The sequence below is a fragment of the Urocitellus parryii genome, chromosome 3 (genome assembly GCF_045843805.1).
Source record: "Urocitellus parryii isolate mUroPar1 chromosome 3, mUroPar1.hap1, whole genome shotgun sequence".
Classification (NCBI taxonomy): Eukaryota; Metazoa; Chordata; class Mammalia; order Rodentia; family Sciuridae; genus Urocitellus; species Urocitellus parryii.
The window spans coordinates 211,706,591-211,776,642 of NC_135533.1; the positions used below are offsets into that span (position 1 = coordinate 211,706,591).

At 52.7% G+C, this 70,052-nt stretch overlaps 2 protein-coding genes across 4 annotated transcripts in view; one reads left to right on the plus strand and one right to left on the minus strand.

Moving 5' to 3' along the window:
• The first annotated feature begins 11,881 nt into the window (after window positions 1–11,881).
• On the plus strand, window positions 11,882–55,875 carry Olfm2 (olfactomedin 2). Of its 3 annotated transcripts, XM_077795788.1 has the most exons (9): window positions 11,882–11,986; window positions 15,853–15,872; window positions 23,108–23,132; window positions 50,591–50,604; window positions 51,330–51,465; window positions 53,102–53,248; window positions 53,451–53,670; window positions 54,005–54,111; window positions 55,198–55,875. In XM_077795788.1, the coding sequence occupies exons 1-9, from the start codon at window positions 11,882–11,884 to the stop codon at window positions 55,873–55,875; spliced, it is 1,452 nt and encodes a 483-aa protein (XP_077651914.1). The 3 variants fall into 3 exon arrangements, with proteins under 3 accessions (XP_077651914.1, XP_026255578.1, XP_026255577.1); XM_026399793.2 differs by lacking the exons at window positions 15,853–15,872; window positions 23,108–23,132; window positions 50,591–50,604 and adding an exon at window positions 18,984–19,001 and having other exon boundaries at window positions 51,316–51,465; XM_026399792.2 differs by lacking the exons at window positions 15,853–15,872; window positions 23,108–23,132; window positions 50,591–50,604 and having other exon boundaries at window positions 11,882–12,016; window positions 51,316–51,465.
• A 4,154-nt stretch (window positions 55,876–60,029) lies between these two features.
• Window positions 60,030–70,052, minus strand: part of Pin1 (peptidylprolyl cis/trans isomerase, NIMA-interacting 1) — an 11,647-nt gene continuing 1,624 nt past the window's right edge. Inside the window, exons 2-4 of the mRNA XM_026399713.2 lie at window positions 69,145–69,357; window positions 61,538–61,648; window positions 60,030–60,600 (exon numbers count right to left, since the gene is read on the minus strand). Of these exons, the coding sequence (XP_026255498.2) occupies window positions 60,491–60,600; window positions 61,538–61,648; window positions 69,145–69,357 (434 nt within the window). The 3' untranslated portion in view covers window positions 60,030–60,490. The remainder of the gene's footprint in view (window positions 60,601–61,537; window positions 61,649–69,144; window positions 69,358–70,052) is intronic.

Below are 70,052 nucleotides of genomic sequence, written 5' to 3' on the forward strand. Positions count from 1 at the left end.
GATGGGGTAATGAGTTGGGGCTGGACTGATGGAGTCCTGCCATGGACTGCAGTGCCCCGGGTGGCCTCGTGGGGCACTGCATGGTGGGAAAACAGTTTCAGCCCCTGCTAACCCCCAAGAGAGGGCGCTCTGCCCCCTCTTCGCTCCCTCCATCGCTTCCTATAAACCCCACCCCACCCCCGCCACATCCCTAAAGGGTTTCTCCATGTATCATTCTTAGAAATCATTTATTCATCCTTTCAATCAACAGATATGATTAAACAATGGGGATACAGCCGAGACAAGTCATCCAATCCCTGCCCTCCTGGAGCTGACCTTCTGGCAGAGGAGACAAGAACGACCTAAATACATAATACCATGTAAATGACATGAAGACTAATAAATAGGATGAAGGAGATTAAAGAGTGCTGGCGGAGCCAGGCACAGTGGGGCACACCTGTAATCCTAGCTACTCGGAGGCTGAGGCAGGAGGATCCCGTTGAGGCCAGCCTGGGCAACTTGGCCAGACCCTATCAATAATAATAATAATAATAATAATAATAATACAAATGGTATAAATCAATATCAAAAATAAATAAAAAGTTCCACGATGTAGCTCTCCATGGTAGAGGGCCCCTGGGTTGAATCCTCATTACCCCCCCCAAAAAAAAAATGGTAGGGAGGTCCTATTTGAGCAGGTGTGGTTAGGGAGGTTTATGGGGGTGGATTGGAGGCCACACCTGAAAGAAGTGAAAGAGGGTGCCTTGTGTATCTGGGACAAGAACATTCAAGGCAGGAGGGACAGCAAGTGCAGAGGCCCTGAGGTGGGAACAGTTGTGGGCGAGTGCCATTTGGCCAGAGAAGTCCAGAATGGCAAGACCACACAGGAACTTGTGGGTTGTGGGCAGGAGTTTAGTACCAAACTCTGTATCTACTATTCGACCCAATATCCCCTGCACATTCTTACACACCACCCATAATACCTGAGTTATTCTGTACTTGCATATTTCATTTATTTATAATCATTTATTTATATCACTATACTTAAGCTTTGGGACAATTATTGGGTAAAATAAGATACCTGAACACAGCACTGAAATACCAAGATGGCCAATCTGATAACTAGCAAGTGGGGTGCATGCACAGAGGGGTGATCCACGTCCCAGGGAGGATAGTGCAGAGGTGTTCCAGGGTTTGTCCCAGTTGTTCTGGGCTCTGGTCACACTATTAAGAATAGTGCATAATTGGGCTGGGGATGTGGCTCAGTGGTAAAGTGTTTGCCTGGCATACATGCAGCCCGGGGTTCAATCCCCCAGCATAATAATTAAAAAAAAAAAAAAAAAAGAATAGTGTGCAATTAAAAACTTACAAAGCCAGGCATGGTGGTGCACACCTGTAATCCAAGCAGCTCAGGAAGCTGAGGCAGGAGGATTGCAAGTTCAAAGCCAGCCTCAGGAACTTAGCAAGGCTGTAAGCAGCTTAACAAGACTGTGTCTCAAAATAAAAAGGCTGGGGATGTAGCTCAGTGGTTAAGCACCCCTGTGTCCAATCTCTGACACAAACAAAACAAAACAAAAACCAGCCTTATGAATTGTTTGTTTATGGAACTGTCTGTTGCTAAGGGGGAGCCAGTGTACCAAGGAGGATGCGGGGACTCCTGGAGCAAAGGCATTAAGAAAACCCATCTTCCTGACTTGTGCTTGAAATCCATTATAGGGCAGCACTGTTTAGGGTTAAGATGCTATTCTTCCTCAGCTCCTTTAGAACATGTGAGTGTCCCAGGTGGAGGGAGGTGAATGAAATGTTCAAGCCTGGTGGGGGCTAGGCCTAAGATGAGAAGCTGAGGCGACACCTAGTGGTGAAGTGAGGTTTGTGCAGGAACTTTGTTCCTGTGTGCGTGATGCTTATGCATGTCCGTGCGTGTGTTTGTCTTAAGCCAACATAAGTCAGGCAGTTGTTTCCAGTACAAAATTTAAGGGATTCAAACATTTTTAAATTTTTATTTAAATTTTTTTGTGGTACTGGGATTTTAATTCAGGGATCCTCTACCACTGAACTACACCTCCAGCCCTTTTTGATTTTTATTTTGAGACAGGGTCTGGCTAAGGTGCCCAGGCTGGCCTGGAACTTGTGATCCTCCTGCCTCAGGCCTCCAAGTCAGTGGAACTACAGGCATGCACCACCACACCCAGCTAACCAAATTTTTTTTAAGAAAGGCAAAATTTATGCAAAATATCTATGCACAAAATGTCAAAAACTTAAATAAAAGTGGGAATCAATTCTGCCCCTGTACAACTTGCCTCACTTTAATCCTGGGCCCATAGGAATTGTCTGTAGTATGTGCTCATGTTCAGCGACAGTGTGTATGTTCAGGGACTGTCACAGTTGTGCCTCTGTATCTGCAGGACCTCCTACGATACCCAAATCTGCCCATGTGCAAGTCCTTTATGTAAAATGGTGTAGCTTTTGCATAGAACCTATGCAACCCTCCTGTAGACTTTAAATCATCTCTAGATGACTTACAATACCTAATAAAATGTTAATGCTATGGAAAGAGTTATCCTGTATTATTTGGAAAATAATAAAAAGTCTGTACATGTTCAATGCAGGTGCAATTTTTCCCCAATATTTTTGATCCAGCATTGGTTGAACCTGCAGAATACTCAGCACCAGGAAGCCTGACACAGGGACATGTTTGTACCATAATTATACCTATGGATGTGTGTGCACGTGACTCTGTTCCCTATGCATCTGTCATGTGGGTGGGCGTGTGTTTCTTATGAGCCCAGCAGCTAGTCTGGGCAATGGCTTTGTCTCCCCAGAATTCAATGTCAGTTTTGGGGAGCCAGTAACATGCAGTTATAATTTATTTGTGCATTCATGCATTCATTTGGAAAGCATTCGCTGAGAACCCTCTGTTCCAAATCTCTTAGCACACACCAAGGTCTGGGTGATAGTTTGTGCACTCAAGCAGTGGGGTGGAAGAGTTTACCTCTCTGGAGGTTTTGAGCCTGGCTGTGTTGGGAAGAGGGTGTCAGGGCTGGGGTTGGGGCTCAGTGGTAGAGTGCTTGCCTAGCATGTGTGAGGCACTGGGTTCAATCCTTAGCACCGCATAAAAAAATAAAGGGAAGAGGGTTTCATGATGGGAGCAGAGTTTGATCCTATTATTATTATTATTATTATTATTATTATTATTTACCAGGGATTGAACTCAGGAGCATTCGACCACTAAGCCACATCCCCAAGCCTATTTTTGTATTTTATTTAGAGACAGGGTCTCACAGAGTTGCTTAGGGCCTTACTGTTGCTGAGGCTGACTTTGAACTTGCAATTTTCCTGTCTTGGCCTCCCTAGCTGCTGGGGTTACAGGCGTGTGTGACTGTGCCCAGCTTGATACCACTTTTATTTAACAGGGCATCCACACTCCTTTCCCCCTGGGATGGAAACTCAATCTGTCCCAATTTGCATCCATCCAAGGCTCAGCCACAAACCAAGTCAGAACCAGGAAAGAGCAGAGAGTAGTCCGAATGGGTTCTCTGAGGTCTGTATGCAAAAGCTTATTTTCATGGTTCCCGGGAATCCCAGTAGTCGCTTGGTGCCTGTCCACGTGCACCTGACACACAGTTCTGACAATCCTGGGCAACTAGCATCTGTCTGAGTCCAGCTTAGCAGATAAGAAGACGAGGTGTCAAGAAAGAGACCAGAAGGCAAACTCCGCTGAGATTTTGAATGAAGAGGCGAAGAGTTCCTCATCTTTTAGGTCCTGAGACAGCACCACAGATTCCCAGTTCTTTCTACTTCTCTTGTAACCCCTATGAAAAGGTCACTGAGAGAAGCACTGGGGTGTGGAGACATGTGACAGAGCTTGCTGTGGAGTGGCTTTCGGTCAACAGTCAGGGAGACAGATGTGGCAGGTGTGGTCCATTGTGCAAAATGTCAAGTCAGACAGGCTTCCTGGAGGAGGTGGCTCCAGGTGAGCCTGAGGGTCGAGTGTGTGAAGACGGGAGAGTGGACATTCCATGCAGAAGAAGGTTGTTGGCCAAGCTAACAAGACCTGGAAGCATGCGGTGTGTTCTAGAAACTCGAACTAAGGTGAAGCCTGGTGGGGTCCATGGGGAGGTGAGATTTGGAGGTGAACTTGGAACTAGAGGTTGTGATCTGACTATAAAGACACTGAATGCTGGGTTAAGGGTCTTAGAATTTATTGAGCTGACAGTAAGTCATAGAAGAGACGGCGGTGGGCAGGGAAGAGAGAGTTCAAATGAAAGATTTTTAAAATTTTAAATTGTGGGTAAAATACAAATAGTATATAATTTACCATCATCACCATTTCCAGGTATTCAGTTCAGTAATATTAAGAAAATTCACACTTTTGTGCAACCAATGAAACTCATTTTATCGTGCAGAACTGAAACTCTGTACCTATTAATCACTTCCTGATCCCCCTCCCTCCCACTCCTGGTACCCCCCATTCTGATTTCTCTTTGTATGAATTAGACTGTTGATTGATGTTTTTATAGAATCACCCGTAAGAGGGACCCCGCAGGGCTGGGATGGTGACTCAGTGGTAGAGCACTTGCCTCGGATGTGAGGCACTGGGTTTGATCCTCAGCACCACATACAAATAAATAAATAAATAAAGATATTGAGTCCATCTACAACTAAAAAAATATTTTTTTTTAAAAAAAATAGGGACCACACATGGTTTGTCTTTTTGTGGCTGGCTTATTTCCCTTGGCATACTGTCCTCACAGTTCATCCGTGTCCACAAGGATTATTTCCTTCCTTTTGAAGGCTGAATCATGTTGCATCATAAGGATGCCCACATTTTGTTGATCTGTACCTGGACACTCGGCTGGCTTCCACCTCTTGGCTATTACGGATAATGCTACTGAGAACATGGGTGTGCAAATATCTTGCTGAGGACTTGCTTTTGATTCCCTTATGTCTATACCCCAGAGTGGAGTCTGTGGATCCATAGCAATTCCATATTTATTTATTTTTAAAAATTTAACCTTTATTTTATTTATTTACTTTTATGTGGTGCTAAGGATTGAACCTGGGGCCTCACCCATGCTAGGCAAGTGCTGCATGAGCTGCAGCCACAGCCCCCATGTATATTTTTGAGGGCCCTCTGAGCTGTTTTCTTCAGCAGCTGCACCCTTTAACGTCCCCAGCTATGGTGCCCTAGTGTTCTGCATCCTTGCAAACATGCGTGACTCTGTCTGCAAGCTCAAGTCACAACATTTTTATTAGTGGAATAATAGATAATGCCATTTGACGTGCATTTCTTTTTAAAACTTTGAAAATTTGATTCGTTAATATGGAACTCATGGCCACCAGCATTATAACTCACACCCAAATAAAGTTTATCTAACACGCGGCTTTTCTCAGAGCCTTGCACGGAGGAACACTAGACAGCACCTCGGGCCCTGCGGGGGGGTAACATTCAAGACATGAAGCCACCAGCAAAATGCACAAAAGTGTGGAAAACAGGACACTAAGTAGACTGTTAAAAATGTGCTCGTTTATGAAACAGGGCCATCTGGTTGTTCAGCCTCAGCTGGGAACCGGTGCCCAGTCCAGCAACATTTTGATACTCTGCACATGGCCACAAATTACCAAAAAAGTCCCAGCAGTTGGCCTTCGACACATAAATAAGTTGTATCAAATAGGCAAGTTTGTCAGTAGGGGATCCGAAGATGTCGAGGCTCCACTCTGAAAGTCTAGGAATGGAACTGCTGGCTCAGGGGAGGTCCTCTGAACAGGCTTCCAGAACCCCAAAGACTCTTCCAGAGAGAGCCGCAGTTCCCCCTCCCACCGGCAGGGGGAGCCTTCGACGGCTGCGCATCCTCCTCAACACCTGCGCGTGTCTCCTTCTAGACACTCTGGTGGGTGCACCGTGGTTCCTCCTTGTGGACTTAATTTGCATTTTCTGATGATTAATCATGCTAAGTACTTTTCACCTCTTGATGGACCACCTGGATACCCCCTTTTGTCTGTTCAAGTCTTTCGCCTGCTTCTCATTAGGCTGCCTGCTTTTTCCTTATTGCTTTGTAGGAAGGTGTGAGTGTGTGTGTGTGTGTGTGTGTGTGTGTCCAGATTGTATATAGACACACACAACCATAGCTTACATAAATATAAAACCAGAATTCGAGCTCCTGATTGGACATAAGGATGACAAACAGTCCCCTAGTCTGTGAGTTTCCTTTTCATTCTTTTAATGGCTTCTTTTAATCAATAGAATTTCTGAATTTTAACATAGTTCAGATCATAATTTTTTTTCCCTTCACGGATGGTGCTTGTCAGTGGGTCCTGTTTTAAAAATCCTTGCCCACAACAGGCTAATGAAGATATCCTTCCACGTTTTCTCCTAAAAGTTTTAGAGTTTGTCTCTCCCACTTGGATGAACAATCCATCTAGAATTGGTTTCTGTACAGGGTGTGAGGTAGGAACCAACCTTCATTCTCTCCCCCCATGAACTGGTTTAAATATCCCAGTACCATGGAGACTCAAAACCTGGGCGTCTTTGGGAAAGTTTCTTAGCATCTTTGTGCCTCTATTTCCTCTTATAAAATGGGAAGTATAGTCCTCTATTCCGAGTCGTTACCTGTGCCTTGCTACAAGTGGTGCCTGGTACCTAACAGGAGCTCAAGACATGTTAGCTATGATTCATATTACTCTGAAAGCGGTGAACTTTTTTTTTTCCTCCTGAGGATTTTTCTTGGGGTAGGCCCCCATTTCTTTTGGGGGGTACCAGGGATTGAACTCAGGGGCACTCAACCACTGAGCCACATCCCCAGCCCTATTCTGTATTTTATTTAGAGACAGGGCCTCACTGAGTTGCTCAGTGACTCACCATTGCTGAGGCTGGCTTTGAACTCACGATCCTCCCGCCTCAGTCTCCCGAGCCTCTAGAATTACAGGTGTGCACCACTGCACCCTGGCCCCCATTTCTTTCAGTGGTTCTCCGGCATGATACTCAGAACGATGGTGAAGAGAGGAAGAGACACTTTGTTGAGATGTTTTCTGCATCAGGATCCACTGGCTCCGTGCTGGGGAGGCTGGGAGAATAAGGAGTTAAAGGGGAATAACCTCTAGTTTCTGACTGTGAGTACATCAGCTCAAGGACCAGGGTGAAGCCAGCGTCCTTCAGTCCTTAGAAGGCACTTACTCTCATGTTAGTGCAAGTGCAGGACACCTGGGAGGGTGGGAGGTCACAGGAAAAGTATAAGAATGTTCCTTGCTTTTTTTTTTTTTTTTTAAACCCAGGGGTGCTTGACCACTGAGCTCATCCCCAGCCTTTTTTTGTATTTTATTTAGAGACAGGGTCTCACTGAGTTGCTTAGCACCTTGCTTTTGCTGAGGCTGGCTTTGAACTCATGATCCTCTTTCTAGGATTACAGGCATGCACCACCGCACCCAGCTTGTTCCTTGCTTTTTAACAGCTTTATGGAATATGGTGTACACAGCATGAAATTCACCTGTTTACGTGTGCAATTCAGTGACTTTTCATAAATTTGCAGTTATGCAGCCATCACCCCAATCCCATTTTATGACATTTCTGTCCCCCTCAAAAGATCCCTCACTCCCCTTTGCATCCCCTCCCCACTGCTGACCCCAGTTCCAGACAATCGCTCATCTACTTTCCATCACATTGATTTGCCTTTTCTGGACACTTTGTACAAATGAAATCATAAAATATGTGGCCTTTTCTGTCTAGCTTCTTTTATTTAGCAAAATATTTTTGAGGTTCACCCACATGGTAGAAAATATCAATAGTTGTTCCTTTTGTGGCTGAAGAGTTCCCTGATATTGATGGACCAAGGTTTTTTCCTCCATCGCCAGCTGATGGGCATTTGGTTGCATGCCTTATGAATCATGCTGCTCTGAATATTCATGCATGTGTCTTTTCAGGGTTGTATAATTTATTTCTCTCGGGTAGATGGAATTGTTAGGTCCTATGATAGACTTACGTTTAACTCTTTAAGAAATTGCTACCCTGTTTCTCAAAGTGGTTGCAACAGTTGATATTCCTAGTAGCAATGTGTGTGGTTCCAGTTTTTCCACATCCTCATCAATACTTGATACCATCTTTTTTATTTGGTGCCATTCTAATGAACGCAATGTGTCATTAGTTCTGTGAAACACACTCGTACAAGTGTCCAAAAATCAGGTGATTTTAGTGGTCTGAGCTCTAGGTGGAGATCTGGGCTGTAGACAGGCCTCAGGTAAAGGATTGATTTAGTCAGTCAATCAAGAACAATTTCTTAGAGATGGGGATGAAGCTCAGCTGTAAAGAACTTGCCTAACATGCACCAGGCCCTGGGTTTGATCCCTATGATCATCCCCCACACCCCCACACACACAGGAAGAAAGGGAAAGAAAGAAAGAACAACTCCTTGAGCACCTACGATATGACATGTGCTGATCTAGGTCCTGAAGATTCAGCTGTCAAAAATATAGACATAATGGGGCTGGAGTTGTGGCTCAGTGGTAGAGTATAGCACTAGTATACTAGCATGTGTGAGACCCTTGGTTCGATCCTCAGCACCACATATAAATAAAGGTATTGTGTGCATCTACAACTAAAAAATAAATGATTATATATATATATATATGAATATATATATATATATATATATATATATATATGAATATATATATATATGAATGACAGTCCTAGGGGTCTATGGTCTAGTGGAGGAGACAGACCATCAACAAATAGAAGTGCAATACAATAATGTCACATGGTGAGAGTACTGGTATTAAATAAGTAGGGTAAAGGGTGAAGCTTCATGAAGCAGATGAGGTGGTCAGGGAAGGTGGTTCAGAAAGGATGGCCGTATTTGGACTTGGGGGTAAGTTCAGTGGGGAGCTTGTGCATAGCAGGCATGAGGCCCTGGGTTCAGTCCACAGCACCCCTTCCCCAAAGACCATATCACTCAGGGTCCAGTCAGGGAAACAACCATTCATGTGGATCAGGGAGAGCGGATTTAACACAGGGGATTGGCTAAGTGGGAGATGGAGGAGTTGAGAAGCCAGATGGCATAATCAGGGAATCCAGCTACAGGCCTCGGCAAGAAGCTGCTGGAGGGACACTGGGGAAGAAGGTCTTGTGGGGCCACGGGGGGGGGGGGTTGTGGGCACAGTCACAAAGCACCACCCCCACACAACCCGGGTAGAGAGGAGAGAAACCGGGTTTCTCCCTCGGCACTCTCCAATCTCCCTCCAGTGCCTCCCATTGGTTGAATCTAACAGGAAGTCAGTGCGCAAAGGAACCTGGGAAATGTAGTTTTTTTCTGCAGAAGGGCATGGCATGACTCTGACCCATACAAGGATATAGAATAGACACAGAAGAAATAGAGGAACAAGCCATGTGGGCGTCTGTGGTAATAGAGTTTTGGGTAGAGAGAGCAGCGAGGGCAAAGGTCCTGAGTGTGCCAGGTGGAACCAAGGCCTTGGGGTTGGGTAGGATGGTACAGATCGGGTGTGCCAAATGTGAGGGGCAGGACAAAGCCCAGAAGGGAGATGCAGGCATCTGTAGGTAGGGACCAGGGACTAAGAGGCTACAGAAGTGGGAAAACCAGGGAGTGATAAGGTGTGTCTGAAATAAGGGAAGAAATGGCTTTCAAGAAGAAGGGGAAAGCCAGGCCCAGTGGCACTACTACTCTGGAGGCTGAGGCAGGAGGATCGCGCCGTCTTAGCAATTTAGAGAACACCTGTCTCAAAAATAAATAAATACACAAATCCACATATAAAGGGTTGGGGATGTAGCTTAAATAATTAAAGCTCCGTGCAAGGTAATTGATGCCTTTGGGGAGAGGAGTTTGGGGATCCTGGAGGAGGTGGGAGGCCAGGAGGTGCACCCAGTAGTGGATCTAGTACTGAGTAAATAGATCACTGCTGGGAGACGCCTGTTACACTGAGCTAGGGCAGTGACACACAGCCCTCAGGGCGAGAAGATGAGAGGTATCATTGGGTTTCAAATTTTTCTTGGGAGGTTGCAGTAAATGCTAGCAAGTCCATTTTTGGCGTTCAGTGCTAATAAATGGAAGTTTTGTACAAGTAAGCAAGGACACTTTTTTTTATCACTTGCAAATAATAATAATAATGGCATTTACTATTTACGAAAAATGTACCATGTCCCAGACAATGTACAAAGCGCTTTACAGGCACTGTCCTCCCTCTCTGTCCCCCTGGCTCACTCTATTCCGACCACACTGGCTTCTTTCCTATTCCTTGAACAGTCCTGCCCCAGGGCCTTTGCACTTGCTGTCCCTGATGCTTGAATTCTTCTCCAGATATCCAAATAGCTTCCTCCCTCGCCTTCTTAAATATCTCCTTAACTGTAAGCTTCCTCAATTTAAAATCAACTCTCCCCTCCGTAGTCCCTATTCCCCTTCCTCAGATATTCTATTTGTGTTTCACTTTGTTTCTTGTCTGACTCGCCCCACAGCTCCGCGAAGGTAGGCATTTTTGTCTGTTGCTCTCTGGGGTGTAGTCGATCGATGTTGGATAGATCACTTGGTTCTCAGGGCAGCCAAACCATTTACCTGTAACAGAGCCCTCACAACCACCCATTTTGCAAATGAGGAAACTGAGGCAGAGAGGAGCAGTCACTGCTGGAGGTCACGCAGGTGTAGATTCTGCCTCTCGGGGTGGTCGGGCTCAGAGAGAGTCCTGGACCCCCACTTCCACCGCCAGGTTCTGCGCTTCTCCAGGGCGAGCCCTCCGAGAGCGGCCGCGGGAAAGGCCTGAGTCATCGCCGCCTCCAGACGGCGGCGGCCGCGGGCCGAGGGCGACGGCGGCGGCGGCGCGAGGTGATGCGGGGACGCCAGGAGGGGGCGTGAGTGCAGGCAAACAGAGGGACTCAGCCCCGCGGGCGCTCCGCCGCCGCCCGCCGCCCGCCGCCGGCTGCTGCGTGGGTGGGTGGGCGGCTGCGGGCTGCGCTCCCCTCTCGGCCGAGAGCGGGCCCCGAGCCGTCCCGGGCCCTGCGGGGAGAGGGTCCCAAGTCCACGTTCCCCGCCCCCACCCCGAGTTCCAGTTGAGCGCCGCGGGGCCTGGGACTGGCCGGCCCGAGGCGCCTCCGGGGAAACCCTCCCGCGGCCCCAGTGACCCCCTCACCGCACCTCAGCCACGAATCGCGCCTACTGCTCCGGGCCACGCCACTCTGGGCTTCCCTCGTCCCGAAACTCACGAGGGACCCCAGAGTGGTCCCGGTACCGGGAAACCCCTTCCCCGGGGACCCCAGGCTGCCCGACCGTGGGGGCGCGCGGGGGTCGGCTGAGAGCCGGGTTAGCGTCCTCACAGCAGTCGGTGAATGGGGACTTGCGACCCCGGCCCCGCGCCGGCTTCGGTGGTCGAGATGGGGCGGCTGTCCCCACTCCGGACGCGGGGCGCCGCGGCGGGGACCTCGGAGGGGCGGCGCGTGGAGGGTGGCACCGGGAAGCCCCCGGTGGGGCAGTGGGGATGCCGCCGGGGGGCGGGGCTGGGGATGCCGCGGCGTGGGGGTGGGGCGGGTGGGGACGCTGGAGGGGTCCCCGCCCGGTGGGGCGTTCCTGGCCGGGGCTCCGGGCCGAGGGGAGGGGGCAGTCGGCCGCCCCCCGCCCCCCGCCCCCCGCCGGGCTCGGGCCGGAGCCGTGACGTCACGGCGGCTGGAAGTGCCCGGCGCGGAGGCGCGGGAGGGGGTGGGGGCCGAGCCGGCGCTTTATAAGCGGAGCCCGCGAGGCGCGCCGAGCCGCAGCCCGCGTCCCCGAGCCCCCCGGCCGGCCCGGCCCGGCCCCCAGCTCGCGCTCGCGCCCCTGGGGCGGCTGGGTGGTGAGGGACCGAGCGCCTGCCTGGTGGCCGGCGGGACCAGGGACGCTCGGCGGGTGGCCGCGGGGCATGAGGCGGGGGCGCGATGTCTGTGCCGCTGCTCAAGATCGGGGCCGTGCTGAGCACCATGGCCATGGTCACCAACTGGATGTCGCAGACGCTGCCCTCGCTCGTGGGGCTCAACGGCACCGTGTCCCGCGCTGGCGCCTCCGAGAAAATCGTGAGTGGCCGCCGCGCAGGGGGCGCTCCCGGGGGGCGTGGTGCCCGCGCCGCGGCCGCCGCCGCAGCCCCCGGGGGCCCCGCACCCCCGACCGCCTGGCGATCCCGGGCGGAGAGTGCCCTCCCGAGGGATGCCTGTCGCGGCTGAGTGGCGGGACACCGGGCGGAGGGGGCCCGGGACCCCCAGCTGCCTCCTCCGCGCGGCGCCGCGTTGTTATTGTCATTAGGATCGGGGCTGTTAGTGAGCGGGTCCGAGTGCCAGGGCTCGCTCCGGCCCGGGCGGAGGCGGCCAGGGCTGCGGAATTGAGCCCGGTCCCGGCTGAGTCGCGCGGAGCGGGAGGGGTGCCTGGGGCTGGGAGGGAGCCGGCCTCTGCATGGGGGCGGGTCTCGGGGTCTCCGATGTCTCCACCTTCAGGGTCTCTGTCTGGTTGTGTCTAAACGCATCGGAGTAGTTCGTCTCTCTCTCTCTCTCTCTCTCTCTCTCTCTCCTTTTCTTTTTGATTGCTTCTCTGAGTCTATTTACATCTCTCCAATCTCTTTCTATCTCTGTCGCACTGTCTCAGACTTTGAATCTCTTTTTGTCTCTTTTTCCTCTCCTGCACCCACCGACCCTAATCCCACCCCAGCATCTCCCTGATCCTTACCTGTCTAACATGCGCTGAATATTTATCCCCGTAACTCGTCCACCTCGGAAGGCAGAGGGGCTTAGCCTAAGGCAGGGGCTCAGACTGCCACCAGAAGCTCCAGGATCGCCCCTTCTGTGCCATCCCCCTCTGGGGCCCTATCCTCCCGCTTCCCCGCCACAGAGCTTCCCTGGGAGGGGGTGGAAGGTATTCAGTTGGATTCATAATGGTGGTCCTGTTGTTTTGGGAAGAGGGGAGGGGGGCTTCCTCCATTGCAAACTTCCCTCAGCCCCTCCCCTCACATCGTCACCCCTCTGGAGCCCCTCCCATCTTCAATCTGTTGGCAGAACTCCTCCCAATAGGTGGGTCTGGGCTGCACTGGACCTCAGCTCTTCTGCTCCGTGATGCCCCAACTCCTCCAGCCCCCCTGTTTAGCCCTCAGTAAGCACCACAGCTTCTCCCTCCTGGCTGGAAGGAGAGGTCTTTGCTCCCAAGGGTTGCAGGCAAGCGTGTGTGTGTGTGTGTGTGTGTGTGTGTGTGTGTGTGTGTGTGTCTTGGAAGACACCATCCACTGTGCCCAGATTCTGTCTGGCCCCTGCAGGGAGGTGGTATTGGGCTGGACCCAAGTGAGACTATTCATTCCACATTCTCAGACTTGCAGCCAATTTGTGAAGCAGTATTTTTCTGTGTGTCTCACATCAAGTGACATTGTTTGGGTCTGTCCTGGTGTGTGCATCTGTGCGTGTGTTTCAGTATGTGTATGTGGGGGATGTGAAGAGAAAGTTTATGTGCTTGCTGACATGAGGGTCCAGTTGCGCTTTCCTGCATGTGGGAGTCCATCCCAGAATCAGTGTGGGTGTGTCCCTGAGTGTGTTTGGATATGGAGGCATCTGCGTGTCTGCAGTTGTACGCCCCTTGCTGTGGATTTGCGTGTTATGTGATTGCATATGCATATCTGAGTTTGTGTACGTGAATATGACACAGCCTTCTTGCAGCTACTATCTGAGGGAAGAGAGATGCGTTCCCTGAAAGCAGAGGCCAGTTCCCCTCCCCCATGGAGAGTGCCAGTCTGTGTAACTCATGTATGTGTTATATACAGGTGTGTGTGAGCATGTGAGCTTATGGCATATATGGGGAATGTGTATACATAAGTGTGTGCGAGCACTTCTAAATTATGATTTATGCGTGCATGTGTGTGCAAATTGTTCATGTGCCCAGCATTTTTGTGTGCACTAAGGGTGAACGTGCATGCTTTGTGTGTGCACATAGGCACGTGTGTATTTATTAATTGTGCTTGCTTGCCTGTGTGCAGGTGTGTGTGTGTGTTACGTGTGTATGTGTGTCTGTTGATGTTCCTAAACGGACCTTGAGCCCTTCATAGCTAACAGTCCCTGATCCAAGGCTGTCATGGAATCACCTGCTGAAAGTTAATGGCCCCCGCATCCCTGACCCCCGCCCATCCCTCAGTCTTACTATCCTTGACAAAAGGGCTCTGTGGCGTGAGATGCTAAAGGACTCAGGGTGGGGCCTGGGGGGTGATGACCACCGTGGGGTGCTCAAGAAAAGGTCTTGGGAATCTGATAAACTTACCTTAGAATCTGGATTTTCTCGCCACTTTCTCTGTGTCCCTGGATCCACTAGTGGCTACACCACTCTGTGCTGTAGTTTCCTCATCTATAAAATGATTATGATAATTTCTACCTCACAGAATCATTGTGGGTAACAGCATCTACTGTCCAGGCCCCCATCCATCCATTCTTCTATCTGCCCATCCATCCGTCCATCTATCCATCTCTTCGCATTCATCCTTACGTCTCTCTCTCCAGCCATCATTCCACCAGCCCGCCCATCTGTCCATTCTTTATTCCATCTGTCCATCCACCTTTACACTTGGTCTTCCACACATCCATCTTGTCTCTGTCCCTTCGTTGTCTTTCCATCCACCGGTTCCTCCATCCTTTTATCCATCTCTCCATCGCCCTGTCTCATCCATTTCCATTACTTATCTACAGGTCTTTGCTCCCATTGTCCACCTCTATCATGTATCCACCAATCCCTGCCCCCATTCTCTATCATCCATCCATCTCTTTGTCTATCCTCTGTGCATCCATCCCTCTCCATCCATCCATATCTCCATCCATCCATCCTTTGATCCATTTATTTCCTCAACAAAACTACCAAGTGCCTCTTCTATGTCAAGTATGTGTGTATCTGAAAGGCCCCAGCTTTGTGCCTCTCTGGACAGATGCTCAATTAATAATAGGACTTTGAATTTAAAATGTCGGGGTTTGATTCTGGCCTTAACTGTAAACTTGGGGAAATCATATAATCTCTCTGAACTCCAACGTTTGAGTTAGTCAAGGAGAACTCAGTATCTCCATTAGACTATAAGATCCATGAGACAGCTGTGTTTTGCATAGTAGGCTTACCACAAATATGTGTCAAGTGGCTAAAATAAACAATCACACTATCCTAGAGATTCTCAAATTCCACTTTCAAAGGAAAAACACGACCCAACATAGTGGGTGCTTAGTAGGGAAGCGTTGTGTTCACTTTTTAAGCCAAGCACATAGTAGGTCTGGAATAAATATTTATCAGGTGTCTAAATCAATGTCCCTTTCATAAGGATTTGGGGGGGTAGAATGGAAGTGATCAGGCACATAGTAGGTGCTCAGTAAAGAGGAGTTATAGGGAGGTATAGACACCAACCTGGGAGAGGCTGAGGGTTTAGAAACCTAAGCAGTGTGGATTCACGGCACCATGATGCAGCGCACTTGCTGGCGTTTGACTCAAAGGACCTCAGTGATGTGGAAGGGGTGAGCCCAGACCTAGGGTCGTGCTTCTCTCTGGCTCTCCCCTCCTCGCTCCAGAGCAGCAGCTTAGCTTGTGCTTGTGGACCATCTCCAGGGAGGAGGAGGGAGGAAGCAGCCACTGCTGGTACCTCTGGCCATCTCCCAGCCATAAACCATCCCTGTGGGATGGAGCCTTCGGTGGAAAGGCTTCTCACCTGGGGACCATAAATCCAGACCCAGACTAAGAGCGGTCACCGCCATTGCCAGCGGCTGCCGTCATGACAGGGCCCGAAGTGAGCTACCTGCATCTTGTATGTTATGCCCTTGTGCCTTCCGTCCAGCTTAAGGGCTGGGGAGATGGGGGAGGCTGTTCTATTGGGGGAGGACCCTTTTGCTCCCAGGAAGTGTGGGGAGGGTCTGAGCAGCTATCAGCAAAAGGCTGGTGGAGTAGAACCAAGACTCACAATCCATATTTTCTTGATGATTTTTGGGGGTGGGGGTGGGGAGACTCCCAAATCAGTCGAGAGAGGCTTAGTGACACTATGGCAACAAATATCCCCAATAGCCCCCGTTTAACAGCCTGGCTTAATTCCTGATTCCCTGATGGGTCCATCCTTGGCTGGCGGTGGTGGGTGGAGAGCTGTCCATGGTGGTCACCCACGGACTGAAGGTGTTGGAGGAACTCAGGATGATGGATGCTCTCTTGTGACATGATCATTGAGGGAGGAAGAGAGTCAGGGCACGGCACATCCCCCACTGATTCCTAAAGCTTTGCCTGAGAAGTGACATAGATTACTTTTGCTCAAAGTTCACTGGTTAAAAGATGTCTCACGGCCATGCCTTACCTCGAGGAGGGCAAGACATACGATTGTCCCGCAACCTGGACCACGTGGGATGAACAGTCAAGTATTTGCCAGGGCCACCCCACTCTGCCGGTCTCTGCTCCTCTTACTTAAAGGACAGGAATTCTCACAGGGGCTGCCTCTGTGCATTCATTCACTCACCCACTTGTTCATTCAACCAGTGTTTCTTGGGCACCTATTATGTGCCAAGCTGCAAACAAAACAGACAGAAATCCTTGCCCTTGTGGGCCTGACATTCTGGGGCAGGGTGGGGGGCAACAAGTGTACCCAAATCTAACCTACCTCAGGTGGCAGTTCCTTCTACCGAAGGAACATAGAGCAGAATTGGACGGGGGCTGGGGGGAGAGATGAGAGAGCTATTTTGGATTGAGTGACCTCTCTGAGGAGGTGACATTTGTGCAGAGATCTGAAGGAAGCCAGGGGGGATATCTAGAGGAAAAGAGTTGGCGGTTGAGGGAACAGAAGGTACAAAGGCCCTGAAGTGGCTTTGGAGGCCCATGGAGGAGTTGCAGAGTGGGGGAGGGGAGAGCGAGAGGAGGGGAGGGGAAGGAGATGACAGGAGCCATACCTTGTTTGAGGGCTGTGCCAGGACTTGAGATGTAACACGCCCTCCCACCTCCTTGCGCTGCTTCCTTGTTAAGGCACTGTAACCTTGTAACAGGCTTTAGTCTTGTTTGATCCCCCTGCTACATAGCATGGCCATAAAAGTCAGTCTTTGTAGACTATTTTAGGCCCAACCTGGAACAAAGCACATAGTAGGTGTCCAATAAGTACTTGTTAAATGAATACATGGTGACTGGATGGGATGCTCTGGGGGGTTCTGCATGGGTAGGGATGGGATTAGGGCTCACAGTTGCCTGCTGGGGCCTCTGGGAAGGGCCAACTGGCGGGGACACAAGGGAGGAGCCCAGAGACCAGGGCAGAGGTGGCTGCACTTCTCCAGGTGGGTGATGATAGAGCTGGACCAGAGTCAAGGCCAAGAGAAGGAGAAGGCGTTTGGAATTGGCTTCCATCGGCCATGTCCACCTTGTGCCTGGCCTCAGGCTCCTGGGCTCAAGCTCCTGCCCAGGTCATGGCTCCTGACTTCTGCTCAGGACCCTCACGCGCAAGGCGATGCTGGTTGAGCACCTGCTTCATAGCGGCAAGGGTTCCAGAGTATGGGACAGGAGGGAGACTTGCCTAGCACGTGCGAAGACCGGGTCCCATCTCAGCACCACACACACACACACACACACACACACACACACACGCACGCACACACGCACACACGCATGCGCGCACACACACACACACAGAACAAGGTCTCTGACTTCAGTTGGATCACAGTCTCATCAGCATGACTTGTGACATGACGAGGTTTGTTTAGTGACAGGGATATTTCTGGGAGGTTGTGGGAGCCAGAGGAGGCACTGAAACCAGCCTGGCGGGTTCCTGGAGGTGGCGATGCCTAAGAGTCCCCCGCCCCTCCTGTGGCATGTGAGTGCCCACTGCACCCCTGAGCTGCACCCCTGAGCTGCACCCCTGAGCTGCACCCCCAGCTCCTCACTGAGTCTTCCAGCCGAGAAGGAGGTGCTCCTGGGGAAGGAGGGCAGGGACCCGCCAGCAGAGGAGAGGAAGAGGGCCGTGAGGGCCCGGGGCAGTGTGTCAGGAGGGGCATGGGGCACCCCGAATGTCAGCCATGTCCAGGGCATAAAGGGAGTTGGTCTGGGTGCTCGGATGCCACGTTGAGTGGGGCAGGAATGGACCGTGAGGCCACCGAGACTCAGTGGTCAGGATGTCTATCTGAGGGCCAGTTGGAAAGCTGCTGCACCCCCCTTGTCTGGCTGCAGGGAAGGAAGGCCACCCTCTGGGGAGCCCGGGGTGGGGTGGGGGGGCTTTGGAATGGCTGGGCATGGGCTTGGGTGTGTTCTTGCTCCGGAGGGAAGAGGCAGCTGCTAGGAGGCCAGGCTGGAGGGAAAACAGGCAGAGGGACAGGGGACTAGGCGTGGGGTCGGCCTGGCTCCACCTTTCTCTGTCTCAGCCTCAGTGCCAAGGTTTTGAACTTCTGCAGCCCCATCTCTATCTCAATGGATAGAGATGTCCTTTTTTCTTTCTTTTTTTTTTTTTAACAGTCCTGGGTCTCACTATGTTGAGGCTGGCCTCAAGCTCCTGGGCTCAAGTGATCCTCCTGCCTCAGCCTCCTGAGTAGCTGGGTCCTCAGGGGTGCCTGGCTCACAGTGTTTATTTCTTGCTAACTTTACTATGTATTCACAGCAAATAGTAAATACTCCTTACATGTTTGCTGAGTGTCCACTGCTGATCATATGTATGTGTGTGTGTGTGTGTGTGTGTGTGTGTGTGTCTGTGTGTGTGTCCTTGTGTGTGTCTGTGTGTCTTTATCTCTGTCATCCTCTCTCCTGGTTTTTTTTTTTTTCAGTATTGGGGATCAAACTGAGGCCTCATGCTTGCTGAGCCCCAACCCCTTCTCTCTCTCTCTCTCTGTTTCTCTCTCACACACACAATCTGTTTCATTCTGTCTTTGTCTTATGTGTCTCTGTCTCTCTGACATCTCTGCCTCTGGATGTCACCACCTTTATGTCTCCTACATGTCTGTCCATCTGTCTGTCTGGGGTTCCGTCTGCATATTACCACGGGACCCTGGCAGGGCTGGGGTGGAGGGTGTGGAACAGACTGGAATTCTCAGACTTGAGAGGCTCCTGAGCGAGGATGTGTCGGGTGTCAGGAAGGCTGCGGTGGGTGGGACATGGCGGGCCAGGGGAGCGCAAGACCAGGAAGGCTTCAGGTCAGTCGGGGGCATCCAGACCCCTGCGGTCACTGGGCCTGGGGGCCAAGCTCTGGTGGCAGCTGGGGTGGAGGTGGGAGCCAAGCCCCATGCCCCCTCCTGCTGCCGTCCAGGAGGGCGTCCCTCTAGGACCCAGCCACCAGGCCGGGCACTGGCTCCAAGATGAACAGCTGTCTGGCTACAGCTGCAGCAGCTCATTTTGAACAAGGGAGATGATTGCGGGAGTGACTGGGGAGGGAGAGGAGGAGAGGGAAGGGGAGGCTGCGAGGGCCAAGAGGAATCAGGCCTGATTGTGGCTGCCTTGGCGGCGGGTGCTGTGCCCAGGAGGCCGGGCGAGGTGGGAAAGGCAGAGGGAGATGCGACCACACCACGCCGGCCCCTCTGCGCCCACGTCTGTCCTCCCTGATGGGAAGTTTCTGTGCCTCTACCTGCCCAGGTGTCCCTCCTGCTCTGGCCCAGCCCCCCCCAATCTCTCTGCTATCTCTCGGTCTCTCCGCTGGATCTCTGGATCTCCAGCCCCTCCGCCCGCCCGTCCCCGGGGGCCACTGTCATTATCGGGAGCGTGGCCGAGGTGCAAGCCGTGGCCTCCTTGAGTGCTCTTTCTTGTCATTTCTGCGGTACTCAAGGGCTGGCCACAAATAGAGGCGACAAATTCCCAAGGAACAGATGGAATCGTGTCCTTCAATAAAGGGATATTTGCAAAGATATCTCAATTAGGACTAATTAATTAAGCGAGCCACTCTGCCTGCCCTGTCCCCCGCCCTGCGGTCCCACAGCCTCCTGGGAGGGCAGCAGCCAGTGACGGTGGCAGGGCCAAGCGCTCCCGGGCCTCCATGGTTAATTCATAACAGCTTCTCCCTGTTGCCCGGCAGTCCATCCGCAGCGTGTAGACCCGGGCAGAAGCTGGGGACCTGCCGGACCCCAAAGCTCGCTCGGACACGGGCGTGTGTGTTGGAGCCTGGCCCTACGTGGTGGGGCGTGTCCCGGTGTGTCTGAGCTGGTGTTGGTGGCAGGTGTGCACCTTTGAGTCAGGGGAATCTGATGCCACCCAGGGTGTCTGAGCCTAGGGGACATGGCGATCGTGGGGACTGCGGGGCATGTGGGGCACACTCTAGGGTGTTGAGGTGCAGTGGGGCGCGTGGGGCACGTCACATGCCCGGGCTGTCTCAGCACAGCGGCTGCCTGGTCCTGCAGAGGCCTGTGCCCTCAGGTGCAGATCTCTCCTCGAGGGAGTGGCCAGGGATGTGTCGGCAGGGCCCCTGGGCAGGGGAGCTGAGCATGACGGGAGCTGCAGCTTCCAGGGCTCCAGTGAAGGGCCCCAAGTTACACTTTGGGCATCTCCCCAGCTCCTTCAGCACCAGGAGCTCAAGAGGGTTAGGTTCTGGCTCTTGATGTACTAGTGCTCCTCTGTCTTCTGGCTTCCTTCCCCAATGCACGACTCCAGGTTTCCAGCTTCTCCACTGGGCCACTCTCCTGGACCCCTTAGGACCATCTCTCAGCCCCACACAGGAGTCACCAGGGCTGAGGGAAGGTGCTGCTTCTCAATTTCACTTTCTAGTTATGGAGCCTTCAGTATAATGCTCAGTCTCCATGAGGGCCTTCAGGAGTATCACTGGAAGAATGACTCAATGTTCATGTAAAGACAGGTCTGATGACTCAACCCTTGGTGGAATGCCCCAAAGGGAATGCAGCCTTCAGTATGCCAAGTCTGTTGATGCAGCCCTCAGTGTAGTGTGTGATGCAGTCTTCAGTATAATGGCAAATCTAGTGATGTAGTCCTCAGCAGGATGCCAGGGCCGTGTTGGGGCCATAAACATATCTTGAACAGTGACTTACATTCTGCAGGTAGACACTGACTGAGACATTTGGTGCAGTGAGAAGAGAGAGGAATTCATTCATTCTTGTGTGTTCTCTGGCCATTCCGGGAGTCCTGGATGTCCCAACCCTGTTGGCCAAGGCTGGCTCCATTAGCCCTGTGAGTGCCATGTGACCTCAGCAGGACATCAGGCTTATTAGTAAAGCATAAATTCTGCAGGAATATTTCAGGACTGACTGCAATGCTAATGAGTTCACTGGGGAGACCTAGGAGGGCAGTTGACAGACGGTATACAGATGTCCGTTGCTACTGAGACGAGTGTAGGGATGCTCGTGGATGCAGGCAGGTGGATGTGAGTGGACGAAGAGAGTTATACATGGAAGGTCACAGCTGTTCTTAAATAGAACCCGATATATAACATATTTATGGCCCTTGGGTGGACTTACACACGTGTTCCTGGTTGTCCAGAAGATCATACACACGGCCATGGAATTTACAAGGAGGTGTTGACCTGTGTGATGGGCATGACCCAGTGTGGCACACTTCTGGGTAGGGGCAACATGCATGTGTGCACTTGGCTGTAGAGCGTCACGTGGACGTGACTGACTGAGGATGGAGGAAAACAGACACACACATACCAGTGTCCAGGTACACTGGGTTCTCACACTGACCCGTGAGCTCTCAGTTGTACATAGAGGACAGATGATCCCTGAATTACGGTGCTTTCAGATGGAGTAAAAAGCAATACACATTCATTTTGATTTTTGACTGTTTCCCAGATTGGCACTGTACAGTATGACAGTGCCATTGGCCACGCCATCACAGGTGCACATAACAGGCGCTCCACGCATGCTGCGCGGCTCAGCTGTGATATTTGGAAGGTGAGGTGTGTCCAGCGCATTTTCGACTTCTGGGTTTATTAGGATGTAACTCCATTGTAAGTCGAGGAGCCTTCGAACAGGAGAACAGGATGCTGCAAACCACTAACAAGGGAGCGATCATGGCCGTGGGTGCCCTCGTCCACTGATGCACACGGTCATTTGCCTGGATTTACATTGATGTGAGATAGGTACATGGCTACCCACCCCACTGACCCCCTGACCCCCAGGACTAATTACGGGGGCTGATGTACCAACAGGCGCCTGGCACAAGCAAGGGCCAGGTGCACGCAAGGGATCACGGTTCGCATTTTGCAGAATCACTGTTACCATCAATCGTGACGAGCTTCTGCGTGAGAGAGGTCCCGGTCCTTTACATCTGGTTTGCCTCCTGTCCCCCAGCCCTGCCTGTTCCCAGCTCTGGCCTTGTCCAGCTCTGGCCTCATCGTCTTCTCCTCCCTCCTGCTCCAGCTGGCTCCTTCCAGCCCTCACCCTCTGCCCCTCTCACTGGCTGGCTCTTCCCTGACGTCTCTTTCCATTTTCAATTGCCTCCTATTGGCCTGGGTGGGGGTGGGGGGTGGTGTCCCTAACTGGCCCAGGGACACAGGAGCTGTCAGGGGATCTCTCAAAACCCAGTAGGTGGTGCTCCAGGGGCCCAGAGGGCCATCTTTCATTCATTCAGTTACTCCTCTATCAATTCATTTAACAAATATTTATACCACACTCTGCGTGAGACAGACACAGCACTCGCTCTTGCAAGCCGACATTTGGTGGGAAGAGACCAATTGCAAACAAACAAGAAATTACTGTCTGGTTCCAAGTGCAGGGCAAAGCATGGTGGTGGCAAGGGACGGTGTTCGTCAGCTTTCTGTTACTGTAACACCTGAGACAATCAACTTACAAAGCAAAAATGCTTATTTTGGCTCCTCGTTTCAGAGGTTTCAGTCCATGGTCGGTTGGTGCTGTTGCTTTTGGGCCTGTGATGAGGGAGCACATCGTGGCAGGGAGTGGCAGAACCACCCATCCCAGGACCAGAGAGTCCGTTGAGGCAGACCAGATGGACTTTCCAAGTTGTGAAGATGGCTCAGACCATTGAATGGTGATGGAGGTGGAGAACCATCTGTGACGTCTCTGATCTAGGAATTGGAGTCAGCCAGGTTTGGTGAGCGAGGAGAAATAGGGCCCGAGTGCCTGACCCACTTACCTGGAAGGGATGGAGATGGAGACTCAGGGGCCACTGAGTGAAACCAAGGTGCGAGAGCAGAGGTCTTGCCTTCAGAGTTGAGCCTGTTGGGATTCAGGGCTTTAGAGACGTCTGGGGGCAGGGGTGCAGCCGAGGGGCTGGATGGACATGTGGACAGGGGTGGGGGGTTCTGAGAACCCGTGCAGCGGGGGGCCATGGGAGCCTCAGTGGGGGAGGAACCTTTAGAGAGAGGTGCAGGGGAGGGAGGGCCACGGCTGAGACTAGAGGGCCACTATTCCCCCAGGGGACCCCTGGCCCTGCCCAGAGAGCTTGCTCTCAGGGTGGAGAGGGGGACACCGCGCGCATCTAGCGGGTAGAAGTCAGAGATGCTGCTCACATCGATTGCACAGAATGGGGTTATCTGTGCTGAGACGGAGAAACCTGAGTCCATTTAATCATCGGGTAGAGGAGGACGAGTCTGCGATAGGAGGGAGCCGTGCAGGATGTGTCTGGGTCTGTTTTCTGTGGCTATAACTGAATACCACAAGCTGGGTGATTTATAAAGAACAGATATTCATTTACTCGCGGCTCTGGGGGCTGGGAAGTCTAGAGCATGGTGCCAGCGGGGGCCTTCCTCTGCGCCACGTGGCCAGCCAGAGCCGGCTACCCAGAGAGAGACCACCCTGATCACAAGGCCACGCCCTCCGTGACCCATTGATCCATGGCGGATTGATGAATCCATTAGGGCAGAGCTTCCAGGACCTAAGCACCTCTTGAAGCCACCACTTCCAAATAACAGGAGCCCAGGCACCTTGGGGATTAAGTTTCCAACTCATGGATTCCAGGAGAGGTGCCCAAACCACATGTGTCATGGTGGCCAAGGAAATGTACAGAGAAAGAGACGTCAGCGGAGCCAGGGTTCAGAAAGACGGTGAGCCACAGGCATCTCCTGGGTGTGGAAACGTGGAGGCCCCTGGTGGGCTTGGCAGGAGCTGAGGATCAGAAACCAGGGGAAGGGGTAGAGAAGCCGGTGCAGGAAGCGGGGAGATAGAGGCAGCTTAGAAAGGGGGGGAGAAGTAGAGGGGGTCAAGCAAGGCGGCTGGGTCTGTCTTCTTTTCTAGGAAGCACTCGAGTGACAAAGTTCCGCTTGCGAGGGGTTGAATCCGCAGGATAGAGACGAGATGGTTTGTTGGGAGTCCCAAGAAGGCGGAGGGGTCCAACTAGAACTGCAGAATGAGAAAGAGCTTCTCACCCTGGAAGAAGGAGAGGACAGAATGAGACAGAAGTTGTCACTAGGGAGAAGGGGGACTTCATTGTGTGGTTCTGATTTCCTCTGGGAGGTTTGGAGTGAGGCCAGGGATGGTTGGAGGAGATGGAAGGTTCTGAGCCTTTCGGTTGAGCGTGTGCTGGCCTGTGACAGTGCACGAACACATACACACACACACACACCGCCCGTCACACCCATGAAGAAAGCTCCTTGCAACGCTCCGCCAGAGCGCCAAGTGTGCGGCGTGGCAACCGAGCCTGGGGACAGCCCAGATGGAGGGGTTTCCAACTCCAGCATCTATGAGTAAGACCCCATGATGGGTTCTCATGAAGTCCCCAACTCCTGAAGATCAATGCCATTTAGCATAGCAAATCAAGAACCCCTTATAATAATCCTCAAAAAAGACCCATAAAAATCCAACTTAATGAACTTCAGATAATGACTTTGGAAAAATAAAATCTCCTTACCCTCGTTAATCCTGGGACACACCAGTCATTTGCGACGGACACTTATCCACGAGTTCCTGAGTGTTCTGTGAGCAACGGGTGCTGTGGACGTGACCCCTTGGCTGTGAATTTCTCACTTACCTGGGAAAGTTCAGCCAGGGCCAGGTGGCCCCTGAGATAGACCAGGCTCAGCTCGGGTCCCAAGGTGGTGGTACATTCGAGGCCCGGGACAATCTGAGGGCTACGATACTCCCTGGTTGGCTCTTGTCTCTTAGGTCAAGCTGAAGCCCCGGATAGACACAGGCTGAACTTGGGTCTAGGGCTAGACCAAAATAAGCCTGGTGCTAGGAGACCAGCCCCAAATCCAAATCCTGGGTAGATCAGGGCTACTCGGTGGACAAGAACGAACCCAGACCCTGGGACAGACCAAGGCCGAGCCCTGACTAGATCAGAGCAGCACACACGTGGACAGGACAGGAAATGATCTACCTTGGGGGAGCAGAAGGGGCCCGGGTTTGCCCTCCCCACTCGTTGAACCACTTTGCCCAAACTGTTGAGTACCTCTGGGACTAAGAACCACTGCAAATGACTTGAAATGTCCCAAGACCCAGGAGGGGAAGAGAATTTCATCTTGCCATGCCAGGTCATCCTCGGTCGGAATTTGATCCAGCGCCACCCAGGAGCCTGGAAACAGGCTTAGCTGAGGGGGGTGGGGGTGGGGGCGCCGTGCCTCCTCCCGTGTCCCCGTGACTACTCTGACAGGCCTGGGCTCATCACACGCAGGGATTCACATGTTCACGCTGTAGCAGATACGTGTGCAAACGTGTCCACACAGACCCATGCGCACGCCTCAAACACAAGCATTGCACACTGACATACACTCCCTCACACACATGTGCACAGATCACATGGTGGCCCTGTAGGCACACCACCCTCAGGTCCCTGGCACACTGACAGCCTCCCACGCTGGCCACTTTCACGTCTACAATGTGTGCAACTCTGCCTTGACTTGCTCCAAGGCAGTGCCCCTGGGGTTGTGCGGTACAGAGCCCTGCCCTTCACGCTCAGCTGCACATCTGCACGCGCAGGCTTGCACACCCTTACTCAGCCCCTTTCTGCCATCGTACACTGGTTTCATGCACTCGCTGAGGCTCACACATGTGAGCATACACGTAGCTGCACACTCGTGCCCATCCTGGGTCCCTGGACACAGATGTGCCACACCTCAGTCTCACCCACTCACACGTTCTGTGCTGGTCAGTATAGGCCACGCTCCGCTGTGTAACAAAACCATTCCCAAGTCTCAGTACCATGGAGCAGACAAATGAGATTTGACTCTTGCTGCCTGAGGGTCGTTAGGGGTCTCTGCCTTGTCTGGTCACTTGGGAACCCTGCTGGTGGGGACTCTGCATTAACCCAGATGACTTCAATCATTGATGCAAGAACAGGGCAAATCACATGCCACCTCTTAAAGCTTTCTCCTGGAAGTAATTTCCACTCCTGAGGCGGCAGTCACGTGGCCACACTGGTGAAGTACAGTCCTATCGTCTGCCCAGGAGAAAAGAACTGCAAAACACCAACAGTTCCACGGCTGCACTTCCACGCGCTCAAGAAAGTCACACACTCCTAGATGCACGTACACACGTGTGCACGCACACACAGTTTCTTCCCCTGCTGTCCAGCCCTGCTGGCCCACACCATTGGTGAGATGAGCCACGCACACCTTCCTCCAGGGCCCCCTTGCCCTGGGAACATCAGAGGGTCCCCTGGCCTCTGCGGAGGGGGGCCCAGGGTAATTAGCTTTCCCACCTGGAGCTGGAGCTGGAGACAGAGCAGCACAAACACCTTCCCTGGCCCGGGAGTGGGCGGTGTTTTTCCACAGACACTGGGAAGAATCATAATGGGCGTTGGAAGGTCTCTGCGTTGGCTGAGAACCTGCCTCATCCTGCCAGCTGCAGCCTGGGAGGGAAGCCCAGGGGGGAGCAAACCCAGAGACACCCCGGCCTCCTCCTGCGCCCCCACCCAGCACCACCAGGGACCCTCTCCGCCCCTCTCCCGGCCAGCCCTGCTCCCCCTGTGACTACTCAAATATTCCAAGGCAGGAAACTCATGAATATTTATAGGGGCCTGGCAGTGAGGGAGACAAAAAAAAAAAAAAACATTTGGAATTTATGAACCAGGATCCATCTATAAATAACAGGCCTGTGGCTGATGGGGTTCTTCCCTCACCCACTGATTCCTTCAAGTTCAGCTCCGACCCCAACCGAGCCTCCAGAGCTACCCTTGCACACGTGCATGCACTCACACCCAGCTAGGCACACAGACACGTGCTCACTCCTGCCTGGGCCGGCCACCGCCTTCCACACACACACACACACACACACACACACACACACACACACACGGCACCCTACAAAGTGGACCTGAGCATATGCAGGCAGCCTCCCCCTGTCTAGCCTCCCCCTGTCTACCCTCCAGCAGCGACAGCCACTCTTGCTGAGAGCAGCACACACAGCGCCCAGCCGCACACAATCACGCACCACCGTAGAGAAGCCCAGGGTCCCAGCCCATGCGGCCACCTCCTGACCCATGATCTCAGCAGGACACCTTTTATGGCCTCAGTCCCATCCACATAAGAGGCACGTTGAGAGTCCTTACCTTGCAGAGCTGTAGTGCAGAGTTTTAAAAATAGCAAACGTGCTGGGTGCAGTGGCACACACCTGTAACCCCAGCCACTCGGGAGGCTGAGACAGGAGGATCTCAAGTTCAAGGTCAGTCTCAGAAATTTAGTGAGGCCCTAAGCACTTTAGCAAGATCTTGTCTCAATTAAAAAAAAAAAAAATGGCTCAGTGATTGAGTGCCCCCGGTTCCATCTCCCAAACAAAACAAAACAAATAAGATGGTGCTGGGTAGCACATTTGCCCAGCCCGTGTGAGGGCCTGGGTTTGAGCCCCAGTACCCGCCCCCCACACAGTCAAAATAACAAGCAGCCACCCAGCACCTGCTGTGTGCAAGGTGCTCTATTCTAGGTGAGGGTGACACTCCAGTCAGTAAAAATGGGTTTAAAACACCTGCCTGACATTCTGAAGGGAGGAAAGACAGTTTGCAAAATGAGTGCTTCAGCGATATGGCATGTGGGGAGCAGAAAAGGTGCAGGGCTTGCTGGGACCCCAGGAGTTCCCAGAGCCAGAAGGGGCCTCTGGAAACAATGACATTTGAGTAAAGACTTGAAGGAACTGGAAGGACATTTCAGGCAGAGGGAACAGCCCGTGCAGAGACCTGAGGAGGAAGGCGCGTGCTTGGAGTGTGGAGGCAGGAGACGGGGAGCAGGGCCCGCGGCTCCCTTCCCCTTCTTTAGAAGAGCACCGATCCTGTCACGACTTCATCAGGCCCACTGCCTCCCCGGAGCTCCTCCTCCAGCTACCATCAACAAATGAATTTGGGAATTACGTTTCTGACATGTGAGCCTTGGGGGACATGTTCAAGATGGGAGCTGTGGAGGGTTCTGAGCAGAGGGTGGGGCCATGATGCAGGTATTCAGGTGCCCTCTGGTGGCTGTGGGGAGAACAGCGAGGTGAGGGTGGGAACTGAGGACCAGGGCAGAGCTGGCTACTGCACCTGTCCAGGTGACAGATGACAGGGCCCGACCCTGGAGATGGCAGTTGAGAGGGGGGAGAGATGGGTATATGCTCACAGAGTAGAGGTAAGAGAGATAACTGACGGATTAGTGTGAGACGAAATATGTCTCCAAGGGACTTCACTGAAAAGGATTCACTGATTGTTCAAATGTTTCTTGAGCACCTACTATGTGCCCGGCACGATTCTGATTTGCGCTCACAGTTCATGAACAGAGCAGTAAAAATCCCCTCCCTGGAGGAGCGGACCTATCATGGCAGGGAAAACCAAGAAGTAAAATAAGTTTCCTGAAGGCAGGAGGCAGAGCAGTTCTGTGCAGAACCGTGCGCATCAGGGCCAGCACAGGGGCTGCACCTGCGGGCGGGTGGACTGGGCAGCATTTGGGATGCATGTCGAAGTAGGAGCCGCTCGGGTTTGCTTGATGGATTACCTATTTAGATGGAAATGACAGAACGGTGCCCGGTGTGCATGGGAGCTTGAAGGAGCACCTGCAGAAATACCCTCTTATTGTGGTGTTCATCCTTTCCCCTCTGAGGTTGAGTTCCTGAGTGGGAGACAGGGTCTGGAGCTGATGATTAATAGGGGTGAGGGAAGCGGGTCCTGGAAGGGAAGGGGTGAAGCTGTCCCAGGTACAGCCCAAGCTTGGCCTGATCCCCAGGGCTGGGAACGCTCTAGAACAGACGTTGCCGATTTTGTTCCCATGTATCAGTAATGGCTGCCTCTGGCAATGGGGGACACCTCCCAAGGGTACCATGGTTCCCAAAAGCCCAGGGAAGATCTCCAGAGGTCACAGCTGCTAGCAGTGAGCCTCCGCGGTCAGCAGCTGTGGAGCGAGCGCCTCGCGCCTCTCGGCAGCAGGGGATCCAGGCAGAACCCCAAGAGCAGCTCCAACATCCCCGGCCCCCAACGCAAAGGGTCACGGGAGCACCAAACAGTAGTGCCAATCACAGTGCGGATGTCTGACACCAGAGCCTGTTCTCAGTTCTCCCGGGATGCAAACCAGGCCAACTTGGCACTGGGACTCCCCTGACACAGCTGAGATCCTTTCCGGATTCATTAGCTGCCAGAGACTCAGCCCTTTATTTCCCAGATTTGCCTGGGAATTGCCAAAAGGGGGCCATGAGGAGGAGACGCTGCCCTCAAAGAGGTCAGGGTGACTTGATTTTCCCCCGGCGCTAAAAGAAAGCACGGCTGCCACCCCCATCTTCAGGAAAATCGAGACCCAGAGAGGTTAAATCACTTGCCCAAGGTCACACAGCCAGAGAGTGGAAAAGCCAGAACTCATCAGGCTCTGGGGTCTGTGTGCTTCAAAGCCACACTCAACTGCCTGAGACCCTGTGAAACCTTCAAAACCCAGAGACCCCGTGTGCACCCTGGAGGGGAGAGGAAGAAGGAAGGGCTGACAGAACAGGACAGAAGGCATGGGGAGGGAGGTCACAGGGACACGTGGAGAGTGCAGAGCAGTCATTCATTCATGCTCTGACGCAGGCCTGCTCTGTCCAGCAGGTCCTGGCCCCGCCTTGGAGCTCAAGGTCCCTGGGCCACACAGATGCCCAGCTAGCCAAGGAGAAGAACAGTGAAGGACTTTGTAGGAGAGGGGGGCCGGCAACAGTGGAGAACCACCCAGGAGGGGAACGGTGCTCCCGCCTGGCTTCAGAGATGGAAGGTCTTCCTCCAGGTAGCTTTGAAGGAAGCACGGAATTGGGGGAGGCCTCCTGGGGTCATGGCAGTGGGGCACCTAGAAACACCAGCATCTGTACAGCCCCACGGCCCGGCTCTAACCCACTCTGCCTCTGAATGCAGCACTGCCTCCGAGCTTTATGGAAAAAAATTGTGCGAACATTCGCTGAGCATCTGCCCTGTGCTTAGTGTTGTATTGGGCATTGGGAACATGGGAGTGACAGAGGGTGACGCCCCTGTCCTTGTCTACTTTCCTCTAGTCATTGCATTAGTGTATTTTCATAATAACTTACCTGAGGTTGGGGAGCTTTATAAAGATAAGAGGTTTGTGTAGCTCACAGTGCTGGAGGTTCAAGGCGCTGTGCTGCCATTGGCTCTGTTCTAATGAGGACCTCAGAATGCACAGCGTCACAGCCGCAGGAACCCATGTGAGGGGGAAAGAGCAAATCAAGAGACAGGGAATCAAGGAGAGGGACCAGCCTTTTTCTTTTTTTTTTTTTTTAAGTAACAACCCTCTGGAGAGAACTAACCAGTCTCCCTCCCTCCCCCTCCTGACATACGGGATTACCTTACTCCCTTCCAGGAGCAGTGCCCCAATCACCTCTCACTAGCCCCACATCTTAGAGGTCCCACCACCTCCTAATACTGTCACTCTGGGGGCTTCCGACAAATGAACCCTTGAGGGACAAATGACATCCATTGCCTAAGTCACACACTACACTAACCAACAAATGGTTTCTCTCATAACAAGTTCCATGCAGGGAGAGGAAGACTCAGAAGGAGACAATCAAGGAAGGCTTCCCTGAGGAGGTGACTGTTTAGCTAGGCTCTTAACTCTGACTAAGAATCCAGTTCTGTCGCTGATCAGAGGCTTCTTATGGGGACAAAATGGGACAGTTGACCTGACCAAATGTCTCATAAGTGGATAGCCTGATGGTCGAGACAACTTTAGAGAGAGGCAACCAGAGTTCGAGTCTTGCATGCGGGTCATTTCCCTGGTGTCCCTCCCCTGTCCTTCCCTATTCTCCCTGTGGTGGAGGAGGTGACTTTTGAAAACTACATTTCCCAGGCTCCTATGCGCACTGGCTCCCTTCTCTGTTCAGCCAATGAGAAGCTGCGGTGGGAGTTTGGGGGCGGAGCCGGAGAGGAGCGGGGGGGGGGGGGGGGGATTTCTCCCGCCGTCTCTGCTCCAGGCAGTGACCTCGTCTGGGTGGCTTTCCTGCTGGCTGGCTCCAGCTTCCGGACTCTAGTGACACCGCTCTAGTGACCCCGTCCCCTCCCTTTCCTCTGCTATCCTGGGTGGTGACAGCTGTGGCGATCGTCTGAAGGGCCTCACGGTCCCGGGCTCTCTTTCAGCCTCTCCCCCTCCGAGGATCCGTCTATCGTGGCCTCGGTTCCCCTCACAGCCTGTGGGGACACGCCGGCCTCTGCCCCTTGGCCTTTCCTCCCTGCCCTTCCCTTGGTGTCCCCGACGCCACGCGGCTGTGGGAAGGCCCACTCTCTGAGCTCGTGCCCGGACCTTCACGACGGCCTCCACGAAGGCCTCCACGACGGCCTCCACGACGGCTGGGGAGGGAACGCTAGGTCGGCGCCGCTCGGGACGGGAACCGAGGCCACCCGTGAGGTTCCGTCACACGACGGGGACGCGGAGCCGCGAGGCCCTTCCGGCAGGCGCCTGGCGTGGCCGGGCCCGGCCTGGGCCCTGGTGGCTGCGGAGGCTGGAGGCCCAGGCTGAATGAGCCTCCCTGGAGGGGGATGGACGCAGGTGCCCGCAGCCACAATGCCGCTGATTGAAGGCCCGTCGCGGCCGCCACCTGCCAGAACAATCCTCCGGCTCTGGCTCGGCTCGGCCCTGAGGGGAGGGGCCCGGCCTCCCCGGGGAGCGCGGGCTGGGAACAGCTGCTCCGCGCTCAGCCGGGATCGATTTCCCTTCAAGTGGCCCATTCTCACTAACAAAGGGCTCGGTGACCCAGGTGGCTGTCCCTGCCCCCTCCCCTCCAAGCAGAGGATGTCTCTCCGCTGGAGCTGATTTTTCTATCTTTGAGATTCATTTCTTTGAAAGACCTGGAAAACTCGAAAGATGGACTGAGCCGGCCCCTGGTGTGCTTGCCCGGACTCCCCCAGCGAAGGTCTCTGCCTCCCCCGCCCACGCACAGTTATGGCCTCCACTGTGTCCATCCCCCTGTCCCCGCCAGAAAAATTCACTCGATGAAGTCTTGAACCCCAGCATCCCAGAATGTGTCTATATTTAGAGATGGGGCTTTAAAGAGGTACAGCTCCCCGTCTGGACCCCAGGTTCTGTATCACAGACTCCATCAACTGCAGATTTAAAAAAAAAAATCTAGAAAGTTCCCAAAAAAAAACAAAACTGGAATATGCTATCAGCTGGGCCCTACACTGAACCCACCGACATGTAGACACACCATGCCGTTGGCCATTTCTTAGGTCCCCAGTCCCCTCCAGCCCTCAGTTGAGCATTGCTCAGGCCCCGTCTGGAGGGAGTTCTGTCTGTAGCCTGCAATTGTGAGTCTGTAGTGAGCGTGCTCACACACAGCTGCTTGTCTTGTTCCCTAGACAATAGAGTATAATGACTATTTTCATCGCACCTCCATTGTGTTAGGTATACTATAAATTATCTAGAGATGATTTACAGGAGGAGATGTGTAGGTTTTTTTGGCAAACTCTACATGATTCCCCATCCAGGACTTGAGTACCCATGGATTTTTGGTATCCCAGGGGTGCCCTGGAACCAATTCCCTGTAGATACCAACAGAGGCCTGTAATCAATTTAAATGAGGTCCTTAGGGTGGCCCTGAGCCAATCCAACTGGGGTCCTCACAAGAAGAGGAGATTAGGCAGAGACACACGCTGGGCGGAGACCTGGTGAAGACACAGAGAGAGGCCTCAGGAGGAACCCCGCGGCTGACATCTTGATTTCAAACTTCTCCAGAACCAGGAGGCATCCATGTAAAGCAGTGCAGCCTGCGGCCCCTCATCCTGCAGCCGAGCAGACTCCTGCACCTGCCGGTGGTGGTCTCCCAGGCCTCAGGGGGAGTGGTCATTTCTGAAGACCTGGACTCCTGCCGGGGTCTCCTCATCACCGTGTGGGCAGAGTCCCCTGGGAAGCAGCTCCCTCACAAGGCGCAGTGAGGAGGATCCAGAGAAGCGGCCAGGCGAAGAGGACCTGCAGGGGGCTGGGGGCCGCCCCGGCCTGCAGCTGGAGACTCCCCAAGCCACCAGGCCACACTGAGGGCGATGTGCTCATCTGTTAGGTCTGTCACCATGAGGCACAGCTGTCCCTCAGTACCTGTGGGAGGGATGGTCCCAGGACACCAAAGTCCACAGGCGCTCAAGTCCCTTATATAAAGCCGGGTGGAGTTGGCACAGCGCCTGCCTATGTGTCCTCCCATGGACTTAAGTAACCTTCGGTCAGCTTCTCATACCCAAGACCGTGTCTCAGACCCTATCTCGGACTCAGTGGCTTAAACAACTTCACTTCTCATAACTATGGAGCCTCCGAGTCTGAAGTCAGGGTGTGGGCAGGTGGCTCCTCCCCCGGCTTGCTGACTGCCTTCTTCTCCCGAGTCTTCCCTGGACCCGCCCTGGGCAAACATCGGGGTCCTGATCACCTGTTCTTAGGAGGATCCCGTTCTACTGGATGAGGGCCCACCTTAAGGACCCCATTTTAACCCCGTGGCCTCTTTAAAGACCTCCCAATGCAGTCACATTCTGGGATTGGGACTTCAACACGTGAGTTTGGGAGGGACACCCAGCCCCCAGCCATGGGAGAGAAACACAGCCACTGCCTGCCACCTGCCTGGGAGGAACGGGGGGGGGGGCATAAGTACCCCTGGGCTCGCTCTCTTCTGCCCTCCTGCTTCCTGTGGCCAGACTTTGCTGGGAGCTGGAGGACAGGGGAGTCTGGGGGGCTTGGAGGGCGGGGGTGCTGTGGTCCTAGGCAGTGTGCGGTTTGTCCCACACGCAGAGTTTCACGCATTGGAAGCTTGGTTCCCAGTGTGGCTGTGGGAGAAGGAGGAACCTTAAGAGGTGGTGGCTGGTGGAAGGTCCTTGGGTCATGGCGAGGGCTGCCCTTGGGACCAAGGGAAGGGAATACTGGTCTCCTGGAGAGCAAGATGTTATAGTCTGAAGACGACCCCCAGGTTTCCCCACCTACTTTCTGCCTTCTTATATAATCTCTTCCTTCTGCACCGGTTCCCATATTGTGATCTGCCATGAGGTCATCACCAGAGGCCACAGCAATGAGGCACTTGATCTTGGACTTCCATGTTCCAAAATTCTGAGCTAAATAAACCTTTTTTCTTGATAAAGTATCAAGCCTCAGGTACTTCATTATAGTACCAAAAAATGGAATCTTACACAGGGGTCAGGCTTCTGGAGCCCAGAGCAGAATCAGCAGTACAGAGATTGGATCTGGGGTGGGGTGGGTGGGGGACAAACAGAGAATTCCAACTCACCTCCCAGCCTCCTAGTTTCACCTTTGACTCTTCACTGGACAATTCTTAGAAGCCTCTGTGCCCCCTGTCTCCTCCTACTAGGGTGGAGCCTTGATGAGAACAGGGATCTCTGTCTCACCAGCAGCAGTGTTCCCAGAGCCTAGAACCGTGCCTGGTGCAGAGCAGGTGCTCAACAAACAGGCATGGGAGCAGCAGATGTTCTCTGTCCGCCAGGCCTTTGCCTGTGCCATCCCCGCTGCCTGGAACCCTTTCCTCTCCACCCATAGTCTCCTGTCTGTCCATCCAGACTGTTAGCTAGCTGTTGCTTCTCCCAGAAGTTTGTCCTCACACTCTTGATATGGGCTCTCACCAGGCCCATATCCGCCCGCCGCACACCCATCACACTCTGTTCTAATTGCCTCTTCGCCGTGTCTCTGCCTGGCTCATCTGTGAACTTGGGGAGCTCACGGTCCTGTCTGCCTTGCAAGGAAAACAGCCGCAGGCGTTTCTCAAGCTCTCACTTTGAACCACAGCTTTAAGCACTTGGAATATATTCGCTCACTGCATCCTCAAAACGCCAATGTCACCGTCACCTACCGCCTGTTTGAGAAATAAGGAACCCGAGGCTCAGAGACAGTAAATAACTTGCCGGATGTAACACAGCGCCAAGATGGAAACTCAGGCTATCCGGCCCGTCTTTCTGTGCTCCCAGGCAGCACTCGTTTATCATTCTAATTCCACAGCAGCCACATCACATTACAGTACACAGTGAAGCCATTTTAATGTCTGAACATCGTGACGTCGGCACTAAGTGTGCTCTTCCAGTTGGGGCACGGGATAGTTCAATTACTAGCCAAAGGTCACACAGCAGAGCTGGGATTTGAACCCAGGAGACCCGGATGCAGAGTCTTCTGAGCCTTTGAGACTGGAGTGTGTGTGCAGAGGTACAGCCACTTATAAAGGGTTTGGGTAACCAAATTAACCCGCCTCCCCAGGGGCGCATGCGGTACCTAGCAGGAAGGAGCCCATGGGAAGTTGGTGGCAGGCAGTGCTGGCACCTGTGCCCCGTTGAGTTATTAGCTGGCAGCCTGATGCCCAGCCCCCCAGCCCCCTCTGCCCCACTCAGCCTCGCCGCTGTCCAGCCTCCGAGGCCTCCCGCCTCTTCCCTCCCCGCAGTCCCTGCCTGGGATCCTCAGAGCAAACACCTCCATTTTGTGCAGGGTGTCCCTGGCTGTCGGCACAAAATGCCTCAGCCAGCCACGGAAGATAAATTTCCCCCATGACGACCTTTTCCACGCGCCGCTGGATTGATTTCAGAAATCCATCCCCAGCCCACGGGCCCAGCCTGGGCCGCTGCAGGCGCTGATCGCTGCAAATTTATGCCCTGGCCAGAAATTGGATTCCTGTAAGTCGAGGGAAGTGTCTGAAAAAGCTCAGCCTGCCTCATTTTTACCCCTGACAAACTTGAGGCGAGAGATTAAACCCCGGCCAGTGTCTTCCAGCTGCAGAGACCTCGTGGGGGGGGAGGGCGGTAGCGGAGAAATGACCCCCGCCGCGGGCATTTTTTTCTTCCATTTCCTGCCTTTGGTTGGGCTTCCCAGGGCTGAGCAATAAAAAGCCGTCAGACCTTGAGGGCTGTGTGGTTGAAGGGAATTCCCGTTTCTGACCGGCTCATGGTAGAAAGGTGACCTGTTCTGTGCACCCAAAGACAGGCTTCTGGGTCCCTGTGGCAGATAAGGAGCTGGTCAGAAGGATGGGAAATAAAGCCACTAATTTAAGCTGGGGACAGGGGGGGACACACCTGCAATCCCAGCTACCGGGGAAGCTGAGGCAGGAGGATCACAAGTTCCAGGCCAGCCTGAGCCATTTAGCAAGACCCTGTCTCCAGACAAAGAAGAAGGGCAGGGGGTGCAGCCTAGTGGACCCCTGGGTTCAATCCACTCCTTTATCTGCAGCTCCTGCCCCAGCTCCTGAGCCCAATTCAGCCCCGGTGACTTGGTCCGGTGCTTTTTAAGCGTCCTGGGGCTGTGACAGGGAGAACTCAGAGAGTCTGCAGAGGATTCCAGAACCTTCACTCCCACCCCCTGTCAGAGCCCCGAAAGCCAGGGAGGGAGAGACAGAAATCAGTGACAAGTGCAGGAGGAAGAAACCGAGTCTTTCTGGAAGTTCTCTTGGCGGCCTTGAAAAATGAGCCGTCTGATGCAAATGTGCTGCTTGTCTTTGGTTCCAAAGCCCCTAAATATTAAAGAAATGAATCCTTGATGTCTACAAAGAAAGGATCAAAAGCGAATCTTTCTGAAAGGAGAAGAGCTTTTATGTCCCTGTGAACTTTTCTAGATCTCGCCTCTGGCAGGGATGCCCATGGAACATGGGGTGCAGCAGGATGCAGAGCTAAATGACGGCGATTCATGGATTCATTCATTGGGGAAATCTCTCTGCATTCTGGGCACTGGGCTTCCGGCTGGGGGAATGGCTGGGGGACATGGGGACCTAGTTTTTGCCCCCCTTTTCTTTTCTATGAATGGAACTGAGGACCTCATGCATGCTAAGTGCCCGCTCTACCACTGAGTCACACCCCCAGTCCAGTTCCTGACCTTAAAAGCTATTGGGGAGCCAGGCGCCACGGTGCCTGCCTGTAATGGCAGCTACTCTGGAGGCTGAGGCAGGAGGAATGAACGTTGAAGGCCAGTCTGGGCAACTTAGTGAGACTCTGTCTCAAGATAAATAAAAAGGGCTGGGGGCGTAGCTCCGCCGTAAGGCATCCCTGAGTTCAATCCTTGGTACCACTTTTAAGAAGCCATTAGAGATTGGGGCTGGGGTGTGGCTCAGTGGTAGCACTTGTCTAGACCACGTGAGGCCCTGGGCTTAATCAGCACTGAACAAAACAAAACAAAATGTGTAGAGCATTCTACAAAATTCCTGACCAGTAGTCCTCAAAGCTGTCAAGGTTATGAAAAATAAGACTGAGAAACTGTCACCGACCGCAGGAGACTAAGGCGATACCATAACTCAAAACAGCATGGTATCCTGGATTGGATTCCAGACCAGAAAAAGGAGATGAGTGGGAAAATTCAAATGGAGTCTGCATTTAGTTAGTAGTAATGCTGCCGTCTCAGTTGTGAGGGATGTGCTGAGGTTATATAAGATTGCCACCACAAGGGGTGGGCATGCGGGCGCTCCTGGCACCTTTTGTAATTTTCTTGTACATCTAAAGTTATTCGAAATAAAAAAGTTTATTAGCCAAAAAAGAAAGAAAGGAAAAATCAGCAGAGGATCTGCAACAATTCAGGAACTGTGCCGGTTCAAAAGCTCCAAAGACCAGGTGCATCCTGTGTGCCAGGCACTGTCCCCGCTGATGTATACTAATTCATGTCACCCTTACAGCACTCTGGGAGGCCCAACCTCCCAGGATCTGGACTTTGAGATGAGGCTGTGGTTTAGACACTGTTCTAGAGTGTCTGCCCAGGGTTCCTGTGCTGTATGCTTGGACCCCAGTGTTGAGGAAGTGGAGCCTTTAAGAGGAGGAGCTTAGCAGGAGGTAATTAGGTTCTGGGGGCATCACCTCCAGAAGAGACTGAGGCAGACCCCAGTTGGTTCCTGAGAGATTGAGTTGTCTAAGAATAGCAAGCCCCGGCCCCTGAGTCCCTCTTGCCTCCCGTCACGGGGGGATCTCACAGTTTACATGCACACCCACCATGGGGATGCCATCTGCCAGGAGGCCCCCCCACCCCTTGGCCATGCTGAGAACTGTGAGACAGGATGGGTGCGGTGGCACCCGCCTATAATCCCAGCGGAGGCTGGGGCAGGAGGATCGTGAGTTCAAAGCCAGCCTCAGCAACTTAGCGAGGCCCTAAGCAACTCAGTGAGACCCGGTCTCTAAATAAAATACAGAATCGGGCTGGGGAGGTGGCTCTGTGGCTGAGTGCCTGAGTTCAGTCCCCAGTACCCACCATCTCCCCAAACAAAAAAGAACTTCGAGAGAAATACCTCTCTTTTCTTTACGAAGAACCTAGCCTGAGGCGTTTTTTATGGCAGCAGAAAATGGACTGATACGGATAAGGAATCAGAAGCTAAGGAAGTCACAGAGAGGGGCTGGGAAGGTCGCTCAGCAGTAGAGCATGTGCTTGGCATGCATAAGGTCCCGTGTTCAGTCCTCACCCCTCCCAAAAAGTCACAGGGAGGTTAAACCTGTTGTTCAGGGTGGCACTGAAAGGAGCAGATCAAAATTTGGACCCAAGCAGCCTGTTCTGTTGGACTCTTTAACAGCCGCCTATAAATCCACAGATATTTATTGAGCAACTACTATTCCCCTTCAGGTGCTAGAGAAACTGAACTCTTACAGGCCTCTCAAGGGTTTTAATTCAGGAAATTAGTTATATAGACGATGGAGGAAATAAGAAACTAAACCAAGGATGGAAAAGAAAATCAGAATGGCAATAACAAAGGAGAACGTCTGTACCCCTAGGAAGAAAGAAGAGGTCAAATACACAGAGCCTAACATTGGGACTACGGTGAGACTTGAAGCCCCAGCAGAGACGCAGCCACAGTCAGAGCGCAGGAGGCACAAGAAGCAGAAAATACACCGGCTTCTCCTTTGTCCCACCCTCCTGCCCTCCACGAGCGCCTCCCATTGGCTGATCCTTCCTGGAAGGCAGAGAGTACGGGAGTGTGGGTAATGTAGTTTCCAGCCTTGTAGGACAGGGGTGGGAAAATGAAAGAGCAGGTGGTAGATGGGCAGCCCTCCTCCTATGTCCTGTGCTGGACACTTTTTTTCTATAGCAGCAGATAGAGCAGGAGAAAATTCCGCCGTCAAGCAGCTTGCACTTACTTGAGTGTGTGCGTGCATGTGTGTGCATGTGGGTGGCTAGAAGGGAAACAGTTTTTTATTTCCATTTTACAAATGACAGAAGTAAAGTGATCCTCTGGGGAACCTACAAAGAAGAAGGAGCAGATCCAGGACTTGAACATTCATCAAGGCTCAATCTTGTGGAGTTCTTATGAGGATTCGTGAGAAATTGGCTGCAAAGCATTTAGAACAGGACATAGCTCAGGGAAGGTGTGCAATAAATGGTAGCTGTTATTTATTGTTGTTGTCGTTGCCACCACTGTTGTGACGCTAAAGGAGATTTTCACATCACATAGTCACAGTACTCTGTGTATGTTGGGGGCAGCAGCATTTTAGGGGAGAGCTGTTTTAGACCCTTGCCTATTGCTGTAACAAAATACCTGAGGCTGGATAATGTATGAAGAAGAGAGGCCCATTGAGCTCACAGGTCTAGAGGCTAGAAGTGCAAGATCGAGTCAGTGTGTTGGCTTGGCCTCTGGTGAGAGCCTCGTGTTGAGGCATCACAGAGTGGAAGAGGATCACCGTGGTGAGACAGGAAGTCCCAGCCACTCAGGGGTTAGGCTGCTATTTTTATAACAACCCATTCTCATGGGAATTAACTCAGTCCACGAGACATGATGGCCTCAATGACCCGGTACCTCCCCCAGGCCCCACATTTAAAGGTTCCACCACCTCCCACCAGCACCAGACCAGGGACCAAGCTTCCACCCCCACAGGCGACACTTTCCCATCATACCCAGGCTGCTGCAGGGCCCAGCCCAAGTCTAGGAGCTCCTGCCTGCTGAGGCCCGAGCAGGTTCCTCCATGATGGGGGAGAGGCAGGTGTCCTGGACAGTACAGCACAGACAGGACATGCTGTCTGGGGACAGGAGAGGGGAGGCCATGGGGCAGGACTAGCATCTGAGCTTTGTACTGGCTGAGGGCCGCAGGGGGGTCTGAGATGGGGAGACACATCAAAAGGCAGTTCTGGGGCTGGTGTTCCTTCCACCTCCCACCCTCCTTCCGCAAACCTCTGGCCTCTGCCTTCACATCCACCAGGCGCCTGTCTCAATACGTTCACTCATACAAGTCCCCGTCATTGTCCAACCCTTTGACGAGGGGAGGGCGGAGGACAGCACGTTCAGAAGACCTGGGGTGATGAAGAGCTTGGGGGAGCCGGGCACTGTAATCCCAGCTGCCCAGGAGGCTGAAGCAGGAGGATGGCAACTTTGAGGCCGCTTGGGCATTTCATGAGACCCTCTCTCAAAATAAAATCAAAAGGACTGGGGATGCCGCTCAGTGGTAGAGCGCCCTTGGTTCAGTCCCTAATATCATGGAAAAGCAAAGTGTGAGGGTTTGCTGAAGAACTGAAAGGAGGCGCGTGAGACCTGGGGGCCCTGGTGAGTGTCAGATTCCTCCCAGAAGGGTCTCCCCAAAAGAGGGGCACTTGACTACTGGGGTGCAGGTGGATTGTGCACTTCCTCAAAGCAAGCTTGTTTGATGACTGGTGGTGTCAGGATTTGCAGTCCTAATGCAGATCTCTTAAGCTGTCTTATAGACCGGGCCACACGCACACCGGTGGCTTGTCTTTGTCAATTCTCTGACTCTCTCTCCACCCTGCGGTGCTGGGGGTGGAACCCAGGGTCTTGCACGTACTGGACAAGTGCTCTACCACTGGGCCACACCAGCCCCAGCCCCAGCCCTGCCTTTACAAACTCTTGAACAGGGCGGCCGTCTGTGTGCTGAGGACTCCAGGCGGGAGAGTCAGGCAAACAGGCAAACGCAGAGTTGTGTCTCTTTCCATTTTCCCCCAGAAAACCTATTTCATTTATTTTATTTTTCATTTATATGATGCCACAGCCTTGAAGCATCTTTGAATATAAGGAGTGGCCTCAACTGGGGCTGGTGGCCGGGGAGCATGTTAGAGTCTTCTGCTTGCGTGGCTTGGAGGGTGTATTGTCCAAGTTCTTTTTTTTTTAATATATTTTTAGTTGCTGATGGACCTTTATTTATTTGTATGTGGTGCTGAGAATCGAACCCAGTGCCTCACCCAGGCTAGGCGAGCGCTCTGCCCCTGAGCCCCAGCCCAGCCCGTGTCCAGGTTCTCTAGAGGACAGAACCAACACGATGCACATAGAGTGATGAAAGAGGCTTCACTAGATCCGCTCACTCGAGCCGAGGCTGGCTGGTCCCTCTGTGGCCATCGCAGGCTGGAGGGTCAGAGGAACCCGCTGCTCTGTCCAAAGAGCTCAGAACAAGAGGGGTCACTGAGGCAGCCCTGTCCAGAGCTGAAGGCCTGGGAGGCCCCTGGAGAGGCACAGGTGTGAGCCCACATTCACAGAGGCCAGAGTCGGGTGTTCACCGACTGTAACAGGCCAGAAAGGAGATGGCCCCAGTTCCAGAGGAGCACAGCCAGCTCCTTCCTCCTCTTTCCCTTTGGGCCAGCTGAGTGGACGGCGCCACCCACATTCAGGGCGGGTCACTCAGTTCACTGACCCAAATACCAATGGCCTCTGACACCTCCTTCCCAGACACGTCCAGAGTGGGCTTTTAGTATTTTCCTAGGCAGCTCTCGATCCAGCCAGATGACAATCAAGATTAGCCATCGCAAAGGGAAGTGAAGGGAGGAGAGAAGAAGGGATGTGGGATAGGAAAGATGATAGAATAAAACAGAAATTATTACTTTATGTATATATGTGACTACATGACCAACATGATTCTGCAACATGTACACTCAGAAAAATGAGAAATTATATCCCATATATGTATGATATATCAAAAATGCATTCTACTGCCAAGTATAACTAATTAAAACAAATTAAATTTTTTTTAAAGAAAGTGAAAAAAAAAAAAAATAAAATAAAATAAAATAAAATACATATAGAGGTTAAAAAAAAAAAAAAAAAAAAAAAAAAAAGTTAACCCATCTACAATTTTAATCTATGTTGTGGTATGACAAAATTTAATTGTTTTTTGTTTATTATATATTGCTAGTATGTTCTTTCAATATCTTTATTCACTAACTTCCCTTTTATTATTCTGTGAATTATTTTTTCATATATAGAATTCTTGTACAAAATAGGCTTGAACTTCTGTTATTTTGTTCTAATATCTCTGTCCATTCATACACAATTTACATCAGGTTGCACCCCATTTCTTTGCTTATGGGGACCAAAAATGAATAAAAGTTACTTACTTAGAAGATACACTGTCTCTTCTACAAAGTTTCTCTGCTGACAGATCTCAAGAGCCTTCAATTAAAGCAGAGTAAAAATGTCACTATGGGGCTAGCAGACAAAAATAAATATTGATAGTCACTTATAAACTTGAAAGAATTTTTCCACTGCTTTTCTTTGCAACAAAATAAACAAAATACAAATCTCCTAAAAAAAAAAAAAAAAAAAAAAAAAAAAAAAAAAAAAAAAAAAGATTAGCCATCGCAGTCTGGGTCTGTGGCTCCGTGGTGGAGGCTGTCCCGGCACGTGGGGGGCCCTGGGTTCCATCCTCAGCACCACCTAAAAAGAATTCAGTAAAATAAAGGCATCTGTCTGTCCCCAACTAAAAAAAAAAAAAAAAAAAAAAAAACAATTATAAAAAAGATTGGCCATCGCAGAGGGTTAGCGGTTGTCTTGTGCTGCTGCCCTGGAGGCCTCTCAAGATGGGTTAATGAGGATAAGTGAATGAACGGACAAATGGCTGGGCGAGTGTGTGTGGGTGTGCAAATAGATGAACGCGTGAATCAGTGAACTCGTGCACGCACAGGTCCCCTGCCCCTGCCCTGCCACCGGGTTCTCGCAGGCAAAGCCCCGGCAGCTCAGGCCCAGGGAGGCCGTGACTCGGGCCGCCAGCCTGGCGCAGGAGAGCTGATATCTTCTTTAAGGCCTGTCAAGCTTATCACTCAGGGGGGGTTTGCCCAACACCTTGAGGCTTGACAAGGGCAGCCTGCTATTATCTCAAGCCCTCCAAAGGGACGTGGCCCCGTCACGGCTCAGTCGCAGCAGACAGGCATGTCCCTGATCATTCATCACGGCCCCTCTGCCATCCTGGCAGGCAGGGAGCAGCCAGGGCTGCTGCTGAGCTTGCCTGGCGCCTGTCTGCCGCCTCATCTCAGATGGTTCTTCCCTGCGAGGGACGCAGGCCAGTTGGTGGCAGAAGGAGAAATTCATGGTGGATCGGAGAAGATATTTGCTCTCTGTCCTCCAGGGTCTCTCGATGTCTACTCATTCAACAAACATCCGTGGTGCTGGCTTTTGGGGACTGAGTGATTAATGATTTGCAAAGCAGACAAAACTCCCCACCCTCATGCCATCTCCTGTCCAGGGACAGAGGCATGCCTGGGTCACACTAATGAGGCCTTAGTGGCCATTGTGACTCGGGCTTACAGGAGAATTGGAGGGAGGTGCAGCAAGTGGGGGGACTGACTGTGAAGTCAGACCTGGGCCTGAATCCTGGCCCAAGACTAATGAACTTGACCTCTCTCTACCCTGGTGTCTTCACCCCTAAAGGGGGAAAATGACAGCAACTGCTTCACAATGTCCTTGTGAGGATTAAATCAGTCCATTCACACAAGGTGCTGGAGGAAACGTCTGGTTCACAGCGAGAGCTGTGGCTTAGATACTGTTGGTGCGCCCAAAGGTTCCTGTGTGGGGGCTGGGCCTTCAGTGTGGGAGGAGTTTGGGGAGCGTGCACCTTTAAGAGGCGGGGTCTAGTGGGAGGAGCTTAGGTCCGTTGGGGGTCGGGTGGGACCCCAGGCTCTCTCCCTCCTCCTGCACCTGCTCGCAGCGCAGCGCTGTGATGGATACCATCTGCCTCGGGGCCCTCACCAGAGCAGGGCTGATGCGGTCACCGTGCCCTTGACCCTTCAGAACTGGAAGCTAAATAAACATCTCTCTTCAACAGTCGTCTGCCTCAGGTATTTTGTTAAGTGAACGAATACAATCAGAAACAGGGGCATTAGGAAGTGGGCACAGGCTGCCTGGAGAGATGGTAACCCATGGCGGGAAGAGCGGAGAACCTGGCTGGATGCTTCAGCCCCAGGGGTGGAGAGGGTTATTTTGGCCCTGAGACGGGGCACAAGTGTCGGTGGAAGAGGGTCAGACTGTGCAGAGGCCCCAGAGGAGAGAAGCGCGGTCCATTCCAGGCAGGAACCGCAACTAGGAAGAGGGGTCGGGGCGGGGCGAGCCGTCAAGATGCCTGTCCAGATGGGCCCGCCCCCTCCCCCGCCCCTGCCAGGTTACAGCACTTGTTCTGGGTCGGGACATGGGCTGGACCACCCGGGTTCGGGATGGAGCTGTGTCTCCTCTCTCCCACCCCCTTGATTCCATAAGGTCCCTGAAATCAGCCTTTGGAGAGTTCCGAGGATAGCAATAAAAATAATAGCAGTGGCCGGGCAGGGGGGCTCACGCCTGTCATCCCAGCGGCTCTGGAGGCTGAGGCAGGAGGATCGTGAGTTCAAAGCCAACCCCAGCAAAGGCCAGGAGCTAAGCAACTCAGTGAGACCCTGTCTCTAAATAAAAAAAAATTTTAAAAAAGGGCCGGGGATGTGGCTCAGTGGTTAAGCGCTCCTGAGTTCCATCCCTGGTATCTAAATAAATGAATAGCAGAGGGTCTAGGAGTGGAGCTCAGTGATAGAGCACTTGCCTACCAGGCACCAGGCCCCGGGTTTGATCCCCAGCACTGCAAAAAATAATGATAATACTAGTCACAAGCACTTATGTAGCACTTCCTATATGATGATGTTTGTTCTAATTGTTTGTGTATTATTAACTCATGGCATCCTCCAGCAGCCTTGTGAGGTAGGGATAACTAACACGTACATTTCACAGATGAGGGAACTGAGGCACAGAGAGGTTCCACGATTTATCCACACCACACAGTCCAGGAATGGTCAAGCCACGACCCCAGGAGCCTGGCTATCTTCCATCATTCAAGTGGGAGTAATAAACGTCTAGGGGAAACAATGGTTTCTATCGTAAGGATGTTGTCTGGAAAGATTACGGGTGACATCACACAGAATCCTTTTTGGGAGGACCGTGGGAGAAATCCCTGCCTGTTCTCAGTACCCAAAATAGTTGAGCCTTCTCCTGAGCATCTGGTGTACTTTTGTTTCAGGACACTGGGAACCGCAGAAATGACCAGCGTTCTCTTTTCGAGTTGGCTGCTAAGGAGCTTGGAGCCAAATTTATGGCCTGACCATATGCTGATGGGTTGGGTTCTTCAGGGATGAGTTTTTTCTTAGTCTCATTTCTGGCTCTGTCTTATGTCCCTACTTTTGTTTTCCTCCCCTTACTCCCCTGGGGGAAAAAAAAAAAAAAACAGGCTTTAAAAGAATCCTAACAAGAACCATGGGTACCCACCCTGCAGGCCCTGGGTTCCACCCCCTTCCAAAATACATGTTCACTTTGAAGATTTGAGAAAGGAGATAGAGATGATGATAAAAATTCCTGTGAATCCCAATTTTTAAGGACTGCATAATATTCCACCCTGTGGGTGCATCTTAAATTTTTAAATCCTTTCCTCTGTTGTCAGTAATTGGAGGAAACAATTCTAGTCCTCCAGATCCAAAGAAGCACTTTAGTTAGCATCCTCAGAGCGGTCCAGTACCCCTGTGATTTCCATGGGCTGGATTCCTTGCCTTGGATTGGCTGAGTAAAAAGCAAGTACAGAAATCTCAAAGCCTGAGCTGTGGGTTGGCGGAACGGCCCTCCAGGAGTGCCTAATCCCTGCTCTCTCGCATTTAATTGGAGCTATCATGTGGTATTTTACATATCCTTGTAACCCACTTAGATGCTTTTCTGGAACAAGGCAGGATACAAATAAATATATAAGCCCCAAGTCACATCTGCTTCCTGATTAAATTATCCAGTCTCAAACACCATGATATCTTCATTTTATTAAAGCCTTGCTCTCTTCCTGTTGGCTAATCCCTAGCAGCCAATGCTCAGTGAGGGTCTGTCCCCAGGATGCTGGAATGATCCCTTCACCCTGGCAAACACTTAATTCTTTTTTTTTTTTTTAAGTGCTGGGAATTGAACCTGGGGCCTCATGCAGGAGGGGCGAGCGCACTCCCGCTGAGCCACACCCCAGCCCACCACCGGGGAAGGTTCCGAGCTCAGATACAGACAGCAGAGCTGCAGAGATGATGATCCCCGGCCCAGCCAGCCTTGAGGAAAACTTCCCTGTGTGTCTCCTGCTCAGTTCACCCTGGACCAGGGACGGAGCCTGGTGCTTAATCGGGGCAGCAGCCTCAGTGAAGTATTGGAACAATCCGAGCCAGAAGAGACGATTTGAGGAATTGCTACTTGAGTGCATAGCTTACCCTCTCAGAGCCCATTAGCAGGAATATTAGGCTGGAGGCAGAGCTCGGCAAGAGAGCAGCTGGCTTCTCCCGAGCATTTGCCAACCCGAGGTGAGGCCGGCTGCCCCACTGGAGATTTCTGTACCCAGAGAACTCACGGATTGTCACACCCGCCACCATGAGCATCTCCCTCAGGATAGACCACTTTATCTCTCCAGCTGTGACCTCTAAGAGTTCATGACTTTGGTTCTAAGCTAGACCCCGTCTAGGAGAAATGGCATTTGGACTTTCAAACACTCAGCCCTCCAGGACATTCCCATGGCTCCTAGGGACAGGAACTCGACTGCATATCTGAACTTAAACCTGCCGGGCAAAACTCGGGATCTTAGCATGCTGAGACTTGGCAGCCAAACCCCAGGCATTTAATTATACTGCTGCAGAGAACACTCCTGCGAAGTGCGTCCAACGCAGACAATTATTTTAGGAAAGCCACGGAGGCCTTCTCTTCGTGCCACTTAAATCTCGCTTCTCTTTTACAATTCAATATTTCATATGTTGAGAGAAAATGCCTTGTTTGCTTCAAAGGACATGTTAGGAAATGTAGGAAGGAGATGTTAATTATGTTGAGCTGGGCTGCTTTGTTTCTGCACAAATGAGAATCTTTGGGGGGGGTTCTGACTTAATTGCTTGGGGATTGGAGCCAGGGGAGGATGTGCAGGGACGCTTGGGCTCCTGTTCATTGTTTTGCTTTGCGTTGTCTTTAAAGAATTGGATTTGTCTTGAAAAGAGATGAAACTAATGCTGCATTCTTCTAGAACAAAGGGAAAGCCTTGCTGGGGTCATCCTTCTTGTCTTGGGCTTCAGAGGGGAGGACTGGGTACAGACGCAGTCAGCCCTCTCTATCCCTGGGTTCTCCCTCCGCCAATTCTATCATCCGCAGATTGAAAATATTGGAGAGCAACTGCTCTGCACCGGACATGCACAGACTTTTCCTTCTTATTGTCCCCTAAACAGTACCGGGTAACGACTATTTCAAAGCATTTATGTTGTATTAGGTATTATAAGTCATCTAGAGAGGATTGAAAGTTTACATGAGGATGTGCAGAGCTTCTGTGTAAATACTGTGACCTTTAAAATGAGGGACTTGAGAATCCTCAGCTCTTGGTATCTGCAGGGGGTCCTGGAACCATCTCTCGCAGATCCCCAGGGATGACTGTGTTTGCCCAGGCGGAGATCCCGGGAGGAACCAGTGGGGACCAGGGAAGGGAGGGAGGAGATGAGGGAGATGCAGGCAGAGCCAGTTAATGAGCAGGTCGCACCCGGGGCCACTGGAGCACAGTGCCTGTGGCTCTCCCTGGAGACTTCATAGGATCTCGAAGTTCTCCCAAGGAAGAGGCACGAGGATTGAATTATCACTAGCACCTTGGAGTCATTGTTGACAATGCTGGGGGGAGGCCCTGCCTGCCTGTCCAGTGCAAAGGCCGAATGCACCCTGACCACCAAAGGAGGCCCTTGGGGCGGTGGGGAAACCTGGGCACTTCCACACTGAGCCAGTGGAGATTTCACCCAGCTCAGACCTGGCGCAAGGAAGGCTGGGAAGAAGAGTTACCCCAACGGAGGGCATGTGGTCACCTAAAGAAGGGGTTCCCAGCCGGGAATGTTGGCACACATCTGTAATCCCAGAGGCTCTGGAGGCTGAGGCAGGAGGATCACGAATTCAAAGCCAGCCTCCGCAAAAGCAAGGCACTAAGCAACTCAGTGAGACCCTGTCTCTAAATCAAATACAAAATAGGGCTGGAGATGGGGCTCCGTGGCCGAGTACCCCTGAGTTCAATCCCTAGTACCCCAGCAAAAAAGAAGGGGTCTCCTAATTTCAGCAGAGCATATGTTAAGACACAAATAATGACTCATTACAATCGTTTTGGATGGTGTTTATGAATGGTTTGTTTTCCTTATAAATTAGTGGAGGAGTCAAGCTCATCTGTACAATTATATCATTAGCTCACATTCCAATAAGCTTTTTTAAGAAAAGGCTTTATTGAGTGAGCGGGGGAGGACAAGGTGGGGCAATCGTGGAGTCTCAGCGATTCTTCCTGACTCCCAGGCGGGCTTATCTCAGCTGCAGCTCGTGGGACGGCCTCAGCTGGGGGATCAGGAACTCGGTGGAAATGATCCATTTTTGTGGTGCTTTGTTTCTCTGTAAAACATTTGCGGTTTTATCAGAATTCTCTCGCGCTCATAAGAATGCATTCCAGAGAGGACTGGAATTTTCTGTTTGCCATCTCTATGGCCACTACTCATCATCGCTTGCCTGGATACATGCAGTCACCTCAGCTGAGCCTCCCTCCTTTGTATCCCCGACCCCAGTAACAGCTGGAGGTCACTGTGAGCACCCAAGTCAGGGCGCACCCCTCCTTGACTCAGAACCCTCCATGGCTCCCGCATCATCCAGAGAAGCCAAAATCCTCATGGTTGGCTGCGGCGCTGCGCTGTCCCCAGCCCTCCTCTCCTGGGCGACCCCGAGGATCCCCTGGCTCACTCAGGGTCCTGCCTCAGGTCCTGCCTCAGGCCTTCCTCCTTACTCTCCCCCCTGCCTGGAACACCCCTCCCTACACAGCCCTGTGCTCCTCCCTCTCCTCCTTCAGGTCTTAACTCCAAGGACACCCAACGTTGCAACCTGGGGCCTCCCCCTGCGTCTCCCATCCATCATCCTTGGATCCCTCCTCTCTCTGATACTCATCATTTAAAAATAGTTGATGTTTACTTATTTATGTCCATCCCCCTCTTTAATAAAAGCACCCCAGCTCAGCTCCTGTGTGTGTGCACGAGCACACGTGTTTTGTTCATTCACTGCTGCGTGTGTCTTCGGCATCTGAGGTAGAGATGTCACAGTAGGAACATGCTGATGATTTGTTGAACAAATGAGATCACCGTACCCTATTAAAAATAAAGGGACCCGGGGCTGGAGATGTGGCTCAGCTGTAGTGCGCTCGCCTGGCATGCGTGCGGCCCAGGTTCGATCCTCAGCACCACATACAAACAAAGATGTTGTGTCTGCCGATAACTAAAAAATAAAATATTAAAAATTAAAAAAAAAAAATAAAAAAATAAAGGGACCTGCTTGGGACCAAATCCACTATGTCTGAGGATGTTCCAGGGACCTGACTGGGGGTCTCAGCTCCATCCAGGGAGCTCAGCTGACCCTTGGTGTCTGCTGCACCTTGTGGGTCCACTGAATTGACCAAACACAGATTGAAAATATTTTTTTAAAATTATTCAAAATTTTAAAAATTTAAAAATAGGCTCAGTGGTAGAGCACTTGCCCAGCGTGCATGAGGCCCTGGGTTCAAGCCCCAGCACCACATAAAAAAAACATATAAACAAAATAAAGGTACTGTGTCCATCTACAACTAAAAATATTTTAAAATATATTATTTTGTCCTGAGCATGCACAGACATTTTTCTTGCCATTGTTCCCTAGACAATACCATATAACAACTATGTACCTAGCCTTTGCATTATACTCGGTGTTATAAGGCATCTGGAGATGATTGGAAGTCCACAGGGGGATGTTCTAGGCTCTATTCTATACTCCACCGGTTTCTACAGGCACGTCTGCAGGGCATCCCAGAACAAGTCTTTACAGAGACCAAGAGGAGACTGTACTCACTGCCTTTTAACAGTGTTCCTTAGGCCCCTTCAGATATTATTCAGGATTTGGGGGTGTCCAAAATGTCCCTTTCTCTCTCCCCTTCTTCTAGCTTCCTCAATCCTGAAATTCATTTCAAATGTTGGTTCCTGGGGACGCTTCCTCTAAGACCCCAACCCTGAGGAAGAAAGACCCCTTGCTACTCATTTCTTCAAAACATTCTCTTCAAAGCATCACACGGGGTTCTAGAAGCATCATGAGGATTCCACGTCTGGTGTCTGTCCTCGCTGCTGGCTCTGTGGGCAACGATGGGGGCTCCCTCCTCCCCTCTCCTCCTTGCTCCTTTCCCAGACCCTACGCCTGGCACGGAGGAAGTCTTACTAGATATTTCCTAATAAGTCTGGAAATTTTGGCTTGAGTTCCCTGATGGACCTTAGCACGGCCAAGGCTCTGATAAACCTTACAATAAAAACTTGTTTCGCCCGGCAATGCATGAAATTAACCTCCGAGCGCCCTTTCCCGGTGCACCTGGAAAGATTGCCAGTGTTCCAAGGAGCAGGGTTTGGAAAACAGTCATCACTGATCTCCAACATAAAACGGATCCTTCATTTAAGAGACAGCTGAAGGTGATGTCTTTTATCCAAGAACCTGAAATGTCTCTGTGAGCATTTTTATCTCATTTTGGCTATGATTCTGCCTGGATTTCCCCAGGTGCAGTGGGGTGGGACAGCAAGATTCATGTGTCTGAAGCCCACGCGTCACCCAGGGCTGGGGGAGCAGAGAGGGAGGCCCACACTTGGGGGTTATTACCAGCAGATCTATGTTCTAATGGAGGTTATGGAGGTGGCGTGTGTGTGAGGGAATGCATTCCTGGCTGGGGGAAGAGCTCAAATTCCACAATTCCTTGCTTTGTTCCTTAATCCTGCCCTTCGTGGGTCTTGTCATCTATAAGTGAGGCTCCTTGAGGAATGACTGCGGTCACACTACAGCCCACACTCAATACATGGCCCAGCCCCTTCCAGGCATCCAGCAAAGGGCATCTGTCATTTCCAGGGGTCCCCCTTTTCTCTCCCCCATTGGGCTCCGGCTCTGACCTCAACCTCTGATAGACTCTCTTCCAGAGTCCAGAAGAGGGCTGGCAGCTGTATACCTCGGCCCAGGCCCCTGACGGCAAATGTATCTGCACAGCTGTGATCCCGGCTCAGAGCACCTGCTCCCGAGATGGTCGGAGCCGGGAGCTGCGGCAGCTGATGGAGAAGGTAGGAAACTCCAGGTGCCACTGGGGAAGACGGTGGTGCTGGGGACCGAATCCAGGACCTCACACACGCCAGGCAAATGCTTTACCACCAAGCCACATCCCTCGTCCCGATGGATATTTTAATTCAACGTCTGCTACCGCTTCCTGGGGAGAGAAGCCAAGAGCCTGTAGTCAGGGAGAGGAAAATCCCAGGGGCAGGATCTGAGTCTTATCCGTAAGCCCAGGCCCCCCACTGCACCCGCCCGTACAGCCTTTAGTGCACCTGCTGATGGCGTTCTGGGCCTCTCGGGGACCTCCCCCCACTCCTAGAAGAAATCTCCTGTAAAGATTTCTTCTCCCTCTGATCGTGGTTGATGTTAAGAGGTCCCATCAATCCATCCCCGAGGTATTTCAGTGCCCTTTGGAGACTGATGGCCATTACCCACCTGAACTGCCCATGGGTCACTTGATGCCAGTGGTGGAAGGGACCAGGGCTCTCCCAATGCTCCTTCGGTAGAGGAAGCTGAGGCTTGGCAGAGAGCACTGTGGGCACCAGGGTGTCCTCCACCTGTTGCTCTTCCTACCCCGACACGGGTCTGCCTTCCCCACCTGTTTGAGACGTCCATGTGGTGCCCTCTGATTGTTGATAATGGCTGAATGTCTGTGGCCCCCAGGGGGCTGGTGGGCTGCTGAGTTTCTGAGAACTTCCAGGGGCCCTGTGAGCGGTCACACAGGACAGTCTGCATTCCACCAAGGGACCAGTGGTGTCTGAGTTTACCTTAGCCAGTGGGGTTCAGTTTGGCCATGGGGTTCAGTTCAAGAAGGTGGAATTTACTTTAGGCAGGTGGGGCTCACCTTAAGCAGGTGGGGTTCACTTCAGCCAGGTGGAGGGGGAAGCTGGAGGACCCTCAGGCCAGGTCAGGAGAGGCCAAGGCAAGGGAATTTAAATTTAATCATCCAGCCAAAAGTTTTTATTTAGCATCTACTTTGGGGCCAGAACTGGGCACTGGGGATTTAGTTAGCCGAGGACAAGCTAGACACTGACTCTCCCTCTGAGGATCCCATCTGAGGAGGCAGATGAATAAGAATGTTCCAGATAGCTGGGAAGAAAATCCCTGGGCAAGGGGACTGTGAGCAAGCCAAGAAGGTCAGGGAGACTGCAGGGAAGTGATGCTGAAGTTCACACCTGAGGGATGGGCAGGAGCCAGTCTTGGGAAGATGAGGGGAACAGTGGTGGGATCAGCATGTGCAAAGGCCCTGAGGTGGGGAGGAACTTAGAGCCTCTGACAACCGGAGGTCAGAATGGAATCATCCAGGAGAGGAAGCAGGTAAGGGAGCAGGACCAGCCTTCGCAGGATCTGTAGGGGAGGAAGTTCACCTGATTTCTTTTTGGAAAGCTCTCTCTGGCCGCTGTGGGGTGAACTTATGACAGGGGGTAAGGGTGGAAGCAGGAGAACAGGGAGCAGGTGGGAGGTGGTGGGAGCCAGGGGATGAGGGGGGGCAAGGAGTGGACATGCTATCGGGAGGTTGCTAGGAAGATGGGGGAGAAGGTTGGTTGGGTGTTTGTGTGGCCTCTGGCCCTGCCTGGTCTTTTCTGTGACGTCTCTGGGTTACCGGGTGGGAGGAATTTTGGCCTCCAGAATTGTCCCCACTCCTAGGTGCAGAATGTGTCGCAGTCCATGGAGGTCCTTGAGTTACGGACGTTCCGCGACCTGCAGTACGTCCGCAGCATGGAGACCCTCATGCGCAGCCTGGACGCGAGGCTCCGGGCAGCCGATGGGTCCGTCTCGGCCAAGAGCTTCCAGGTGGGTCCTTCGGGGCTCAGGCCAGATGTGGAGGGAGTGATTGCGATTGGTCTCAGTGGATCCAAGGACAAGGTCATGTCTGGGAAGAAACAAGGGCTGGCTGGGCTCTGGGGTCCAGTATGGGTCAAACGTCAAGGGCCAGGGTACACCAAAGACAACGGGTCTGTGGTGAGGACTGGCGACCCTTCTACCTTGGCGGCAGGAGCTGAAGGACAGGATGACAGAGCTACTGCCCCTGGGCTCGGTCCTGGAGCAGTATAAAGCGGACACGCGGACCATCGTGCGCCTGCGCGAGGAGGTGCGGAATCTCTCGGGCAGCCTGGCCGCCATCCAGGAGGAGATGGGCGCCTACGGGTACGAGGACCTTCAGCAGCGCGTGATGGCTCTGGAGGCCCGGCTCCATGCCTGCGCCCAGAAACTGGGTACGCCTTGACCATTGACCTTGACCCCTGACCTCCATGCCCCCCACCACAATGCCACCTGTGCTCCGCATCTGGGCGCTTTTCAACCTCTAACTTCTAAACCTCAACATTTGATTTCTCTATCCAAGGCCAAACCTGGGCCCAGAAACTGGAAATGATCTTGAATGACCTTGACCCTTGACTTCCCACCCTGCACCCCCAACCGTGCTCTACACTGGGACCAGATTTCTGCCCTTTCTCGCATCCCTGGTCCTTGCCCTTCCCAGTCTGAGCCTTGCCCTCCTCCCTTGGGCTCTTTCCATCCCTACCTCATTCCCTCTGTTCCTGTCCCCAGGCTGCGGGAAGTTGACTGGTGTCAGTAACCCCATCACTGTCCGGGCTATGGGGTCCCGCTTTGGCTCGTGGATGACTGACACGATGGCTCCCAGTGCGGATAGCCGGGTGAGTGACAGTGCCCAACCCAGGGACCAGCTTCTGGGAGGGACATGGTCCATGAATGCCCACAGGTACCCAGGGACTCCACACCAATGACTCTTGTAACCAAAGTGTCCTAAGGGATCCTCAGCAGCTTTAGACCTTCCCTTGACTGTCTAGTGACAAGCAAGTGACCAAGGACCCTCTAGCCCTGTAAATCTAAGATGGTGTCAATGTTATTAGGTGATATAATGTTATGGAGCCACTATTGTATATGTGTCATTAACCAAAATGTCATATGTAGCATGAGACTGTATGGCTACAGTGACCCATGCCTTTCCTGCTCAATGACATTTGGACTTCCAGTGGCCTCCTTGGTCATGACTGCCCATCACTTTGACCCACAAGAACCAGGAACAAACTGCCCCGGGACTATCCTGCACAGTGACCTTCCTAGTGACTGATATAGGTCATTGAACGGCCACTGAGTATCATAGACTACAGGTAGTAATAAGCCTGTGATCACTGGTCCCCCAGGGATCATGGTGGTTCAACCAATTGGTTGGCTTGGAAATCAGGCTTGGATCGCGTTCCCCTCCTGCCATTTCTCAGCTAGGGAATCTTAGGCAGCATTTTTAATGTCTGACTCTGATTTCCTTATCTTCAAAATTATCATGATAATTTCAGAATTAAAGTTCTGAAGATTCTTAGCTCAATACTAAGGGCACTCACAAGTACTAATTAATATGACAACGAGGACAATGAAGACAATGTTGGCGATGAGGAAGACATGCCTAGTTATCTTACTACGGGGGTTACCTATGGGCAATGAATTCAAGGGTCCCCAAGTGACCACTAGCCACCAGTGTCCAGTGATCAGTGAAGTCCCCAGGGAGTGCAGTTTCCCCTATTCCTGTGGGATCAAGCACCACCCACCTAGTGTCTGTTACTCATAGTCACTGGGTCGTGAGTGGTCAGTAGAAAGCCCATGACCCAGTAATGACCATGTAGGTGGCATTGGTCTTTGATGACCATCGTTGAGTCCCGAATGGTTGCTGGGACCCTTGGGTCATTGACGCTGGTCCCTCCAGTGACCAGAGGCTACTCTCATAGGTCTGGTACATGGACGGCTATTACAAGGGCCGGCGGGTGCTAGAGTTCCGCACTCTGGGCGATTTCATCAAAGGCCAGAACTTTATCCAGCACCTGCTGCCCCAGCCATGGGCGGGCACGGGCCACGTGGTGTACAATGGCTCCCTGTTCTATAACAAGTACCAGAGCAACGTGGTGGTCAAGTACCACTTCCGCTCGCGCTCCGTGCTGGTGCAGAGGAGTCTCCCTGGGGCTGGCTACAACAACACCTTCCCCTACTCCTGGGGTGGCTTCTCCGACATGGACTTCATGGTGGACGAGAGCGGGCTCTGGGCCGTGTATACCACCAACCAGAACGCGGGCAACATTGTGGTCAGCCGGCTGGACCCGCACACCCTGGAGGTCATGCGGTCCTGGGACACTGGCTACCCCAAGCGCAGTGCTGGGGAGGCCTTCATGATCTGTGGCGTGCTCTATGTGACCAACTCCCACCTGGCCGGGGCCAAGGTCTACTTCGCCTACTTCACCAACACGTCCAGCTATGAGTACACGGACGTCCCCTTCCACAACCAGTACTCCCACATCTCCATGCTGGATTACAACCCCCGGGAGCGGGCCCTGTACACCTGGAACAATGGCCACCAGGTGCTCTACAATGTCACTCTCTTCCATGTCATCAGCACCGCTGGGGATCCCTAGATGCCTCCGCAGCTCAGGCTGCCCCACGTGGGCTGCTGGGGCCCTTCCCACTCTGCCTGTGTCCCTTCAAGTTTCTGTCTCTGTGGTGCCCTCTCCCCACTTTTCTGCACACCCAGCTTTCATTCTCTGCCCTGAATTCCTATCAATGCCTCTTCTCCATTTTCTCTTCTCCTTTATTGATCTCTGCTTTTGATACTCCACTTCTTGGTCTTTCTGCCTTTTATTGATGTCCCTCCGTCTTTCTTTTCATTGATCTGACCCTCCAGTTCTCTTTCTGTCTCTCTTTCTCCCCCTCCCCTCCTGCTCTTTGCCCCTCTCCTGCTCTTCATCCTCACTCCCAACCCCCAGCCCCTGGAGTTGAGTGCATGGATCTTTTTTTTTAATTTACATTTTTTTCTTTCTGGGTTGCTGGAATAAACGGGACCTTTGACATTTGACGCTTCGGTTGCTCTGTGTGTCCATTGGTGGCCGAGTTGGAGGTGAAGCCTGAGCTTGGAGCCCCATCCCCACTGAGCCCCTGTCCCATTCAACCAGGGGCAAGCAAGACCAGCCTGGAGCCCCCATTCGCCAGGGTGAGCCCTTTGGGGAGACGAATGAGGAGATCTGATCCAAGGTGTTTCAATCAAAAGCGATTCGTTTAAAAGCAATTTGATCAAAACATCTGAGAATCCTCTAACAAGGATGGAAATTGGCCTCAAACAAATATTCCCTGTCGCTGGCTTTTCACTCATTGATCCATCCAGTGCTTCGCTGAGCTGTCTGGCAATGTTTTAATGGGTTTTAAACAGTTTGGCTACTTTTAAGAATCTGGGTATCAGAGGTTAGGGCCCTGCCAAATTTATCCCCTTTCTTCTCTTTCAGCTTTGTAACTTGAAAAATCGTTTCAAAACAAGTCACCCCTGGTGGGTTGCTCTGGTGGTCTGGCCGTCAGTGGAACCCAGCACACTCCATGCCTGGAGCCTGTGTGCAGGAAGGGGCTGGGCCAGGGTGCTTCCTAACATGGGGACCAAACTCGTGGAGGAGACAGCCAGGCAGGCAGGAGGAATCAGAGGAGGGAGGAAAGAGGTGCAGGGTCAGGAAGAGGCTGGCAAAGTAAGAGGCCAGATGCTCTGGAGCCTTAGAAACCTAGCTAAAGGTAGGGCTGAGGGGCTGGAGGTGTCACAGAACGGGGAGAACAAAACCAAGTGCTTTCAATACCTCGTCTGGTGAGCTATGTGAGGCATGCTGAAGGGATGAAGCTGGGGACCAGGGAGGTGTCAAAAGTTGAGGGGCAAGCAGATAAGACTGCAAGAGGGGTGGGAGAGTCATCCCTAGGGCTGTTTTTTTCTGGAATGGAGGTGAGGATGGTTCAGGGCTGCCCCCACCCTCCACGTTAGCCCTTCAGGTGGTCCCATGTGAACCCAGAGCAGAAAAATCTTGCAAAGGGCCCACTGGCCCAGAACTCTGCGGCCACAGGAAGGTGGTGGTGCTCCTCCCAAAGGCTTATGTCCCCATCTCTAATTAATGGCCTTCCTGATTAAATCATCTCCGCTTTGCGCTGGCATCTCCGGGAACTTGGACACTGGGGCCATATTGGGAATGAACCCCATGAATAATAAATGGGGCTGCCTAATGCACTCATTTAAAACCAATTTTTAAAGAAATTCTCCAGAACAATTAATTTCCATTTAAATGAACAAGTGTGACATCGGAAAAGGACGGGTTCCTGGGTTAACACCTGAAGCTGCACTTTGATCCATACCAACTGAAAAAACAAATAAAAACGTCACAGGTCTGGGATGCTCGGAACACTGTACCACCCCCAAACACTTACATTTATCTGGAGGCAGATTTCCAAGGTGAGGGGACAGGGTGGTTTATCCATCTGATACTGAACCCTCCAGAGTAGGGTCATGACTGGAGGATGCTGATTCAGCCTTTGTCCAGAATATGCTGAGACACGGAGATCCACTTCTCACACCAAGAACAGAGCTGATGGGACCCGTCAGTCACATCCGTACCTCAAGTCTCCAGAGCCCGGGCACCTGGCACACAACTGCCCACTCTCTCTCCCGCACACAGGCTCAGCAATCCTTCTACTTTCACGTTTGGGGTTTTGTTCCAACCAAGGGTGAGCAAGGGGAGAACACCGCCCCTCGAGGCCAGAACCGTCTGTGTCTGCCTGTCTTAGGCTGCCACTGTTAATTCTGTAATGTCCCGGTCATTATAGACAGGGACCTGGCTACATCCAGGAAGTTGTAATAACCCTGTTTGCCCTGAGGTGACCACCTCTAGCCCTGCCCAGTAGCCAGAGGCCAGGACTGATGCACATGGCAGAGGAGTGGAACCAGCTCTCTGGGTCAGGGCCTGGCCTGGGAGGGGGTGGGGCGTTCAGTGGCTGAGCCCTTGCCAAGCGAGTGCTCATCTTAAGCACTGGGAAGGAAAAAAAATATCAGAGGAGACTACACTGTCACCATCCTAAAGGCTTGGGATTTACAGCTCCAATTCTGGGCAAGAGGGGTGGGTGAGAATGTGGAGCAGGTGAGGGAAGCACAGCTACTTAATAATGAATCACTCAGACAGTGAGTGGGCTCCGGGGGCAGATTTGTCTAATAGCAATGTTCTTTGAGTTTTGGCCACTGCATGGATAGACAGGGAAGGGGAAGGACGAGGTCCAGGGTCTCTCAGCATGGCACAGGACACACACGCACACACACACTTTGTGGATGCCCAAAGTGACAGTGCCATAAACACTATTTCTGGCCTCACACAGGGTAACGGTATGCCCCTCCTTGGCAGCATTTCAGACTCAGCAGGAGCCCGAGGGAGATCCTTCCCTGAGTTCTTGTGTCACAAATCAGAACACAGGGCTATTCTTCCCTTGGAGCAGCACTCAGCAAAACCTGCTCCCCAACCCCTCACTTCCAATCATCCCCAGGGGCTCCCCTGTACCAGGAGCAGTGCAATCGCCTCCCCAACCCCACCCAACTGTTGCTGCAGACAGCAGGGCTACCGCCTGCCTGCCTCACAGCCCCCATGATGGAACATTCTGCAAGGAGGTGTAGCCAACCAAGCCGGCTCTCCTCAGCCCAGCAGAGCTGGGAAGAAACTCATTAAACCTTCCTAATGACAAACGCTCCAGCAGGCGGCTGGTGGGGAGAGCGATTGCTCCAGAAACCAGCCAGATGGGAGCAGGCTCAGGTGATTGTTTATGAGTCTCAGCCCTGGAGTTGGGGGTGGGGGCTCCCTTGGGATTCAGCCTTATTTTGCAGGTCCCCAAGCTTTGCCAGCTTGGCTACCCCCACAATCCAGGCTGGTCCCACCAAGTGAGGGGGCCGTGGGTGGGAGAACCACTTCTACATCTAAATGACTCTCAATAGCCCCCGTCCCAGGCCATGGCAGAGGCAGCTGCGGAGGTGAAAGTGGACAGGCAGGCCACACTCGCAGCTGTCCACCCTGGCAGGGGCCCTACCCAGAGGTGGAGGAAGAGGGTTCACCTCCCCCTGCCCCAGGCATCCTCTCAGCTCCACAACAGCCAGTGGAAGCCGCACTCTGCTCCCCACTCTGTTCCTCTGCTCAGCCCCTTCCGCCAGGATCTCTGCTGACAGCGGCACCTGGTATTAGCCCACTTCCAGGGGGCTTATATTACCATGGTAACAGCAGCTGCAGAGGGTGCTGGGTCTGGCAGCTGGACCCAGGAACAAACTGTTGGAAGTGCTCCAGGTGACAGGGATACAGGCATCAGGATGCTGGGTGTGATTTGTTCTAATCTGACAGTGGCTTGTGTGTATGAGGGTAGGGAACGGGTGAAGAGCACCCAGCACTGAGGGGCCTCAGCCTGGCTCCCCCAGGAACAACTGGCAGGTCCACTGGCTCCATTCCCAACCCGCTGAATGGAGGCCGTCAGGTGAGCGAGGTGGGGCCCCTGCATCCTGGGACAGGCCCTGGGGAGGGCGTGGCACACCCTGCATGGTCTCGGGCTGGAAGGTGCCCCATGGCCCTGGTAGTCCTATAACTGGGAAGAACGCCCATAGGACCACCCTGGTACAGTAAAAGGGAGGTTCCAGGGCACGAAGAACAGTGTGAACAACTTGGGATGATGGACAATGATCCCCTCTCTGCACGACGGCCCCCACACCTCACCAGGGAAGAAAAGAGACACAGGACGGCAGAGCAGTGGTTCCAGGTTTAATGGGGGAGCAAGGGGTGCTGCACTGCCGCCCAAAGGGCCCGCAGCTGGGCGGCTGGCACGGAGCATTTGCTTTTTGCAACTAAACAGAGGAATGGGGCAAACCGAGAACCCAACAACTCAGGCCTTGCTGCCTGCCTGCCTCTGGGACCTGGGGGACAGGTCACCCCCACTCCCCTGGGTCTGGGAGCCTCCCGACCCCCATTGCCCTTTGAAGTCAGTTACTTCAGGGGAGTCTGGCGGGGAGAGCCCCACCTGCAGGTAGAACAGGGAGCGGAAGCCCAGAGCTCCCAATCTCGAAGAGCCCCCCTTCAGCCATTTTGGAAACAATAAATACTGCGTGACGGTAGCAGGGAGGAGCACTCACTGGCCAGCGGGCAGCAGGGGAGCTGGTGGGTCCCGCGGCCCTGCCCCACCCTGCAGGCCAGCCCGGGCCGCCCACACTCCTCACTCCGTGCGTAGGATGATGTGGATACCAGAATCCGTGAATACGGGCCCGCTCATCTCCCCTGTCCGCAGCGCAAATGAGGCGTCTTCAAATGGCTTCTGCATCTGACCTAGGAACCATGAGGGACAATGGAGAGGAAGGGTTCAGCGAGTCAGTGCAGGGCCAGAAGGAGGCAGGTGAGTCGAGCCACAGAAGATGCGGCTCCTGCCTGTACCCACCCCTACTCATCCATCACTGAGTTTATGGCCTGTCACAGAGCAGAGCTGCAGCCTAGCCGGAGGTGGCAAGGCCATTAGGAGGCCCTGGGAAGCCTGAGGACAGCATGAGGGATGGCAGGCAGAGCCGCTGCCACCATTATGCATTTAGAGGCGCATTTTGGTGATGAACTCCTCTCCCTGGGCCTGGCTCCCCACACGGGCACATCATCTGTCCCACAGGCCTCCTGGGGTGGGTGAGGGCGGGACTCCCCCTCTTTGGCAGAGGTCTGAATACCATAGCCCACCCCAGGCCTGTAGACCCTGAGGACTGAGGAAGGCCGGCAGAGAGGAAGAAAGGGGGAGAGGAGAAAGGAGGTGGTGGGAGGAGGCAGCCAGGCCACCGTGGCTCCCTGATTTCCTTTGTCCTGGACAGATGGGCCTAAACTCAGGGCTGCTGACCTGCCCTCTCCCCTGGCCCTGGTTTCCCCACTTGTGAGACTGGAGAGGAGATTCTGGGGGACTCCGCTCAATAGCCCTGACAAAAGGGAATGCTAACAACAGGATGGAACCAACCTTTATGGGCCCTGATGGGGACAACTGTGTAAAGACGCACAGACCCTGGGAGGGAAAGACATCAGGAAGAAGACTGTGCTGCCCCTACTCGCTCCTGGCTGCCAGCTCCCCAGGCAGGGCAGCCGCAACAGCCTGAGGAAGGGACTGTGCTGCCACCTGGTGGGCTGGGAAGCCCTGTGTGACAAGGGCCACACTCCTCCCAGCCTCTACTGCCCTCCTGGCTGCAGGTGGTCCCCAGGTGGTCCTAGGGTAGGGTGGTGCCCTTTCCTTGCCCACCTCTGCTGAAGGCACCCAGGTCTCCCCTGGCCTTGGCAGAGCTGCAGTCGCTGAACTGTGAGGCCAGAGACTCAAAGTCTTCCTCTCCCGACTTGATCTTCTGGATGTAGCCTGCGGGGACAGGAAAAAGAGCCCCACGTCAGGGGCAGGGCAGAAGGCCATCCCCAAGGGGGTGTAAGCCCTCCTCTGATCACTGTGCACGCTCCTCACAGACACTGCAGGCCACAAGCGCTCCCTGCACTCACACAGTCTTCTGTTCGTGCACTGCACGAGTCCATGAAGAGGTGCCTTCCACGTGCATGCCCAGGGACACAACCAACCCTGTCACCCATTTGCATGTACCTGTGCCTGTGATCCTACAGTGATACTGATGGCCAAGCCAGTCTCCCCCTCTCCCCTCCCTCTCTCTCACACACACACACACCGACCTCCTCCCATCCCCCAACACACAATACTTAGGAGGAAAATCTACCTCTAAGTTACAATAGGGAGTAAGAACAGGAGATGGGAAACCGAAGGGATGGCGGACCCCACAGCAGGAGGCTCACCCAGCCCCAGGGTAGTCTGAGAAGGTTTAGGACAGGCAGGAGGCCAGGGTACGAGCCCAGGTCTGCACAGAGGCCAGCCAAGCCCTCACCTTTGGGCCTCAGTTCTCACTCGGGACAGGGGAGACAAGCCCTGAGATCACTGGAGCATTGAGAAGAGAACCCAAGGGGACTCCAAGGGATGCTGTGTCAGCCCTGTGCACGGGGGTCCCATAGGCAAGAGACACGGCTCTTCCCTGACAGGTGTCTGGCAGAGCCCCAGATGTGCAGTCCAAACCAGCCCCACTGGACCACAATTCTCCTGGAGGGAGAGGAAGCCAGGGGCAAGGGAGGAAGGAAAAGGACCCCAGCAGAGGGGAGTGAGAGGGCAGTGCCAAGAATCTGGGTGACTCAGGGGAGTGAGAGGGCAGTGCCAAGAATCTGGGTGACTCAGGTTTTGGAGCAGAACGTGTAAGATCTGAACACGTGTGCACAAATGTGTGTGTGTGTGCGCACTAGGGGTGAGGATGTGCAGTGTAAGTATGCAGCATGTGTCAGAGTGTACTGGTGTCCAGGCACGGGTGTAACCGTATGTGCACACACGCATATGCGCGCCAGGTAGGGAGGAGCTGCCTGTCGCCTTCCTGAGTCCAGGCAGTCCCTGAGGTGGCCAGGAGTCTGTGACACAGATACAGGACAGTCTATCCTGTCCTCCCTTCATGACCCTCCAGCTTGATAAGCAGCCTTGGCACATGTGAGCATTCTGGCCATCTCCTTCCCAAGTTCCCAGGGCAATGGCCCCAGACCCTGGAGCAGCCCTTGGTGATCTTGGACCCTGTACCACTTTCCTGCCGGACCCAGAAGTTGCTCTGTGGAGTGCACCAGGGACTATACCCACCCCACCCATCTGGCTGAGCAACTGGGCACCAGCCCACAGCTGCCATTGTCTCAAGATGTGAGGGTCACCCAACACATTTTTGCCTTTGCAAAATCACCAACACTTCCACCAATTAATTCCACCGACCTACACAAAGCCAAAATGCCTGTCAGCCAGCCTGGAGTAACCACCTCTGACACACCCACCTGGTGCCGGCTTGAGCCCCATGGGGATCTTGCTGGATCTGCCTCAGGTTCCTGTGGGATGCGAATGCCACCCTAATAAACACGACTGGCACCAAAGTAGAAACAGTGTGACTGAGAGAGCATGAATGTTGTTCCTGTCTGGCAAAACACGTCATGGCAGTGACTTCCACATTGATCTGCACACTGCCAGAGCATACAGCTCAACTGCACCTGCATCATCACCTGCACCTGTCTCCCAGACTACCAATCTTGCCAGCGTGCTACTGTGACACACAGTACAGTACCAGGCAATGAGTGAGGTGCTGACAAAGTTGCCTCTACTCCTCTCTGCCCTGCCCATCCCTGGAGGCGCTGCCTGATGCCTGTCAGACAAGCACGTTGGTTATACAAGGCTCCTTCCTGCTCCCTGTTTGGGCTTCATGGAATACCCAGGTCTGGCTGGAACCCACCCTCCTAGGCTACCAAGGGGTCCCCTTGTGCCAATGCATCCATCAGCAACTCTGAGGCTGAACCAGACATCCCTAGTTACCCTCCTCTCCTCTTCTTTCTGGCTTTCTGAGTGTACCCCAGCCTTAGCCGTACAGCACCAAGTTTCCCCACCTCTCCTTCTGAGTGGACCACAGTCAGCCAGTCAAGGAATCCTGATGCACAGTGCCCCTGGGTACCTGCCTGCCTCCTGGCAGCAGAACTGCATGCAGGAGCCCAGCACCCACAGAGCTAAGCCCACAGCCTTCCCTGTACAAGTGTCACCTTGCTGCACCCCGCAGCAGATGGGGCCACAGGGATCCCTAAGACTGGACTGCTTAGGGCTTTCTCAAACACATTCAGTGTGTAAGCCATTTCCACTTAAAAATGAATAAGAGCCACGCTTTGACCTCACAGTTCACATCACCCAGATCAACCTGACAAACCAGCTCTCTTAGAATATGTTCTGTTTTGATGGAGCCTCACACAAATTTTTAAAAAAAACCTTTTTCATTCTGAGTTTTCCTTCTTTTGACAATGACCTGAAAGTGGTTGGTTCCATGTGTCCCCTCAGCAGCTCAGTCTACACATGCCCCTACCACGATGATGTCACTCCTACTCCTGCCCCACCCCACTGCCTCCACCTCCAGGCCTTTTCTTAGTTCTGCTGGGCACCAGCCTATGTCTTCCGGTCTTTCCTGCAAGCTTCCCAAAGCCCCTACTGCGTGAGGTGCCCTCTGTGGATGCTGCCTTTACCACTGTCCTGTGTGTGTGTGTGTCAAGGACAGGGGCTGGGTCGACTTTGTTCATCACTATCCCTGCCGGCACCCAGCAGTGTACCCAAAACAGGTATTCCCCGGTGTCCAAGGAATTCATGAATTAACAAGACAGAAAAGGCCACAGGGAAGGAGGGAAAAGGGAACCACCACTGGAATCTCCTGACTTTTGTACCTGAACCTTAAGTGTCAATGTGGAGGCCAGACTTCCTGAGCCTCCTCCAGGAGCAGGCCCTGCCTCACTGATTGCAACTACACCCGTCTCAAGATGGCGCCCGTCTCAAATCTGATCAACAGGGCTCCACCAGGGAGGGCTCTCGCTGAGAACTACCCAGACCCAGGGCAGACTCTCCAGGAACAGGGGCCTTCTCCCTGCTTCAGGGTGTTCAGGAGTCCCTGAAATTGCATGCAAAACATAAGAAGACACATCTCCGCTGGCAGCTCTAGGCTGGCCTGCTCACAGCATATCCCTGAGACCTAGAAGGACTCCAACTGCTGGGTTCAAATCCCAGCTCTGCTGCTTCTGAGCTCTGCATGTCTGGTAGGTCCGCCTCTTTGAATCTCACACTCACTGGCCTATAAAATGGGGTAATAAGAGCTTCCACCTTGGGGGGCTGTTCTGAGGAGTAAACGACCACTGGAGCAATGGCTGGTGCAGAGAAAGTCATTCACAGATAGGAGCTGAATGTCTGTGTCCCCAAATGCATAAAATGAAGCCCTGGCCTCCAGTGTGACTGTGTTGGGAGGCAGGGGCCTCTAACAGAGTAATTAGTGTTCTTATAAGAATAGACACTGACAGGTGTGGTGGCATGTGCCTGTAGTCCCATCTATGTGGGAAGATCACTTGAGCCCAGGAGTTCCACACCAGCCTCAGCAAGGTAGCAAGACTTACTCTCAAAAGGAAAAAAAAAAAGAGACTCTTCTTTCTCTCTCTCTCTCTGCACTAGCACTAAGGAAAGGTCATGTGAGGACTCATCAAGAAGACAGCTGCTGGGGGCTGGGGCTCAGGCTCAGCAGTAGCGCGCTAGCCTAGCACGTGTGAGGCCCTGGGTTCGATCCACAGCACCACATAAAAATAAATAAATAAAGTACAGGTATTGAAAAAAAAAGAAGATGACAGATGTCCGCAAGCCAAGAGAGGCCTTGCTAAGAACCAAGCTTCCATTAGGCTGGAACCCGATCTGGGCCTTCTGCTCTCCAGACCGTGAGAGGATAAATTTCTATTGTTGAAGCCACCCAGTCTAGTCTCTTGTTATGGCAACCTAAGCTGATATGCCATAGATACTTAAGAGAGAGTGAATGAACAAATGGGGTGACCCCCTGAACCTAAAAAGATTTAATTAGAGACAAACTTCCCACGTTCCCACCACATCCTATAGGCTCCTTCCAGTCCAAGAACCTTAGGGGAAAGGGTCTGCTCAGGGAAACAGGTGACAGGATTAGGTCTGCTGTCCCAGAAGACCAAGGATCCACAGGTGGGACCGCCTGAGACTAATAGGCTGGAAGGATGCCACTGACCCGGGGAACACCAAGCCACAGAAGCTCACTGACCCTGGAGCCTTGGAAAGGGTACGTGAGAAGGAGTGCTACTCGTTCTCTGAGCCTCGGGTCCTGGGCAAGCAGGAGGGTCTTGGAACAATGGGGAACAGAAAATGAGGGCCTGTCCATGGTCTGGCCTCCTCAGACAAGGACACCAACAAAATACCCGGCTGGGCCTTGGATTCCTGACAGTCTCTGGCTGTAGCCCAACAGTTACAGGAGAACCAATGCTGGGAAAAGTAGCCTCAGCAGAAATGTAGAGGCACTGGTTCTGCTGTGGGCAGTCTGTCCTCAGGGTGGAGAGGAAACACCAGCTCTAAATGGGCACCGATGACACTCATTAGCCTGCAAGATGGGGTGGGCACTGCCCAAATCATCATCTCCTGATCACCTGGAACAAGCCCAGGATGGGGAAGAACATTCACTTTCCTGGGACAGAAAACAAGGCCTGGATGCCCAACACTTGCTGACACGACACAGAAGCATCTGGTTCCCCAGTGCACTCTGGCTAGGGCCATCTCACCGATCCTCCAGCTGACCACCAAGGGTCTTGTCTCAGTCCGAGAAGACAGTGAAGCAAGGTTAGGAGAAGGAGGTCATGGTCCAAGGTCAGTGGAGGGTCTCTGGCTGAGCCACTAGGCCACCTGCATCCCTGCTCAAATCTCTTTCCAGGGGCTTCAGGACAGCAACAGGGGCTGCCCATGAACACAGAACCTGTCCTGGCCCGAGCTTCCCCACAGCATGTGCCGAATGACTGGGACCAAGAGAGAGCCCATGACTACTGGATTTTCATGGCCACCCTGGCCCTGTTCTACAGGTCAGCAAATGAGGCTCTCATAATGAAGACACTTGCTCTGTTCCACAGGCTGGCCTGGAACCAGACCTGCAAGGGTGGGTCCTACGGTCCTGACCTTACATCACCTTCTCCTGAATACCTAATCCCTGCCCACCTATCCATCACCAAGTCCTCCTAATTCTGTCTCCTAAACATCTCTAGAATTTGCTCCCCCTCACTTCTAATCCCACCCCACCCCCAAGTTCAAATCACATTGTCTCTAGCTGCAATTACTCCCACAGCTTCCATGGGGCCCTCCTGAACAGACAGGCGTGGAATTCCTGCTGCCATTCCCAACTGAGTCCGTGTCTACTTAAAGTTAGTCCAAGGGCCTAACTGCTTGGTATCTTCAGACATCCCGCAGGATCCCCACCAACCACAAGGGAAGACAAGACACTCTCACTTGCCATGCTCACACCTGTGTCCTCTTACCATCCCCACCTGCCTCAGACCTCTCTCACTGGGATCACCTCACCTCACACATCTGTCTCCAGCCTGGCTCCTCTGCTGAACCCCAGGCCCTTTCCCAGTCTCTTCCTTAGCCCCAAAGATTTAATGAGTTCCTCCCAGACTGGGCCTCTTCCCAAGTGCCCTCTACTGGAGATGGTACCTCTGTCATTCCATCTCCAAACGCCCAAGAGGAGTCTTGGTCACTTATGGAGTGCAGGGGCCTCAGAACAGGGAACGCTAGCACTGGGACGACTTAAGAGGTCATCCTATAATTCCTTCTAGCCACTTCCTCCTAGTCTCCTGGGGCAGCCAGACGCCCCTCAAAACAGCCTGGGTTCTGAGCCTTCTGGCTTCCCGACCCTTCACATTCCAGCCACACAGATCTTTCCTGAAGGCACAGCACCGGGGCCCCTCTCCTGGTTCCACGTGACCCGTGCTTCCTGCTGCCTCCAGGATGGATCCAAACCCCTCACCTCACTCAGGACCCTCCTCCCCTAGCTGGGTTCTGCCCCTGAAGGGTTTCATGCCCCTCTAGTCCTCCTGTACAATTCTCCCCAGATTTCTGGCTACACCCTAGCCCCCTCCATTATTTCTGCCCCCTGTCCTCTGCCAGGAATCCTCCTTGCTTGCCACTGGCCCACATGGTTCAAAGAGCTGTGTCTGTCTGACAGAACTTCCTTTTACATCCCCACCCAAGATGGTTACCACCAGGACACGTAGCTTCTGAACGCCTAAAGTGAAGCTGATGAGAATGAGAAACCATTTTTAATTTTATTTCATTTTAATTAGTTTAAACAGAAATAGCTGTATATAGTAGTGGTTGCCACACTGAGAGCTCCAGTCCAAGGTTCTGCCAACTATGGCCCACAGGCCAAATCCTGCCTGGTTTGGTAAAGGAGGCTTTCCCAGCACACAGCCACAGCCATGTGTTTACATATTGTCCACAGCTACTATGGAGTTTCAAGGCAGAGCTGGCAAAAACTGCATGGCCCACAAAACCTAAACTACACACAGTCTTTGCTAACCTTGCTTACAGACTACAGTGGTGACACAGATCAGGGTTGGGTACAACTTCCTCCCCAGGTCAGAGTAAACCCACCAACTCAATGCTTGTTCTACACTAGGCATTCACTTACATCATCTGAGTTAATCACAGCAACCCTGCAGGGCAGGAAGCTGTGATCCCCATTTTATAGGTGGAGAAACTGATACTCGGTCAGCCAACTCACACAGTCAAGGTCACACAGCTAATAATGGAAGAGATTAGATCTGTAATCAAGTTTTGAATCTGTGGCCAGTGCTCTTGAATGACTAGGCTTAGTTGCTGGGTACAGGAAGGTGTCAGGGACCAGAACCTTTATAGACTAGGGAAAAGGAACCCTAGGGTTAACAATCAAAACAACAACCAAAAAACCTGACTCCCTCCCTAATCTCAGGGGAAACAGGATTACCTTTTTCCCCCGTTCTAGGGGTATGTCTTTGCACACATACCCACCACAGGAACTAAATAGTTCAGACTTGGGGATGGCACCAGAAGATCTAAGAAATGACTATCTCCCAAATTAACAACGGAAGTACAGAGAACATGTGGAATGTAGCTTTTGATTAGCCTCTTTAAAAACACCCTGTTTCCCCTGAGGGGCAAAATCACAACCCCTGGACAGGAGTCCCCAGTGTTTCTCTTCTCAAGGCACTGCTGCTATCTAAACCCAGATGTGCCAGCCCGAGGGCTGGTCCTCTGCCCCTATCCCAAGGCTCGCCTTCAAATGCCACAGAGCAGAGAGAGGTGGTCATTTGAACCAAGCTTATGTCACATACAGGCACTTCTGTGTAGGCCAAGGTTATACCCGACAGCAGAACCAGGCTGGAGTGGAAGGTCTGATGTGACCTGAGAGGACTCCCTCCCAAGAAAGACCCTGCCCCAGCCCAGCTCACCATTGATCAGTTCCAGGGCCTCCTCCTTGGTCCGGGTGATCTTCTCCTGCCGCCAGGACGAGGGCCGCCTTGACTGACTATGCTTAACCAGCAGGTGTGAGCAGCGGACCCTGACAGGCTCCCCCTGCCCATTTTTGCTGCCACTGCTGCTGTTGCCACTGGGTCGCTCCCATTGGCTGGCGTTAGTGATGTGATTGAAGTAGTATACTCGGCCTGGAGGGGAGGACAGGAAGGATCTCAGCTGGGGCTATGATCACAGGATATCACCCTGGGCCCCTGACCAGAAACCAGGACAAGGACTGGCTTATGTGATGCCTTCACACAGCAAACCCACTGTGTGCCCACATGTGCCACAGGCTCTGAAGATGTAAACCAACAAGGCAGGACCAACATGTTAGCTCCCACAGAGCTAACACTGTATGTGGGGCCAAACAAGCATTAAACAAGCAAGACAAAATAATCAGCCAATGACAACTTCAGGAAGGAAAATAACCCAGAGTAACAAAAGAAGGGAAGGAGAGATTAGGGAGAATTTGCGATCAGCAGCCAAAACACCTGAGTTTAAATCTGGCTCAGCCACTACCCACTGCATGATCTATCTTCCCTGGGCATCAGTTTTCTCACCTGTAAAATGAAGAGCACCTGCCTACAGTGCTGCCTGAGTAAGTTTAACATCTGTAAATTGCCTAAGAGAGTCTGGCATATATTAAGAGTATAACAGCTTTTATTTTCTCCATTGCACAGATGACAAAACTGAGGCCTCACACTCTGCATCTCTGGTAACAGGTAATGTTTCCTGCACATTTATTCTGCTCTAGACACATAGAGAGGAGATAGGAATTGAACTCAGGTGTACCACACAACCAAAAGCTCTGCTTTTAACTCCCTACCCAATGTCCTATGATGCA

What these genes read in the sequence shown, in the direction of transcription:
- Olfm2 (XM_077795788.1), top strand. Translation starts at nt 11,882, where the DNA reads ATGTCTGTGCCGCTGCTCAAGATCGGGGCCGTGCTGAGCACCATGGCC. An exon ending in TCGTGGGGCTCAACGGCACC is followed by an intron (nt 11,987 to 15,852) that starts GTGTCCCGCGCT and finishes GGAGGGTCTGAG; the next exon opens with CAGCTATCAGCAAAAGGCTG. An exon ending in TCTCGGCCAAGAGCTTCCAG is followed by an intron (nt 53,249 to 53,450) that starts GTGGGTCCTTCG and finishes CCTTGGCGGCAG; the next exon opens with GAGCTGAAGGACAGGATGAC.